Source organism: Oncorhynchus mykiss, chromosome 6 (assembly GCF_057628025.1).
Source record: "Oncorhynchus mykiss isolate SJ-2025 chromosome 6, ASM5762802v1, whole genome shotgun sequence".
In the NCBI taxonomy this organism is placed as follows: Eukaryota; Metazoa; Chordata; class Actinopteri; order Salmoniformes; family Salmonidae; genus Oncorhynchus; species Oncorhynchus mykiss.
This window is the reverse complement of record NC_143027.1, coordinates 57791527-57863615: the sequence shown is the minus strand read 5'-3', so window position 1 is coordinate 57863615 and position 72089 is coordinate 57791527. Positions and strand designations below refer to the sequence as shown.

General features: G+C 40.8%; 4 protein-coding genes and 1 long non-coding RNA gene across 7 annotated transcripts; 2 read left to right on the top strand and 3 right to left on the bottom strand.

Moving 5' to 3' along the window:
• Positions 1-12615: 12615 nt before the first annotated feature.
• On the top strand, positions 12616-21142 carry ccnd1 (cyclin D1). Of its 2 annotated transcripts, XM_021607016.3 has the most exons (5): positions 12616-14085; positions 15468-15683; positions 16129-16288; positions 17405-17553; positions 17697-21142. In XM_021607016.3, exons 1-5 carry the CDS (start codon positions 13888-13890, stop codon positions 17850-17852), a joined length of 879 nt encoding a protein of 292 aa, XP_021462691.1. In that variant the 5' UTR covers positions 12616-13887; the 3' UTR covers positions 17853-21142. The 2 variants fall into 2 exon arrangements, with proteins under 2 accessions (XP_021462691.1, XP_090094542.1); XM_090238416.1 differs by lacking the exons at positions 15468-15683; positions 16129-16288 and having other exon boundaries at positions 13550-14085.
• Positions 21143-31111: 9969 nt separating this feature from the next.
• fgf19 (fibroblast growth factor 19) lies at positions 31112-35027 on the bottom strand. Its single transcript, XM_021607011.3, has 3 exons — positions 34728-35027; positions 33807-33910; positions 31112-33373 (listed from the first exon to the last, which is right to left on the bottom strand). Exons 1-3 carry the CDS (start codon positions 34936-34938, stop codon positions 33053-33055), a joined length of 636 nt encoding a protein of 211 aa, XP_021462686.1. The 5' UTR covers positions 34939-35027; the 3' UTR covers positions 31112-33052.
• Positions 35028-35551: 524 nt separating this feature from the next.
• On the top strand, positions 35552-54332 carry LOC110526227 (uncharacterized). 2 transcript variants are annotated; one of them, XR_002473905.3, is made up of 3 exons: positions 35552-35796; positions 53829-53934; positions 54135-54332. It is a non-coding gene; the product is annotated as an uncharacterized LOC110526227 (long non-coding RNA). The 2 variants fall into 2 exon arrangements; XR_005052172.2 differs by lacking the exon at positions 35552-35796 and adding an exon at positions 36067-36280.
• LOC110526226 (fibroblast growth factor 4B) lies at positions 40084-47471 on the bottom strand. Its single transcript, XM_021607014.3, has 3 exons — positions 46891-47471; positions 44345-44448; positions 40084-43664 (listed from the first exon to the last, which is right to left on the bottom strand). The coding sequence occupies exons 1-3, from the start codon at positions 47183-47185 to the stop codon at positions 43488-43490; spliced, it is 576 nt and encodes a 191-aa protein (XP_021462689.2). The 5' UTR covers positions 47186-47471; the 3' UTR covers positions 40084-43487.
• Positions 54333-54485: 153 nt separating the features above from the next.
• fgf3 (fibroblast growth factor 3) lies at positions 54486-59942 on the bottom strand. Its single transcript, XM_036980584.2, has 3 exons — positions 59302-59942; positions 57678-57781; positions 54486-57008 (listed from the first exon to the last, which is right to left on the bottom strand). Exons 1-3 carry the CDS (start codon positions 59576-59578, stop codon positions 56622-56624), a joined length of 768 nt encoding a protein of 255 aa, XP_036836479.1. The 5' UTR covers positions 59579-59942; the 3' UTR covers positions 54486-56621.
• Positions 59943-72089: the final 12147 nt, after the last annotated feature.

Genomic DNA, 72089 nt, shown 5'->3' with positions numbered 1-72089 from the left:
ATAAAACGTAATCTATTCAGTCTGCAAAGGCATCAGTTTCCTCCTTAATTTGATTTAATGGCCCGCTGGCCTAAAAAAAAACTGAAAATGTTTGTCCACCACCATTTTGATGTTGCACACTACGTTCAGCCAATCAGGTTACATCAGTCTGTTTTTTTACCCCTAGCTGAACATGGTGCGCAACATCAGGAAGTAGCATTAGTCCCTCTCGCAAGGTGGTGACGGTGTTTTATTAAGACAGTACGCATATTTTCCCTGTTTTTTTTAGGCCCGGCGGGCCATTAAATTGAGTTAAGGAGGAAACAGACGTCTTTGCAGCCTGAATGGAGAATGTTTTATGTAACAACTGGTCACTGTTTTGGTAAACAGCTGAGGGATGGGGCTGGAGAAATGTAACCACTCTTAAATTCATAGACAGAGCTATGGATGCGAGGACTGACCATCCGTGATCTCAACATTATAGTTTTTAACCATGTTTTGAAGCTATACATTGTTTTCAAACAATGGAGTAAAAGTTTATATTTTGAGTTATGGAGTACGACAGTTGAATTAATCTCATGAGGCATTTCTAAGTTATTTTCTTAGAGAATCAAACATTTTAACGTGTAAAAATGTATGTAACAACTGCAGATTTCCCCTTTAAAGTTATTTCAGGACATTAATCAGTAGTCAGTTATCAACAGAAACTTGTCAAATTTGATGAAATTATCCTATTACATTTCAATAATGATAGCTTTCTTACGTAAAGCAAGTAAAAACAACTTTGGTAGAGTTGTCAGAGACAAATTATATTCCGTGATATGTAAACCAACAGACGCTTGTTGTGACAGATCTACATAAATATAAAGTCATTCCATTTAAATCAGCTGGCCGATTCACTCACATTTCATTTATTGGTCTATGCAAAGTCATTACAATGTAAGAATGCCACATGTGTTTCCATTAACTGAAGTGTCACTGAAAATCGTGAGTAAATCTGATGATAGTGTTTTGCACCGCTACACCCATAATGTGGGAGGACACCATTGTTGCTTAAATTGACAGACATGACACGAAGCTGTACTGACAGCAGTGGGCATTTATTCATCAAAATGTCACTAACAGGTTATTAGAATTTGAGGCCAATTTCATGACTCACTAAACAAGAACTTGAATGAGCCACCTACCCACTCCAGACCCTTCATTTAAAGGCAAGTTCCAACAATATGAGACAAGATTATCTAAATATGCAATCTGCTAAATCCTGAGTGAGATGATCAAGGTAGATAAGCACTATTTAAAGGCATTTTTCTATTTTTGCATTTCAAAATCACACACACTTCTATCACACACTCCCTATCTATTTCACCACTTATGTGACACACTAACAGAAAACTGTAATTTATAATAGTAATTATGGGTATTATCAACAGTAGAAAAATGTGAAACATATTTTGTTGGCAGGGAAAGAATTGCTGTATTTCAAATGGTACTGTAATTCTATCCCACAGAATACAGTAGCGTACCGTATGTATGGAGTGCCAAAAACCTTTTGACCATTAGTGATTGTCAGAGGCTAAATTTGTTGCATCCGTTAGTGAGAGTGCTGTAGTAGTTAGTTGGTATGTGGTAGTAGCGCCCCATCAATTTAAAAAAAAATGTAGGGGACAGATTGGAATGGCAGCAAATCTTAAGCCTTTGAAGCGCAACTGCCCCTAAAAAAAGCAACTTCTCATTTTGAAAATAGCCTATGTGGCATCAATATGAGTCAGAAACATTTATTATAGTGTCAAAATTGACTAGAAAGTGTAAATATAATCATTTTGGTCATAAAGTCAATCCCGTCCAAAACTGAGATGATAGATGAAGATGATAGGTGATAGGTAAAAGATGATAGGTAAAAATTGTATGTCCGGAACGAAGGATACCGTAACAGTTTTCCGTGGGTTGAGTTTATTTTAATCCTGCCCACAGCTGGCAGCACTCAAGTAATAATCAATTCGGAGCGCTGCTGCATAATGCTCATGGTCAATTTGGTTTGACGTTCAATATCCCCTATGGGGTTAGTTAGGGACCATCAGTAAATTACACAATGGGACAATATTTTAAAAGGTCAATAGCTCCAAATTTCAATGACTTAAACCTAACCAACTATAAATTGTAGAAATTAATTTACAAATATTGAAAGCATTTAATGAGACAACTAAAAGATGTGCAACATGAAAACATTGTCCAATTTACATTGTGTAATTTATTTACGGTCCCTAACTATCCCCAAAGATAAGCTATCCAAAGACAAACCAATTTTGCCAAAGTAAAACACCAGCCGGTTAAAGCTATTTGGCAAAATAATTTGGCTAACTCTTCCCACTTGCGAACACACACAAGAGACACCCACATTTAACCACACCCAGAAACCAACTCATGTTTGAGTTCAATCATGTCATGGCCACTAGCATTTCATAATGAACCAAATCTAAAATGAGGCCAAATCAGGAAGTGTAGTCCTCCTTTAATGGTTTAGCATTTTGCCATGTGCTTTTGGTCTGTTTTGCCTCATAGTCGCCGCCAGTTTAGAAGTCTGTTAAGGCCTCTAGAAGTTGCCTGGCTACCCAGACTCCTTGTTCTGGCCAAACGCTACACCACGCCCAAAGACGTTAGTTTCTTCTCCGAAATGAGTCTGGATCTGAGTACTTCCCTGACCCTTCACAAAATGTGAACACATTTGGGGCCATCTGATTGGTCCAGAAACCAATGGGTTGGCCCAGAGCCAGAAATCACGTGGGCAGTTTGGAAATCCGTCATTTGCTTTGATACTCTGATTGGTTAGAGACAATTAAATCGCTGATGACTTTGATTTGTACAATGCCCCTCGTGCCCCTTCTCACCACAAACAACTTCAATGACTGCAATCTCAGACTAAAGTATATAGCGAACAACAGAGGAGCGGAAGAATTTAGTGTGAGTCATCAAGCTACTCTAGAAGAGCAAGTGATATAAAACACCAAATATTAATTGATGTGCTGTATGTGTAAACACATTACCTAGCAACCAACATGCTTGCACCAATCCCATGTAATTACAGTAAAATACTGTAAAATACAAATCCCACCTCCCCACAATGAATTTCATTCATCCATTTATTCACACATTCATTACGATTGCAGTAGCATTTATTTCTTTACATTATAATACAGTAAATTCTCCACTAGTGTACTGTGTATCATTACACAGTACATGCATTGATACTGTATTTAGATTACAGTAGGTGTACTGCAATATGAAATACAGTAACTTGCCAATGAGCTGCCTGTAAGTTACAGTAAAATTCAATGCAATCCCTTTACAGTGTACAATATAATTTTACATCAGCACGAGTTGACCACATGAGATGGCCAACATAAAGCAGTTATGTCAGGCACGCAGGCTGCCTCTGACCCTTGAACCCAGAGATACTTCTGGTGTCAACCATGCTCTGTATGAATGGACCTACTGACTATCAAATGTGTTCCCTGTGGCCTTTTTGCCAGAGAACAGAGATTCCTGTCTTTCTCAGTCTGATGCATGGATTCAGAGCATCTCAAAACTCATTGAACCATTCAAGCAACCACACTTCTGAGAAACATCATTTTGCAGAACTGTAATTCTTACTATGGTAGTCCGATCAGTAATCTATTTACTATTATTGGTCAGTGAGATAGATCCAGGCAAAGCCAGTGTCCCACCTACTCAGTGAGACAGACAGACAGACAGACAGACAGACAGACAGACAGACAGACAGACAGACAGACAGACAGACAGACAGACAGACAGACAGACAGACAGACAGACAGACAGACAGACAGACAGACAGACAGACAGACAGACAGACAGACAGACAGACAGACAGACAGACAGACAGACAGACAGACAGACAGACAGACAGACAGACAGACAGACAGACAGACAGACAGACAGACAGACAGACAGACAGACAGACAGACAGACAGACAGACAGACAGACAGACAGACAGACAGACAGACAGACAGACAGACAGACAGACAGACAGACAGACAGAGAGAGAGAGAGAGAGAGAGAGAGAGAGAGAGAGAGAGAGAGAGCAATCTGCCACGTCTCCATTAATCTCTGCAGAAAGAAAGGGGCCTGCCTAGGGTTTGGCCTCTACTGGCGGTGAACTGGGAATCCTTTTGACTTCCTTTGGCACCAAATTAATCTTGATCACCATAAGACAAATAAAAGGTGGCTTTGAGGAGCGAGTGTCTTTGGGAGTAGTGGAGAGATGGATCACAGAGACAGTGGTGTGGGGGAGTGTTGGGCCCCTCACAATGAGATTCAATCTTTGTCTAATTGCATGCAAAAGTGATGAAGTAATTTGTGTGGAATAAATGTTATTTCAACAATCGAGGGGCCATGTATGTTAATACATTATGTGTAAGTGAAAAACAGTGGAGAGTGGAGAGTGGAGAGTGGAGAGTGAGAAAGAAAAAGAGAGATGTATGTACAAATCAAATCAAATGTTTTTGGTCGCATACACATATTTAGCAGATGTTACTGCGGGTGTAGCGAAATGCTTGTGTTCCTAGCTCCATCAGTGCATTAATATCTAAGTACTTAACTAAACATGTTGGCTTAGCTCTGTGGCAGCCAAACCAGATCACCATCAACATACAAAACGTGTGTTTAGTTTATAATGATGGTGGCAAAAGTTCTCCTAACCAGACCCAATTTATGACAAATGATTTATTATGACCTCTTTAAATTGGGCTTTCACTTATTAACAGTGTTATGTGGAAGATATTCAGATTCCCCATTCAGGTTTTGTTTTTGTGCAGACTTCAGAGCTGTTCTTTTGATTTACAGCAGGGGTTGTGGGGGTCGGGCACTGCCATAGCCTATAGACTGAGAATGCTGCCCATTAATCTTTGATACCTGTTACACAGTACTTTAGCACTCCTTGTGTAGTTGGCTTTCCATTATATGTCTGTGATTTATTGTGGCATCAGGGGGTCCCTGAGGTGGTCTTCTTCCAAGGGCCACGATTTATACTTTCAGAGACATCGTAACATAGGACCAGCCCCTCTAATGAAGGAGAGAGGCCTGGACCTCCATGGACCAGATGGTTCTGAACTCTGTAGTACCAAGGTCCCCATACTAAACTATTACTCCATGAAGAGTAAGACACAGAGAGTTGATCCATCAATGGAAATAAACCATCTACTCAAATTCACATATTCACACAACAGAGCCTTTAACTAACAGTAGCCTATTAGCCTATTATTAGTCTTCCATTTTCACAGCTCAATAGGTGTGCAATTATCAACTGGGCAGGAATCTCGCTCTGTAATGTACAATAGATGAACACAGTTACACCCACATTACTAAAACTGAAACCTCATGACCAGCAAACTTTTGCAGAAGTTTACCAAAGCATATTTCACAAACCATAGGCTATACTGAAAATGCCGCCCCGCCCTTAGGTCGGTAACCTCTATAGGTCAAGGATGTCTGGAGGGATGACCCTGTATTAGCATAGGGTGCATGCATGACACCCGCTGAGGAAAGAAAGTGAGCTCAATGCATCGGAGTCCATGGCGGAGTGGAGACAAAGTGTCAACGTGGAGCAATCCTCAAAAGACAAAGAGAAGTGGGAGGAGGCAGTGGCTGGGAGGTGGTCAGGTGAACGTTATGTTAAGTGATTGACAACCTGTGATCCTCTCATTAGGCAGCTATTTGTTTTGGGATATGCAGCAGCACAGGTTGGTGGCAAGACACCAGCACTCGTCACCCAGCCTACAGCTGATCTACTGCACACCTGTGTGAGAGAGTTGCAACAGCAGCAGGGCCTCGGGACACTCTGTCAGGCCACCCTCCACTATAGGGCGGCAGGATAGCCTAGTGGTTAGAGCGTTGGACTAGTAACCGGAAGGTTGCAAGTTCAAACCCCCGAGCTGACAAGGTACTAATCTGTCGTTCTGCCCCTGAACAGGCAGTCAACCCGCTGTTCCTAGGCCGTCATTGAAAATAAGAATTTGTTCTTAACTGACTTGCCTAGTTAAATAAAGGTTAAAAATATAGAGCAGCATTTCAATTCCTAGAAAATTGTTCTGTGTTCTATCTCTCTCGCTGATAAATAACTGAGGTCCATTCAGACAGTGAGCATGTACTCTTTAAAACACACTTAATCTATTAACATAAACACAATACAAACATACAGTACTATCTATATACAGTAGATAATACTCCACTAACACGGAACAGCACTCGTATTGTATGTTACTAACAAAGCAGAACTTCAACAGACTACACATCATCTCACTTCTACGGCTGTAAAAACGGTATCCCGTTCAGAAGGGGAAAGGCACATAATTGTAGCTTTGCTATCACAAAGAATGAGAAAGGAGTGAATTCCTAGTGCTCATGAAGCATTAAACCGGCAGGTAGGTTAGAGCGTTGGGCCAGTAACTGAAGGGCTGCTGATTCAAATCCTTGAGCAGACAAGGTAAAAATCTGTCGTTCAGTCCCTGAACAAGGCAGTTGACCCGCTGTTCCTAGGCCATCATTGTAAATAAGAATTTGTTTTTCACTGACTTGCCTAGTTAAATAAAGAATATATATATATATATATATATATTTTTTTTTAAAACAAATGCAATAATCTACCACAAAGCTCTGACGTGTGAAAACGAAGTATGCATGTTCAACCAGTGTGAGATCACACTAACAAAGAATAGAAGGAGTGGTAGTGTGTGCTGCAGCTGCAGAAGGAATGAACTAGAGTTACCTATGGATGTCATCACCATTCATGAATCTGAAACTGGCCAATGATGGATCCCATTTTACAAGACGTGTATTGATGTGGTAGTAATATGTAACCACACCCCTTTACTTGTTCCACATTTTGGATCAAATTGACATTCTGTGTTACTGATCCACACACAATACCCCATAATGTCAAAGTGGAATTTTGTTTGTGGTATTTTAAAAAATTAAAAAAATTCATAATAAACGAAAATGAATGAAATGTCTTGAATCGATAAGTATTCAACCCCTTTGTTATGGCAAGTCTAAGTTGTGCTTAACAAATCACATGGACTCATTCTGTGTTCAATAATAGTGGTTAACATGATTTTTGAACGACGACCTCGTCTCTGTACCGCACACTCTACATCTGTAGAGTCCCTCAATCAAGTGGTGAATTTCAAGTACAGATTCAACCACAAAGATCAACGTTTTTTTCAATGTCTCGCAAAGAAGGGCACCGATTGGTAAATGTGCAAAAAAAATGTAAAAGCAGACGCTGAATATCCCTTTGAGCGCGGTGAGGTTATTAATGAGGTTTTCAATGGTGTATCAATACATCCAGTCACTACAAAGATACAGGTGTCCTTCCTAACTCAATTGCAATTGATTATTTGGAATTCTCACTTTAATCAGTCCAGGGATCACTTAGGAGACTGACAACTTTTGTACAACTTTGAAAATAATATACCTTATTTTACATGCAACATAAAATAGGCTTACCCAATACAATAGGCTTACTGTGTGCAACTAACACATTGAGTTGTTATAGAAGTCACTGAAAAGCAGGGGTGTCAATTGGGTATGGCAGAGTATAGTTCAATACCAGTAATTAAAATTAAACTCCTTCCAATCCCAATTTAAAAATGCAGTTTAACAGGCTGGTTTTAGGACCATGCTGGATCAGAGCTGACGAGCAGGCTGTTTTATAGATAAGTTGGTTGTTTAGCAACAAAACCGACGTGTGGGGAACTATGGAGCAAAACAGACGGGGTTGGCTTAATTTGACAACATGTAAACTACACTGAACAAAAATATAAACGCAACATGTAAAGTGTTGGTCCCATGTTTCATGAGCTGAAATAAAAGATCCCAGAAATGTTCCATATGCACAAAAAGAGGGGGGGGCTTGACAAGTGTCAACGTGGAGCAATCATCAAAGACAAACAGAGAAGTGGGAGGAGGCAGTGGCTGGGAGGTGGTCAGGTGGGCGTTATGTTAAGTGATGACAACCTGTAATCCTCTCATTAGGATTATGTTTTGGGATATGCAGCAGCACAGCCTATTTCTCTCAAATGTTGTGCACACATTAGTTTACATCCCTGTTAGTGAGCATTTCTCCTTTGCCAAGATAATCCATCCACCTGACAGGTGTGGCATAGCAAGAAGCTGATTAAACACCATGGTCATTACACAGGTGCACCTTGTGCTGGGGCCAATAAAAGACCACTCTAAAATGTGCAGCTTTGTCACGCAACACAATGCCACAGATGTATCAAGTTTTGAAGGAGCGTGCAATTGGCATGCTGACTGCAGGAATGTCCACCAGAGCTGTTGCCAGGGAATTTAATGTTCATTTCTCTACCATAAGGTGTCTCCAACATCATTTTAGAGAATTTGGCAGTACTTCCAACCGGCCTCACAACCACAGACCACGTGTAACCACACCAGCCCAGGACCTCCACAGCCGATGTCTTCACCTATGGGATTATCTGAAACCAGCCACAACGACAGCTGATGAAACTGTGGGTTTGCACAACCAAATAATTTCTGCACAATCTGTCAGAAACCATCTCAGGGAAGCTCATCTGCGTACTTGTCGTCCTCACCAGGGCCTTGACCTGATTGCAGTTCAGCGTCATAACCAACTTCAGTGGGTAAATGCTCACCTTCGATGGCCTCTGGCATGCTGGAGAAGTGTGTGCAATTCACGGATGAATCCCAGTTTTAACTGTACCAGGCAGATAGCAGACTGCGTGTATGGTGTCGTGTGGGGAGTGGTTTGTTGATGTCAACGTTATGAACAGAATGCCCCATGGTGGAGGTGGGGTTATGGTACGGGCAGGCATAAGCTACGGACAACAAACACAATTGCATTTTATCGATGGCAATTTCAATGCACAGTGATACAGTGACAAGATCCTGAGGCCCATTGTCGTGCCGTTCATCCACCTCCACCACCTCATGTTTCAGCATGATAATACACGGCCCTATGTCACAAGGATCTGTAAACAATTCCTGGAAGCTGAAAATCTGCCATGGCCTGCATACTCACCAGACATGTCACCCATTGAGCATGTTTGGGATGCTCTGTATCGACATGTACAGCGTGTTCCAGTTCCCGCCAATACTCATCCACTTTGCCCAGCCATTGAAGAGGAGTAGGACAACATTCCACAGTCCACAATCAACAGCCTGATCAACTTTATACGAAAGAGATGTGTCGCACTGCTTGAGGCAAATGGTGGTCACACCAGATACTGACTGATTTTCTGATCCACATCCCTACCTTTTTTTAAGGTATCTGTGACCAACAGATGCATAACTGTATTCCCAGTCATGTGGAATCCATAGATTTAATTAATTAATTTCAATTAACTGATTTCCTTATATGAACTGTAACTCAGTAAAATCTTTGAAATTGTTGCATGTTGAGTTTATATTTTTGTTCAGTGCATATTTAGTCTCCAAATGTTTATTGAAAACTTAAATACATTTGCACAATGAGCACTTGCTGTCCCTCAAACACATTGTTACAATTGTTGGTTAGCTTGCCATATTAGCATTGACATGAAATCAGTCAAAACATTGCAAAACAATACCAGAGGGGTGTCCTACGAAGCAGTTTTAAGGCGTTAGCAAGGTAACTTTGGTCAACTGAGTTCAACTCGGATAACCGGTCATATGAAATTGACTCACTTTTTATCCAGGTAGATTTCTATGGTTGCGAATCCTTCAGAACCAACTTGCTCTGGAGCAGGCTAACTCATGGCTAACATGCTGACCAGACCACACGCACGAGTCCGTCTGCGTGCGCCATCGCCCGCATGTTGATTTTGTCCGCCCACACCAGAAGTGATCAGGACACTCAGGTTGAAATATCAAAACAAACACTAAACCAATTATATTAATTTGGGAACAGGTCAAAGAATATTAAACATTTATGTCAATTTAGCTAGCTAGCTTGCTGTTGCTAGCTAATTTGTCCTGGGATATAAATAGTGGGTTGTTATTTTACCTGAAATGCACAAGGTCCTCTACTCCAACAATTAATCCACAGATAAACTAGTAATCTCCTCCTTCAGGCTTCTTCTTCTTCTTTGGACTTTATATGGCGGTTGGCAACCAACTTTAAAAGGTGCATTACCACAACTGACTGGAGTGTGGACCTCAGTTCATCTTTCAATCACCCACATGGGTATATGCTCCTAAAAATCAATGAGGAGATGTGCACATGTGTATATACTCCTAAAAACCAATGAGGAGATAGGAGAGGCACTTGCACCGCGTCGAACGTCACAAATATAACCAAGTTCTATTTTAGTGCCTAACCACGCAGACGCTCGCGAGCAGTATGGTTGCAATGATTGAATAACATGTATGTGTACATTTATTTTTCAACGCTCGCGCATACGACGAGTCCAGTCTGGTCAGCATGTAACTCCACTTACGCTGAATTAAATACCTGAGCCACGAGTTGGGGACCAATTAAATCAGATTCCATCATTCTTGCAAAGATTGCGTCCTCATCCCTTTAATTTGAGGAAGACGACAGATTAAATATTTTATTAATTTAATTATTTTTTTACGTGTTAAAAATGTGTTATGTCACGCACAGTATGACTTAATACAATTATTTTATCAATAGGAGTGGGGGGAAAATGTGCTTGTGGTTGTGCATTGATAAGCACACCGCAGTCGGCATTAACGATAAGTTATAAAATAAAGAAGGCCATTCTAAAAGCCTATTTTACACCATAGCCTGCTGAATTTGCAAGATAACTTCTCTTACATTTTTATTTTGGCACAAATTAAAATGTGGCACTGACTCGCCATGGATTTATGTTTCAGCATTGTCTCAATGAAGAGTTTGGCGTTCGACTAGTCATGTGCGACATGCATGCGCAGTTACAAGCCTGCTCGAGTTAGCGGCAGGCGGACGAGCAATATCCACCATTGTAATACAGACGAAGACTGGGCTGGAATGTGAAGCTAAATGAAGCTGATTAGCTTTAGAAAACCCTGAGCAGATCTAGCTTGCTTCGTAGGACACCCATCAGGCAGTGGTGTAAAGTACTTCAGCACAAATACTTTCAAGTACTACAAGTAGTTTTTAGGGTGTCTGTACTTGACTATTTATATTTTTGACTTACTTACTTACTTACTTACTTTACTTCACTGCATTCCTTAAGACAATAATGTACTTTTTACTCCATACATTTTCTTTGACACCCAAAAATTGACTTGACATCCTTACTGGTCTGATCTGGCAGACTCACTAAACACACATGCTTCATTTGTAAATTATGTCTGAGTGTTGGGGTGTGCCCCTGGCTATCTGTACATTAAAGAAAACAATAAAATGGTGCCATCTGGTTTGCTTAATATAAGGAATTGTAAATGATTTATAGTTTTACTTTTGATACTTAATTATATTTGAGCAATTACATTTACTTTTGATACTTACGTATATTTATATTTAAAACCAAATACTTTTAGACTTTTACTCAAGTGGAATTTTACTGGGTGACTTTTACTTTAGTCATTTTCTATTACAGTTGCTTTACTTTTACTCAAGTATGACAATTGGGTACAGGTATCAAGAACCATATAAAACTAGCTGAAATGAGACGCCTAACATTCCTCACATGGCAGCTTCTTGTCATTGTTGCTAGCTATCTGACCATTTAGAATCACAGCGAAGCAGGGCTTCTGGCCCTATCCATGCGTATGCATTATTTTGTGACTTTGTCAGCCAACCCATCTATGAGAGTGGATTGACACAGCTGCAGGGAACAGCATTATTTTTCTCTCAAAACAGTGCAGAGGTGGAAGATGGCTGTGGTAGAAAATACCCCACTGTAACTTTGCCATACTCTACGTTTAGCTGAAGCCCCTGCTGAAAATATGTAGGGATTTCGGCACATGGTTTGCATAATGTTAAAAAAATATGACAAAAGTTGAAAAGAGTGCAATAATGTGCAACGTGGGTGATAAGAATACTAGGCCTACCTTATAGGCCATATGGGTAATGATAAAAATCACAAAGATGCTAACATCGATTTTGATTGAAAAAAAGTTTAGTTTAAAAACTTGTAAAGGTGAATGACTCACCCACATTCAGTCAGGAATAGCAAGTCTTGACAAAAAGAAAGCCTCTTTCGGTACTTTTAGGTAGCTACTCAATAGCCTATGGAGAAGAATGTTAAGAATGCGAAAAGCTCCTATTCCTATTGAAACGACTGAGATTAAATGTTTTTGCGACTCTTAGAAAAATTGTGACAAATATGATTTTGACTAGTCACGGAATTGATCCCTTATTTAGATCCTCTTCCACACAACAACAATATTGATATTCTGCTCCCATGACTTGCAACTCTTCTAAAGGCAAAATAACATACCTACCTTTCTTTTCAAAATGTACCTTTTTGTTATTTTTTGAATGTTACATAACAGAACAGTTCACGCGTTTCATATTTGGCCTACAGCCAATGGTATTTTAACCAATCACATGATTATCGGTAACTTTAATCTGAATACAACATTTCAACACTCTCATCATAAATGCTTGGTCGTCTTCTGCCTGGTAACAGCAATTCCTCCTATTGGTTTAGACTAATTTCGGTCTCCTCCCTAGTCAGAGAGAGAGAGAGAGAGAGAGAGAGAGAGAGAACTTGTGTGTGTGAGTGTAATATTTATTGTTCACTTTTTATTGTTCATTTCACTTTTGTTTATCCATTTCACTTGCTTTGGCAATGTAAACATATGTTTCCCATGCCAAGGAAGCCCCTTGAATTGAATTGAGAGAGATAAGAGGGGGGGGGGGGGGGTCAGTTTATTTAAACTTTTGTTTCAGTCACCACGTTATTCATCTTGTACATTACAATTTCCACACACACAGCACTGTAAAGTGAGGTAGTGCACTTTTGTTGTGACAAGTTTTAATGCCGTAAAATTAAACTGAAACCTGAAATCAATATTGATAATAGGCTAATTTGTCTAAATTAAAGATGTTTATAGTGCAATTATTATTAGGTTAGGCTTTAACGTAAACGACTTTGCACATCGTGTTTTACTCTTGAAATATTAAATTGCCTGCCTTATTGAATGGCTCTGATAGTTTTATATGCTTTTTACAGGTTTTGTGATGCATAGGTCTATTGAATATGCCTGCAATCTGAACAAGTATATGAATTGCTGCATAATGATTACGTTAAAGTGATTTAAAAAATACATGTCGCACTGTTAAATGTCTTTGTGTGTTAGAAGCTTGCCCATGTGCTCACCTCATGTTCGACTGGGTGACGAGAAGAGAAGCCGGAGCTATTCTCAGAGTTTTTTAAGAGGAAAGTTTCATGAATGTGTCTATACCGCCCCCTATCAAAATTGAACCAATTCACATTAATCTCTGCATAACCAACTTCCCTATACTGACACTGGCCCTACATCCCTTCTCCCTCAAACCCCCACCACTCAGCGTACGTTCTCTTCAACCCCTCCTGACTCCCCTCCGCTGTATAGGCTACGCCACCCAGAATACTGGGACCTCCCATTTCCATACCTATAGGAGTGGATAAGCAGCGATTGGAAGGACTTGGAAACTTTAGAGGGGTAGTTCTTTAGAGTGATCCTCCTCTCTCTATAGACTCCTTAGCTCGGCTCTCTCAGACTCGCTGTTGCTTTGATCTCCTCCTTAACAACAGTTAACGTCATCGCATAGCCCTCTGAAGGGGAGTTTTGTCTAGAAGGGTGAAGCGTTGGAGCTCTCAGAGGGCTTACACTGTAGGAGCAGCAAGCAGCATCCACGGAGCCTCACTCACTCCTAACAAGAAGCACATATTTTGATTATTTATTCAGCCCAGAAAACGCAAGATACTACCGCAAAAGATATGGAGCACCAGCTGCTGTGCTGTGAAGTGGAAACCATCAGAAGAGCTTACCAAGACGCCAACTTACTAAATGACCGAGTTCTACAGACAATGCTCAAAGCAGAGGAAAATTATCTCCCGTCTCCGAATTACTTCAAGTGTGTCCAGAAAGAAATAATACCTAAAATGAGGAAAATTGTGGCTACATGGATGTTAGAGGTGTGTACATTTATGATATCTCGATGTATTGCTTAAACGTTTGTGTCCTAACACTAACCATGCCCTTTGGACGCAATGTATTGAATTGGTCGTTTTATGCATCGCACGTTTATTCTTTCCAAGCATGATCATTCATATTATGTAAACATACTGACATGTAGTAGGCTAATGTTTCATTTGTAACGGTTGTCCAAGTAGGCTAAAATAGATTTGGAACACTGTTGTAGCCTATTAGGCTATTTCCAAGGTATTGTGTGTGTTCAGTAGTTACAACACTTGCAATGTAGCTGCTCGATTCTTTTCTTTGTCGGGACATAGGAAATGTATTTAGATTGAAAAATTGTTCCAAATTAATAGCAATGTACACGTATGCAGTCTTACTCTTGCCAGTATTATGCGCCATCTTTGTTGTCGTATGCGTAGGTTTTTAATATCATTAAAAATCTTTAATAATGTCGGCAATGACAGTAACTCAATCAGCAAGTCGAAAAGTATATCTTGGGTATGCACTTATAATCCTGTCGCACAGATAGCGAAAAATGATTATATAAAACCATAAAGTTTTGTTTCGGCTTACCAATCAGGCTGCTGTTCCTGCAGTTTCTGAAGGTCGCTCTGGAGACATGATCATTTTCACAGAAATGTTAAATAAGAATGCATTTTCAATGGTCGGATATGATACTATATCGATTAATCAACATTTACATGTAGTTAGAGATTGAGTCTTGTGTCTACATACATTTTTTATTAATTTCAGAAATTGTGAGTCCGCACAAGATCTAAATGTCGCACGCTCCACGAGAAAGAGTGGTGTCTTGTAAATTAAATGTTTTTTATATGTTTACTATATTAAAGTTCGACACATCTTAAAACTATCCGATAAGGTATATGATAAGGATCATTTACATGCTAATTTCACAAACCGGGACAATTTTTACATATTTTTTATTATTTTTTGAAAAGATGACGAACTAGAAATTTCAGGGGAAAGTTGCATTGACGCCACCTTTGTGTCTTAGTAAGAAGCGACTGAAAACAGCCTAAATTCTCAACTATTTCAATTTCCGTTTTAATTAGTCTTAAGCAACTGTTTCAGTTTTTCGAAATGTATGATTTTATGTTGATTGCATTGGCAGACTATAGCCTACTTTGCGCCAGCTAAAGCCTATAATTAGGCCATAGCTATTGTTTTAAGGACAGCCTTAAGGAATGGAAGGATCTTTTTTTTTTAAATGCGTAGTGTTGTCATTACAGTATTTCGTTTTCACTTATGGACAGGCCTATTTATTGGTATATACAATCGACCTGAATGCACTTATAGTCCTATATTATAGGTTACTGTAATTTGAGGCTATAGGCTAAATTGCTGTTTTCACTTCTAGGTCTGCGAGGAACAGAAATGCGAGGAGGAGGTTTTTCCCCTGGCTATGAACTACTTGGATAGATTTTTGTCTGTGGAGCCCACAAATAAAACCAGATTACAACTCCTGGGAGCTACTTGTATGTTTTTGGCCTCAAAGATGAAGGAAACGGTCCCTTTAACTGCAGAGAAGTTGTGCATTTACACCGACAACTCCATCCGGCCCAGCGATCTATTGGTAAACGAGCAATGTCAATCTTCTACATATACACTCTGTATATGGCTGTAGTTATAATCCATTTAATATCGGTTAGGCTATTTTAATGAGCATTTCCATAGTAGGCTATCTCATAATGCAATGGTAGCATATAGGCCTATGCCTACAGGTAGCCTACTACAATGCATCCAGTTTGTTGAGCTATAGGCCTACTACTTGTCTTAGTTTATCTTCGACGGGATCTAAATCATTATTGCATAATTTTTGTTGTGTTAATTTCAAAGAAAGACTTTGGATTCTTGTACATTTCACATGATAGCCTACAACGGTTAGCCCAGTGTAGCGCAATGACATGACGAGGGCGACATCTCCCTCTAGTGGATAGAGTAAAATGTAGAATAAATTATGAAGCCACTTGTGAAGTTCGATTGTCTCATTGCGCACGTCTGTTTGTCTTTCTTTGTAGCAAATGGAACTACTGACTCTAAACAAGTTGAAATGGGATCTAGCATCAGTAACACCTCACGATTTCATAGACCATTTCCTCTCCAAGCTACCAATCCATCAGCACACGAAGCAGATTCTGCGCAAGCATGCCCAGACATTCGTGGCTCTCTGTGCAACAGGTAGGCCCACACATGAACCATTGTCTGTTAAGTGTGAGCTTTTTCCTGCCACTGCTCCATAACCACTTTTTCAGGGACCAATGGCTAAGATATGTGTTTGATGCAAGATATAGATTTTTGTCTGCATTTTTCCCACTTGTGAGGATAACTCTTCCTCCTTGAAAGCCCCCCAGGTGGCCAATGGTCAATGTAAATGGCTGGGAGTATGGGCTCTGGTGCAGGAATGTTTGAGTGTACAAGGCCTAACATGTTTTATGGAGGGTGTCTCTGTCACTGTGTAGTGTGGACAAGTAAGGAGATACTGGAATGGAGTCGGTGCCATCTTTTTTTCTCCAGATCAGTTTTATGAGTTTGCTTCTCACCACATTGGTTTGCTTGCGTGGTGTTTCTCCCCAAAGTCAGGGTTTACTCAATAGATTCTGAATCAGTTGTCACCGGGGGGTATGTTTTTAGGGCTATTGTGGAAAATGAAACGGGTTGTGCCGCTAATGCATTTATTTGTGAAATTATATCTACTGCATGCACGGGGGGAGGAGGAGATTGACACTCCACTCTAGATTCATGGTCAGCTTTCATGCACTTGGAGTAGGCAGTGAGGTGCCTACTCCAATGGGGTTTAAATCTATCATTTCCGTGAGGGGAAGCAGGTATGAAGGGGTGGTATTTCCTTTCTTCTTGGAAAAAGTTTTGAAGTGGTGTACCCATTGAATGTGTGTGCTGTACGTACTTTTGTACCTGTCCTATTTTGTCGACGAGCTAGATGTACTGTTCTTGGAAGTCTGTGTGCATGAGCACTGGTTGTCCTGTCAGTAGCCGGTCGTGAAATAAAGCACATTCAGGATATTGTGACTGTGAGTGGAAAGGAGCAACAGGATTTCCATTGTCCCCTACAGTACCTCATTCTGCCACAGCCTAGAATGGCCTCCCTCACATACCCTCTATCTGCCGTGGTCTCCCTTTCTACCCCTGTGTACAGTACTTGATAGCTCTGCCTGTTTTATTTACCACAAGAATCCCATTGAAAGCTCAGGTGAACCATTTGGCCAATGATCTGTTTCGGGTGTTTTGCTTTCCGACTCAAGTACTTACCGTCTCTCTCTTTTGTCTTCCCCGTAGATGTCAAATTCATCGCCCTCCCTCCCTCCATGATCGCAGCAGGCAGTGTGGCAGCAGCGGTGCAGGGGCTGTACCTAAAGAGCAAAGACGGTGCACTATCATCCCAGAACCTAACCAACTTTCTGTCCCAAGTCATCAGGAGTGACCCGGTACGTCAAACACAGTTCTCCGGGCCTTTACATTGCACCACACACACATGCTTGCATTGGCTATTTGTCACAAACCATTTCGCTACTATTGTCTTTGAGGTGTTTCGTTTCATTATGCTGACATTATCTCTCTCTCCTCACAGGACTGCCTGAAGTCGTGTCAGGAACAGATTGAGTCTCTGCTTGAGTCTAGTCTGAGACAGGCACAGCAACATAGTGTCTCCACAGAAACAAAAAGGGTAGAGGAGGATGTGGACCTGTCCTGCACCCCTACAGACGTGAGGGACATTAACATTTGAGTGGCATCTTCCCCATTTTTTTGGAAATATTTTTGAGGCTCTGGCCTTACCATGAGGCCATCTGGGAAAAGAGGACACCAGCGCACCCTCGAGTCGTCACCCTCTGAACACACTCTGGCAAACGCTAAATGTGCCACACCTGTTACGGTGCCCCGGCCTTGTATGGCCTCCCAGTGACATGTGGCCGCCCTCAGCCAGGGCTGTCAAGAAAGGACTGAACACCTCACTTTTCTGAGACCTTCAGTCATATTCCCCTCTCATTCTCCCATCCCGTCTGGCTCAAGACATAGACAAGGATGATAGCAAAAATGAATTCTTGTGAAAGATACACAACTATATGGATGAAACAAAAACATTTATAGTTTATGTGCAAGATTAAGCCACAGAAATATACATTGTTACTACCCAATGTTGAACTAGGATTTTTTTTAAATACCATAGACTGATTCTACATGCTTACTTAAAACATTTAAAATAACAAGTAGGTATTTTTTGTCTGTCTTTTGTGTCTAGGTTTTTATTTGAAGTATAAATTCATTTATAAAAGAGAAGGGGCATTTTTGTTATCTATTAGGCATTTTGCTTGCTATCAAAGCTCCTGTTTTCCCCCCAGTCTAGTCGTCTGTATATCCCTGCTTGCTTATGCGTTTAATCACTTTATTATATTGTCTAGACTTCTAAAGAAATTCTGAGCCCCTAGTTTTGGCCTCTTCTCTTTTTAACTGAGTTGTATAGCTCAACAGTATACTTTTAGTATATATTGCTCTGTTTTATTGTTTAGATTGTGGATTGCTGATGCTGAGGTTTGGCAAATAAGTTCATTCATTCTTCAGTATAAGGACAATTACTTTATATTCAATTAGGAGTAAATTGAATGAACCAGCGTTGTTTGGCTGTTGATTTGTGATTTATTCTGTCCTCATTGCTACATATGTACATATATCAACAGCTAGCTATGACACAATAAGCTAAAAATCTAGCATTAGTTGCAAACCTTTACCATGCAATCCATAGGTAAAAATTTTTTGTGGTTATATCTTACTTTCTAATACCGTTCCATTTTTAAAAGCACTTTTAGTCAGGTTTTTTTTTTCTGACTCATAAAAGAAAAATCACAAAAAAATGGAAAAAATGGTATGGAGTGGAGCAGGTCTCTTTTAACTATGGTGTTATGTGTTACAATTTTGGGTACAAGTCAACGCAGCCCTTACAGCAATCCCGTGTCCCCTTGATGTAGAAGGGTATTCTTTTGGAGATTGTTATGCCACAGTTCTTACAGGAGGGGTCTATAGTGAGACGAGCGTTGGGTGTGGCATGTTTCTGCATCCTGTATCCCATCGCTTGAACGGCATCCAGAGCATTTGAAACACTAAAGTATCAAACTTGAAAGCTAAAACAAAGATGAACAGTGTTTATTACATGTTTTCCTCTTGGAGCCAGTGCAGATTAGAAACAGGATGCCAAAGTCTGTCTGTGTACGTAACATTTTGTACACAACTATTTACCAGAGTGCTAAACGCGACTGCCCTCCAAATCATGTATGACAGTGTTTTCTCAACACAAAACTGAAAGAAAAACACCATAGTTAAAATGCTGTTTAGAATATGTGTAGTTGAGGGGATAAAAATACAACAACAAAAAAATAGGTTTAGAGATGATTTTTGCACAAACCTGAAGACATAGGCTATGTTTTTGTGGCTTGCCTAAGAGAAGTGGATCACTAAGATGGGATGGGTAACGTTGAAAAGTGGGAGTGGGGAAAAAGGGAGGCAAAAAGGGTGACAGCTTGACAGCAACACGTTTCTGTTGAATTGCTGAATTAAGGTGTTTGATTGTACATTGAGAAAAAGAGACAAGAAAACAGGATAATGGGAGACCACACTCCTCCTTTTGAGCTGCTATGGAGGAATTTCCAGCAAAGTGTAAAACAACAAGAAAAAAACCATGCTTTTTCTCCTATTGTTTGCTGCTATATATTTTATACATACAAATGTCAATATACTGCCATGTAATAGGTTTTTAATTTTCTATGAGAAAATTGTTATTGACGTCTTTGTTTTTGTAGTCTTGTCATCAGTTTTTACTTTAATATGATTTCAGTGCTATTCCAAAAAGATGAAAAAATTAGACAATGGACATGGTTTTTATCAACAATACCTCATATTACAGTCAAGATTTATCTTTAATTTAGTTTTGAATTTTGATTTTATTTTACTTGTTTGTTCAGTGGCTGATTGTCCTGTTTTTAAACTGCTAATGGTAATGCATTGATCATTACCCAAATGGGTCCTGATGTGAGCAAGTAGAGAGCATTGATTGAAACTGGTGCCATAACAGACCAGATTATATAACTCTTTTGAGTGTTAAGCTGTCTCATTGAAAGAGTCTTTATCCCCTTTAAGCTCCTGAAGGCCCTGCTATTTTTTATATATATATAAAGCATTTGCTCAAGTTAAAACCCGTAATGAGTTTGAGTTTGTTAAATACCAAGCCATAGAATTATTTTCAAATCATCATGCCGTTATACCACACAGTTCAGTACATGCTTGTCTAGATATCTTGTTCTCCACCAAGAAGCATAGCATATTGATATTTGTGTCAACTGCACAATAAATGGTAAATAGATTTAAATCTTGGAACACTGCAGTTTTTTTCTTAACTGAACCACTACTGGTACATTGAAGCTAAAATAATGGGCTACAGATATTGTGAGGCACACTTCCATTTGACCCAGACATCCTTCAATCAGAGTTAATGAGTGTGAGAGCCAACAGTGGTTCACTTAGCCATAGACATGATGCTGCTATATGTTCTGGTTGTAGATGTGAGGTAGGCCTAGTGTTGCCTAGTATTTGACAAATGATGTTGCTGCAAGCTGCTCAAATTTCTACTAGCTAACACAGGACCCAGGATGGAGATATTGTTTTTCTGTCTAGTGTAAGGAATACTTGTTACCTCAAAAAATGGGAAAAAAAATACATTGATGCCCTTGGGCTCAACTAAAGATGACATTACATATTTCTGTCATATGAATAAAAAGTGCTGATAGTAAAAATGAAAACAGAAGGGGTGGAGATCTTTGTCCAAACTTCGACAGAATGTGCTTACCCCCCCCCCCCCCCAAAAAAAGCTAAGTGGTCAGCTTTTTAGCCTTTTACCATTGCTTCTATTGTTAATGACGGTCGGGTAGTTCGCCCCTCTTACTGAAGTGTGGGTCAGATTCTGTGTTCATTGCAATGGGTCAAAGGTCATCTGGGGTCCAAGAAAAAATAAAGCAAAGATACTGAAATGTCTGTTTTGTGTAACAGTCGCTGGTCTGAAATGCACAACATTTTACTTGCGGATCCATTCTAGAAACATGATTTGAACGTCAAACTAAACTAAAAGTAAAAGTGGATTAAAACATCCTGTTTTGTCTTCTCTTGATGGGAAAACAAAAAACGAATGTTGATGTCTTTTACAATGTCAAATATTTCTTTCTAAAACAGTTATTGTATTCCATACATACCTAATTACATAATCCTACCTCAGTTACGATTTTTGTTCTCTTTTGGGGGGCTCCCGACTGGTGCAGTGGTCTAAGGCATTGCATCTCAGTGCAAAAGGCATCACTACAGTCCCTGGTTCAAATCCAGGCTTAATCACATCAAGCCATGATTGGGAGTCCCATACGGCTGCACACAATTGGCCCAGCGTCGTCCAGGGTAGGCCGTCATTGTAAATAAGAATTTGTTCTTAATTGACTTGCCTAGTTAATTAAAAGTACATTTGAAAAAATAATCTGTAATTATCCATTTTGAATAGGAAGTTATAGATTACTGACAGTGACTGAATAGTTTTTTCAAAAAGCAACATTGATATACATAATGATATTGAGGACATTTTCCAAAATCTAAAGTACAAATGCTTTGGTGGGGCTAATGATTACCCATGCTATTGGTTAAAGCATGTGTGTGACAGTACTCATTGATTTATTATGCAAGGAATTCCTTTGATCGGGGTTTTCTATAAAGAAAAAGGCGTGAAATTGTAATCCTTTCCCACAGCCCTGCAATCGTGAGCTGGACAAACAGTGGATAAAGGGTTTCAGTACATTAGGCAATGCGGCACCAAATCCCTGCTGGCACACCGACATCTCTCTCAACATCATGCCACATAATGCATCTTATAGCATTTGTAAACTAAAGGATAAAAAAAACTGCAGCCATAATGCTCACTATTTAACAAGCACCAAAACAACTGTCATAAAATGTCTCATCTAACCCTAGCCCTGGGTTATAACAGTTTCACTAATGATTTATTAATCCTAGCCATAGCTTTAACCTGTTGTTGATTGTATCATAAACCTTTTGCATCCGTATCTGACCAGTCAGATCAGCTCTTTAGCCAATAATCAGCACTGCGTTTGAACACTGGGGACCATTTCCGTACACATCACTCCGTGATGTATAGTTCTGTTGGCTGGGAGTCCCTGACTACCAGAAGGGCCCAGCACTGGCTACTTTTTGTAAATAAAGTTGTTCTTCAGAGACTCCTCCATGACCTCAACTCACATATTAACTGGAGATCCAGCAATTTTCAGACCCGCTCACTGTACTGGCTGGTTCTGGAGGTCCAGCAGGTCTCCACGGACCTGGGAAAAAGTGCTTTTCATTTTTATGCCCCCAGCTCATGGAATCTTCTTCAGGCCACCTTGAAATGAGACTTCCTTGTCTCCATTGGACAGTAGAAGATTGAGTTTAAGGGAGGTGATATGTGAGAGAGTTGTGTTGTTTTGATTAATCTTGTAGTATTTAAGGAATGTTCATGTTTTGTATTTATTAAGGATCCCCATTAGCAGCTACTCTTCCTGGGGTCCAGCAACATTAAGGCAGTTATATACAATTTAAGATATTACATTACATTACATTTTAATAACACTTTTCACAAGTGTGTAGCACTATGTAGCACTTTTCACAGGGCTGCCTTGCAAATGAGTCATTTACGGATAGCCAGGGGAAAGCATTTGTTTAGTGAGTCTGCCAGATCAGAGGCAGCAGGGAAGACTAGGGATGTTCTCTTGATAAGTGCGTGAATTGGACGATTTTCTTGTCCAAATGTACTGAGGACTTTTAGGTGTCAGGGAATGTATGGAGTACAAAGCATTCTTTTCATTAGAAATGTAGTGAAGTAGAAGTTGACAAAAATATAAATAAAGACACCCCCAAAAAACGACTTAAGTAGTACTTTAAGTTATTTTTTCTTAAGTACTTTACACCACTGTGTAAAAGCAGCTGATTGTTGGGTAGGTCACAAGAAAATGTCAAAGGCTTTCAGATGAGCCAGAGTAAAGAAAAGACAGTACCCACTGCTCTAAGGCCCTGGGTATTTGCGAAGGAACTCTTGACTATTTCATATAAACCTGTGGCCATCTGAGGTTTGTATTAATACAGTGTCAGGATCAACATTGCGACCCAAGTGCCATCAAAGGGTACAGGGATGGACTCGTCAGGACATGCTACCTAAGTGTGGTATCCTTTCAACATTTTTACCCATGTCTGTAGCTATGATGCAGTGCAATCCTTCACAACTGAGAATGAGGCATTTCTCACTAATGCCATTGGGAAACAGTTTCTATGCCAGGCAGGCACATAGGCGAATACTGTGCTGACCTGATCCTTCCATGCCTTTAAGCAGCATGTGGCAACATCATGGATCAAGGTCTTTTAAAAAGTTATGAAATCTCCTGACTTTCACCGTGACACATATCAACATTATAATATTACATTTAGTAGCTGATTCTGGGTGCCAAGATTAATCGTAATGAATGTAAAAAAAATATATTAAAAAAACTGAAGCATGAAAATATGTACTGGCATCCTTCAGATCTACATGCCCTGATGCTAGCATGAAATAGGGGCCCTGGGGGTAGGGAAGGGGGGGAACATGAGGCACCAAGGCAGTGAAAAACTCTGCCTCCATTTAGTTTGTTGTTTTTTTTCTTCCTCAAAGTGCCTGGCGGTTGCATTTGTCACGTCTTCTTTTCATGTCACCACTCACCACCTGCTCCAGAAATTCCAGAACATTCTCTAAACCCTCCGGTGCCCCCATAGACCTCTCTGCCTCCCCCCTTTCCTTGGCCCCATCCACTCTGCTTGCCCAACACAGGGAATCAAAGAAACAGTGCTGCTACAGCTTTCATTCACTGGCTTACCCTCTCTCCCTCTGTTCTTTTTTTGTTGTTGCATTGGACTCAGGCACACACAAGTAACTACGAATCAGGTCAGACTGCACAAAGATAAGCAGTTCCTTCCCTCCCGCTCATTTGGGCTTTATCTGTCCCCCTCAGAAGGTGCCGCGGGGCAGTGTTCACCTGCTGCTGCACAGTGCATCAACCAGCTGCCACTGGCCCCCACCACCGTTACCCCCCCACCTCCCCATCTGGTTGTCTGAATTTTTATCCGTACATTGAATAGAAAGGGGGGCCACGAACGAAAAACAAGCACTCCGCAGCCCCTGCCATCGCTGGTGCCTCTTGATACCATTGTTACAGCCAGAGGCCAATCCCACACATGACCCAGGAGAAGGGGCCAAACATGAACTGACTGCTGACCACCCATGAAATTAGGCTGAAAGGCCCAGTGGTGGAATTTCATGGGGATGGAGTTGGGTGAACAAAACCAACAGACCGTGATTGCTTTGTGCCTCTGGCAGGTGAATCAACTCTCCTGTCATTTGTCATACTGTATATGAAGTCATTTTACAAAAAAAAAAGTGTTTTAGAAACACATACAACCTCGGTTTGTATCGCATAGTAAAGAATTGTGGTTTTGATCGCTTATTTCATATTATTGTGAGTTTAATTAATGCTTGTTAACTAATACGCCATAGCTGATGGAGAAGATCGGTCTCCATACACCTCCACATTATCTCAGCCAGAGGAGCTCACTAAAACATGCGTGTGATATTTTTCATTGACCACACGGTGGGGATGTTGTAGTAGAGTTGAAGTTTCTGGCTATCCATAAAACTTCCTACTACTTGTTGATCATTTCAACCGCTGAAATGATGCATCGCCATGTGACCATTTAAAAATGTTTTAGCAAGTGTGAATACAAAAGGAAACAAATGTATTGGAATATGCTAACCTACATACTTCACACGAGTATTTGAAAGAAATCGTTTTTTAGTATTAATATTATTATTTCACATCAACCAGTAGTTTTAGCAATCTCACAGCACTCATTCTCAACCAGGAGGTCACTCAAAATTGATCTACACTATTAGAAAAAAAGTGTTCATTAGGGTTCTGTATGAAGCAAGCGATAGAACCCTTATTAGTTCCATTTGGAACCTTGTGTAGATGTTTAAAATATTCACTCCTTTTATATAGAATTCTTAAAGTTACAAAAGAATTGATGAAAATCAGCTCTCTTTACCACCCAGACAAAGCGTTAAACATCCAGGACTATATACGCCGAGGACCCCAAGACGTGATCATTCTGTTTTTTGCCCTAACACCACAGCTGATTCAAATGATCAAAGATTGGTGATAAATTGATTATTTTTATCAGCTGTGTAGTGCTAGGGCAAAAAAAAAAAAAAAAGTGCACTCCTTGGGGTCCCAAGGACAGAGTTAGGGAAACCCTGGTCTATATAACACCAGTTAGGCCTATGTATCACTTGCAGTTCACTTTGTGTCACTCAGTGGCACACCATATTTCAAAACTAGACTGATGCCCCACCAATTGATATCGTAACCTTTGTCATTCGAAAACACCAATTCTTCATAGTACCAATTAACAGCATACTTTATACTCCACCCTTAAAAGTCAGTTAACTATGCTACAGACCAACTCAGGACCTCCTGTTTACATAAGAGCAGGCCCAACTCCAGATTCCTCCTCCTCAACTAATCTCCTATCTTCTCGTCTTCAAAGCCACAATGTTTCACAGGAAAGGTTGCATTCAAGGAACCCCCTTCAGATCCTCAAGCTGAGGGTTGCCAGTTCCCTTCAGAAGGATATCCCCCAGACTTCACGTAATCACTGAAGTCTGTTGGCACATTTAACAGAGAGCAGACCTGAAGATGAAAGAGATTAAGGGGAGCTAAAGATCAGTACCTACTTTTTCAGTAGACATTAGTTTATACATCAAAATAAGAGCATGGAAAACACTGCTAACCAGTGGCCAGTTTAGGTCATGGATAATCTAAAGGCCATGAACCTTACATTGAAAAACAGTTGAGTTAACCATTTGTTGGTTTCTAAGAGCTTCTTCACACAATTGACATGTGGTTTCAGTGAGATAGTCCTACCAGTCTAATCTTGGCCCGAACCTTCTCCATGTCTTCCTGTAGATTTTCATATTGAGGTTCTTCATGGGGGAACTTCAGAATCAACCCAAGAGGAGATTCCAAGGCTTTCAGCCTTTTTCATGAAACATAAAATAGACAGACTGAAGATCATATTACTTGCATGAAAGTCAACAGGAACAAGCGACCGATGAGTAGATAAGCTATAGGCATTTTATTACTGCAGATGAGAGGTCAAACCTGGCTTTCACATCTGTGTTGTTTTGAAGAAGCCATTTCCAAGTGATTCCAAATCCATAATAGAAGGAAACCTATAAAAAGAGGTGAGTGTAGTTTAGAAAGTTATCTGCAGTTGGCGAGGAAATTGGTTGTAAAACTTAAATCACACTTATTTAACAAACCAGTAAGCCTATACATGTAATGTGCAAGTAACAAAATCATATGTATGACTATAGCTGAGTAACAAATCAGTTGCTGTAACAACACTGGCTTGCCATGCCTGCCCTGGGGTTTTGAATAGCTATTAAAAAAATAGTGTCTAGTCAGACCATTATTACTGTTCCAGCTGGATGATACAGTACCTTGCGAAAGTATTCACCCCCTTGGCATTTTTCCTATTTTGTTGCCTTACAACCTGGAATTAAAATAGGCTTTTGGGGGGGTTTGTATCATTTGATTTCCACAACATGCCTACCACTTTGAATATGCAATTTGTATTTATTTATTGTGAAACAAACAAGAAATAAGACAAAAAAAAACAGAAAATGTCATTTTGGTTTCCTTTCCCTGTAAGCAGTCAATGGACAAGGTTTGACAGCAATTCATGCTTAGGTTTAGTTTCTTTGGCACTGTTTCCACATACTAATTTTTGGTATAAATCCCATTCAAGTCATGGGACCGATGTTAGCATTTTTTTGTGCATCAAGTTCAAATCATCTTAAGTGATTTTGTTGAGCTTCACACTCCATTTGAGAAACTTTTGGATGGTTTGAACATGATGTGCGAAAAATTACAATATCAGTCACATGATGAATGGGATTTGTGACAAATGCTAAAACATTAGCATGTGGAAACATTGCCAGCAAAACTAAACCAAAGCATGGATTGCTGTCATACCATGTTCAGAGACTGCTTACAGGGTAAGGAAACCAATGTGTCATTTTGTAATTTGGGTAAACTATCCCCTTAAACAGTACTGGGAAAAAAAACTTACAGAGTGCATCAAACATGATTTAGACCTTTAGTTTATGGAAAACTGTTTATTTCTGTATTTCATGGTTGCAACTTGCTGAAAATTGTCCACAGTGTTCCTATCATCTAGTTTAATATCTTTGACTATATGGTTTACAGTTTGTCAGAATTGACTTGTTGTAGCATGTTGGAATTTACGCAGTAGGTTAGGTTAATTAACGTAGTAGGTTAGGTTTAGCTCAAGTGCAAAAAAATATCAACTTTTGACGTCAATATAGACATGACCCTGACTGAGTGATGCTCAACTCTCCTCCATTGAAAACTTGTGATGCTCCATGTTTCATACCATAAATCATTCCTTGTCGCGTGCCTTCATCGAACCCCTTGCGGTACCCCTCTACGTGGAACCTGAAATCATTAGAAACTCATACGTAATCACGGAACATTGCTACAACTCTAGCTAGCTAACCATAACTAGAGCAAGGCAGTGTTTAGCCTATCTTAACTTTTGTGCGCCATTTTCGAAGAGTATTAAAATAGTATCGGCTATTAGAAAGATTACTTGGTTAGCTATCTAGCCTAGCCAACAGCTCTCACTTCTGCAAACATTAATTTGTGGCTACAACATTGCTTTGGATAGCCCAACAGTTAGCTCGCATATCACTGCACTCTACTAAGTTGGAGTTTGTTGGAGCCGAGGTTACAGATAAAACCAGTAAAGAGATGCGGATGTATCTCAATGAGTAAGGTGCTCTAGCAGCACCCAGTGCAAGCAGTGGTGTAAAGTACTTAAGTAAAAAATACTTTAGAGTACTACTTAAGTAGTGTTTTGGGGAATCTGTACTTTACTTTACCATTTATTTATTTTGGTCAACTGTTACTTCACTACATTCCTAACGATAATTATGTACTTTTTACTCCATACATTTTCCCTGACACCCAAAAGTAGTCAATACATTTTGATTCACACACTTATCAAGAGCACATCCCTGGTCATCCCTACTGCCTCTGATCTGGCAGATTCATTAAACACACATGCTTATTTTGTAAATTATGTCTGAGTGTTGAAGTGCGCCCCTGGCTATCCATCAATAAAAAATACAATAAAATTGCTTAATATAAGGAATTTGAAATTATTTATGCTTTTACTTTTGATACTTAAGTACATTTGAGCAATTCCATTTACTTTTGATGCTTAAGTATATTTAAAACCAAATACTTTTAGGCTTTTACTCAAGTAGTATTTTACTGGGTGACTTTCACTTTTACTTGAATCATTCTCTATTAAGGTATCTTTACTTTTACTCAAGTATGACACTGTAGTACGTTTTCCACCACTGAGTGCAAGGAAAGTTTCTTTACCCTAAAAAGGCCTACCAGGAGATGGAAGCTGCTTGAAAATACAGAAAACAAACAAACATTTTTGTTTATATGAATGACAAAACATTGTTTTTAAAAATAACAGGATTAGCATTCGCTGAATTTCTGTCCATGCATGGGTAGGCCTATCAGTTATCATACTGGCCTAGTACTTTGCCTATGGCAGTATATTTAATGTGTTATATCTTTAGTAGGCTACTGCCCCAACCCTACCTTCAGGCTATGCGCAAACCCTACACCCCAACCCGAGCACTCCGTTCTGCCACTTATGGTTTCTTGGCTGTGGCAGGGCTTGAAAACTATTACGAGCTACAAATGGAAACCCAGCCACGAGCTGCCCAGTGACACTAGCCTACCAGACGGGCTAATTGCCTTTTATGTTCGCTTCAAGGCAAGCAACACTGAAGCATGCATGAGAGCACCAGCTGTTCCAGACGACTGTGTGATCACGCTGTCCGTTGCTAATGTGAGCAAGACCTTTAAACAGGTCAACATTCACAAGGCTACAGGGCCAGACGGATTACCAGGACGTGTACTCAGAGCATGCGCGGACCAACTGGCAAGTGTCTTCACTAACATTTTCAACCTCTCCCTGACTGAGTCTGTAATACCTACATGTTTCAAGCAGACCAGCATAGTTAGTCCCTGTGCCCAAGAACGCCAAGGTAACCTGCCTAAATGACTACCACTCGTAGCACTCATGTTGGTAGCCATGAAGTGCTTTGAAAGGCTGTTCATGGCTCACATTAACAACATCATCCTGGAAACCGTAGGACTTCCTGACAGGCCGCCCCCAGGTGGTAAGGGTAGGCAACAACATCTGCCACGCTAAGCCTCAACACAGGAGTCCCTCAAGGATGAGTGATCAGTCCCCTCCTGTACACCCTGTTTACTCATGACTGCACGGCCAGGCACAACTCCAACACCATCATTAAGTTTGCCGATGATACAACATTGGTAGGCCAGATCACCGACAACAACGAGACCGCCTAGAGGGAAGAGGTCAGAGACTTGGCCGTGTGGTGCCAGGACAACAACCTCTCCTTCAACCTGATCAAGACAAGGAGCTGATCGTGGGCTACAGGACAAGGAGTGCCGAACACGCCCCCATTCACATCGATTGGGCTGTAGTGGAGTGGATCGAGAGCTTCAAGTTCCTTGGTGTCCACATCATCAACAAACTATCATAGTCCATTCCCCCTGACCGGTTACATCACCGCCTGGTACGGCAATTGCTCGGCATCTGACCATAAGGTGCTACAGAGGGCTGTGCATACGGCCCAGGACATCACTGGGGCCAAGCTTCCTGCTATCCAGGACCTCGACGAGGCGGTGTCAGAGGAAGGTCCCAAAAATGGTCAAAGACTCCAGTTACCCAAGTCATAAACTGTTCTCCCTGCTACTGCACGGCAGAGTGGTACTGGAGCGCCAAGTCTAGGTCCAAGAGGCTCCTTAACAGCTTCTACCCCCAAGCCATAAGACTGCTGAACAATTAATCAAATGGCCACCCGGATTTCAAGGTAAGGTCTACCGAGTGGGGCAGCGGTCTAAGGCACTGCATCTCAGTGCTAGAGGCCGAACACCTTGGTTCGATTCCAGGCTGTATCACAACAGGCCGTGATTGGGAGTCCCATAGGGCGGCGCACAATTGGCCCAGCGTCGTCCGGGTTAGGGTTTGGCCGGGGTAGGCCGTCATTGTAACTAAGAATTTGTTCTTTATCTGACTTGCCTAGTTAAATAAAGGTTAAATAAAATTAAAATAGACTTGTTATATTCAGCGCATGTGACAAATAAAATGATGTTTTTATTTGATTTACAGGGTAAGGAAACCAATGTTTGACTTTGCTGATAGCTATTGTAAAGAGGAGAAATTGACTTACTATGCCTGTGATATGTGGTTGTCCCACCTATCTATCTTAAGATGAATGCACTAATTGTAAGTCGCTCTGGAAAAGAGTGTCTGATAAATTACTAAAATGTAAAATGCACAAACAACCATTGGAAATAATCATAATAAAATACTGATACTGATACTGTTGTATGAATGATAGTCGTTTCAGTGTACAATAAGCCCATACACTGAATCATCAAAGCTACTCTGGACAAACTCAAGAGCGTGTGAAAGGAATGATAATGATGTTTGTTAGAGTTCCAAAACTGATAAAGAATTGTGCGACTTCGAAAATGTTCAATGTGCTAGAATTGACTACATTGTGTGCCAATAATAAACACCTTTTTTTGCATGTGTTAGTCTTGTTAAACCAAAAACTGCTGTGAGAAACTAATCATCAATATGGCTTTCTAGATCTGATGACTGATTGAATGATCAAAATGCATTCCAATAACACGGGGTGCCAACAATGAGGTGACAACAATTACACATTTGGACAAATTATTTCACATGGTGTCTTTAGTAAATTTGAAAATGTAAATGCAAACACATGAGTTAAAATTAAGGCCTAATTATTTTTTTAAAAAGCTGTACAAATACATAAGTATTTACAAATACAGTTGGAGTCGAAAGTTTACATAGAACTCAGCCAAATACAATTAAATTCCTTTAATCCGAGTAAAAATTCCCTGTCTTGGGTCAGTTAGGATCACCACTTTATTTTAAAAATGTAAAATGTCAGAATAATAGTAGAGAGAATTACTAATTTCAGCTTCTATTTCTTTCATCACATTCCCAGTGGGTCAGAAGTTTACATACACTCAATTAGTATTTGGTAGTGTTGCCTTTAAATTGTTTAACTTGGGTCAAACGTTTTGGGTAGCCTTCCACAAGCTTCCCACAATAAGTTGGGTGAATTTGGCCTGACAGAGCTGGTGTAACTGAATCAGGTTTGTAGGCCTCCTTGCTCGTACGTGCTTTTTCAGTTCTGCCCACAAATGTTCTATACGATTGAGGTCAGGGCTTTGTCATGGACACTCCAATACATTGACTTTGTTGTCCTTTAGCCATTTTGCAACAACTTTGGAAGTATGCTTGGGTCAATGTCCATTTGGAAGACCCATTTGCGACCAAGCTTTAACTGATGTCTTGAGATGTTGCTTCAATATATCCACATAATTTCCCTCCTTATGATACCATCTATTTTGTGAAGTGCACCAGTCCCTTCTGCAGCAAAGCACCCCCACAACATGATGCTGCCACCCCGTGCTTCATGGTTGGGATGGTGTTCTTTGGCTTGCAAAATTCCCCCTTTTTCCTCCAAACATAACTATAGTCATTATGGCCAAACAGTTCTATTTTTGTTTCATCAGACCAGAGGACATTTCTCCAAAAAGTACGATCTTTGTCCCCATGTAGTCTGGCTTTTTCTATGGCGGTTTTGGAGAAGTGGCTTCTTCCTTGCTGAGCTGCCTTTCAGGTTATGTAATTTACTGTGGGTATAGATACTTTTGTACCTGTTTCCTCCAGCATCTTCACAAGGTCCTTTGCTGTTGTTCTGGGATTGAATTGCACTTTTCACACCAAAGTACGTTCATCTCTAGGAGATAGAACACGTCTCCTTCCTGAGCAGTGTGATGGCTACGTGGTCCCATGGTGGTTATACTTGCATACTATTGTTTGTACAAATGAACGTGGTACCTTCAGGCGTTTGGAAATTGCTCCCAACGATGAACCAGACTTGTGGAGGTCTACAATTTTTTTTTCTGAGGTCTTGGCTGATTTCTTTTGATTTTCCCATGATGTCAAGCAAAGAGGCACTGAGTTTGAAGGTAGGCATTGAAATACATCCACAGATACACCTCCAATTGGCTGAAATGATGTAAATTAGCCTATCAGAAGCTTCTAAAGCCATGACATAATTTTCTGGAATTTTCCAAGCTGTTTAAAGACACAGTCAACTTAGTGTATGTAAACTTCTGACCCACTGTAATTGTGATGCAGTGAAATAATCTTTCTGTAAACAATTGTTGTAAAAATTACTTGTGTCATGCACAAAGTAAATGTCCTAACTGACTTGCCAAAACTATAGTTTGTTAACAAAAAATTTGTGGAGTGGTTGAAAAACGAGTTTTAATGACTCCAACATAAGTGTATGTAAACTTCCGACTTCGACTGCATCTACAAAAATGTAGACAAAGTGCATACAGAGCCCCATATTTGTTTTTCAAAATACATGGATCAAGTATTTTCATTAAATAATATGGCTAAAAGTAAAGTTTTAAAAAATTATAACAAAATAAATACTACAATTGATTTCAATCCGGTTCTTCTTGGGCCTGTATGTTTGGAGTGGTGTATAATGTCATGTGCCAAAAACTAATTGAGATTGGAGACACCTTGTAGATGTAGAAGCTTCTTAGTATAGATTGCACCATCAGTTGCTCATCTCTTATTGAAACTGGGGCTTTGGATTGAGACCTGGGAAAGTTTCCCAAAGGCATCCATAGTGTCTATGTCCAGGCCTGACTGAGGGCCTTGCTCGGGGTGGCTTGACAACCCAAAATCTGTTGTTATATCCAGGGGCAGGGTGCTCACCCTTGGTAGAAACTGGGACAGTGCAGGAATGCCTCTGTCTCGCCCCTGGAGCCTCTGCCTGCTGCCACCCAGGCTCACCAGGGTCCCATGCTTGTCAGAGACATAAATATTGTAGCCATCTGGGAGGATGTTTTCCTTGAAGGAGCAGTCATCTTTCATATAGGTTTTCTTTGGGAAAAGGAGGGAGAAAATAAGGTTTAGTGAATATGGAGTGACACACATAGGCTATTTGTCAGATCCTCTTCATCAAAGTGTGTCATCCTGACTGACTCCTGCCAGGAGTTCTTCGAGAGCTATTTGCATAGGGTACACAGAGTCACTAGAGGCCAAGGCTGTTATTCCTGTTCCTTTCCAATGAGGTTTTAACTATACCCTAACAGTGGACAAAGGTTGCTGCAGTGACATATAACCTATATTAAACCTATATATTTCTCAGTATTAGACAAATGTATTTTAAATCTGGTATGGAAATGTAATCTAACATTATATGCATCTCCAAACTATGAATTGCTGTTATTCACAAATCGGAGCTGCATCTGAAATTGTTCAATCAATGTGAACGTGAAAGAAATGTTACAATCAAAAGTCAAATGTGATTTACCGATGCGTACAGTCTTCCATTCCCTTCCATGCAGAGATACTGCGAGGCTGCTACTCCTTTGATTGCGACACAGCCCGTGTCTACAGGTCGGATTTCCACCAAACCTGTATCAACACAACAGGTCATTCAGTTGACTTTAAATTAAAAAGTATTAAATATTTCCAAATAATAATAAAACAGTAACAGAAATACATAAAGTCATACCAATAGACAACCACAACACGTGATAAGACAAAACATAAAACACGGGTTTATATTGTGCCCAATCTGAATAATATCTCAAATTTGGGATGAAATGGGAAAAGTTCAGTATTTGGACATGAGCTGACTGACTCCTCTCCTTATTTTGGATGTTATGAAGGAGATGGCTGAGAACCAGGTGGATATTGTGGTGGCTTTAGCTCTGTTGATTCTAGCGGTGGATCCCTCCAGGAGATAACAAGTTGTAGATCCACAGAGTGTTCAAGTGAGCCTCCTGATCAAACCATGCTTTCAAAATTGCCTTTTTATTTGCTGCAGTAAGCACAGTTAATAGTGGATATTACTCTTTGGAGTTTAGACAGGTTTACACTATTTCTAAATTCATTTTTATTGACTATTAGGCATATCTCTGATGTATTTAAATATTATGAACAACCTAACAGAGTTACCATTTTAAAATCCACAAATTTCAAATTCATACTCACACGTTTTCAAATTACTTTCTCAAAGGATGCCAATACAATCCTCAACCAAAAGCTCACCACCTCTTTCATCAAAACAACCTATCCAGAATATGAGTTCTGGTTATGCAGTCTCCAATAAATATTGTGAATGACCTTGCCAGTGATATTCAAAGATGGCAAAGTTAATAGGGTCTCTATGTCTCAACAAAATGCTACTTTTTCACCGCTGCTCTATTCATAGTGGTAGCCTACTTACTGTAAGAGCTCTGCTCAGGAGATCCGTGCACCTTGCCATTATCGTTGATTAGCAAATGCAATCCGTGTTTGGCCGCATACAGATGTCTGAGCCGGACCGTCTGTCCCCATCCGTTGGCTAAATGAGGCCCCGAGTCTGGCAGTGGTAGACAAACAACTCCAACAGCAAAAAACACGCTGACCATGCATACTGCAGTCACTGCAAGTGTCATTTTGCTCTTGACTATATCAAATTCTCTTTTTTGATGCTTTTCTCTGTCTGTTATCCCAGACCGTCTCCCTTCTTTGTATCTGTCGTTATTTTCTAGTAAGACAATGTCCCAGCCTTTTTAAATGTGCTGCTTATCAGTACGATCGATAACCCTTTTCCCAAAGCCAATTCTGGGAACAACACAACACACTCTCTCGACATCCAACAAAATCATAGGTGACTGGTGGCCCACGCCACGACCAAAGATTTATAAGAGCAGTTCGCCCTTTAGTTATCAAAGTCAAAACATTGATGATCATATAGTATTATAATTCATTGATTATAATGATATGTTTTGTTTAAATATGCAGATTTGATTTATAGCCCTGTGTAATTCATAAGGTCTTGAGAAGTTAAAGTGAATTACAGGATTAAAGTATAGCCATCCACTCGTCGTTATAATATAACAACAACCTTTTTAAATTAGGCTATACTAATTAAATCCGGTTTGCCATTGCTCAATCACGGGGAGCGTTCCATTATTTCACGAAATACCAAGGGTACAAATTATGTGTAATTCAAACCAGCTCTGGCACAGGAACATATCTGTCTTTGTTGGACTTGGTCAACTAGCACAAATAACAGATTTACCCCTCTGTTATCTGATTTTGACCGAGGGTTTCCGATGTTTAGTGTGCACTCGTGGTCAATTGACGAACTCCTCGGTGGACTGTGAAATGGAGGCTACATAGAAGTTAAACAGTAATTTAGAGCAAATATCCCCATTCATGAAAATGCAGCCGAGGACCGACATTTCAAAGCGCAGTACGCCAGATCAGGTAGTATTAAACTGTGTGGACGGTCGAGACAACATCTCTCGGTGAGTACCTTATTCCAGTAGGCCAACATTTGTCAAAATTCATGTTTTGAATTCCTTATGAAACTGAAGTCTTTAACTTTATTCATAACATTATGATTTGACCGACTAAACGGGAGACTACTTGAAGATTACTGGCTGACCACTACAGACCGTGCTCTGCCTAAAATAAATAGCCTAATTCTGTAAACCAGATTTTTTTTCACTCAGTGGTCCATGTCATTATACTCACTAGGTGGCGCACAATACCACATTATCAATTTTAAATTCAAAACCGTCTTCATGAGCTTCATGGAGTCTTACCTTGACACATGCAATTGGTTGAAGTTCGCGCTAATGACGTCTTCAAAGTTTACAAGTATATTGGAAAGGAAAGGCCTGCTTTTGCGCACTTTTACGCCTTGAATTGGTGCACTGCGCATTTGCCTTCCTTATTTGCACGGAGGCCAGCTGTCTTCTCGTCTGTTCAGGGTGATAGAGGTTGATGGTGAGTAGGGGAACCTAGGCTGGTTAACGAGATGAGATGGTAGCCTTAACCCTTTTATAGCTACATTTAATTGTAGGCATACCGAAAAGGAAAAGTCATATTGCCATGCTGATGTTGTCTTTTACTTTTGATCAGTATGCCTTGTCAGCCAGTATCATGCCCATAGTCTCACACAGGCTCCAGCCCTCTGATGATCGAATGGCGACAAAAATGTTGTGTTTATACTTGTTGGTAGACTTCGCGAATTGTTTGCTCCAGACCTCTTAGTAAGAGTCAGTTCGCGTGCCTCGACCAATGGCCCCATCAACAGTGAATTGAAGGCCTGCACTGCAATCCTGTGCTGTTACCTGATGGTGGCATTTGAGAGAACGCCTTCATGCTTTGGATGAATGAGTAATGTTCATTGCACTGCTTGAGTCACAGTTTAAACTAGGCTCTCTTGCCAGGCCGAACTGTCTGGTGAAAGACTTTAGAAACATGATGTCATGCTGAAATGAGTCCATGGCTTCTGTGTGACGCTCAGTGCAGAGGATGTGACATTCATAGGCCTACTGATCTACAGCACTATTGACCTATGTGGTCATCCTGATGTCCCATCGAATAAGAGTTGATTGCTCTGCTAATGCACTCACTGGCAGGCAACTTCCATCCGTTATTATATATATATTGTAGTTTTATTGTAACATAGGATAACAGCGTAACGTGGCTTTGATCCTGTTGCCCAAGATTTACTGAGGCCACTCCTCTTGGGGCTCATTCAAAAATACTGTCTTACAATATAAATATTCTGAGAGAAAAGAGTAGAGCATATAAAGGATACCATCGTCACTCCATAAACTGCAGAAGGATTTTGTGCATAGGATGCACTGCTATTGTAGTGCATTGGGAAACCGGCAAAACAAGTTGACACACACAGAGTGATGTCATTGGCTGCATAATACGCATGTGTTACTTAGAGTCATGTTCTAGTTCCCCAGTAAGTAGGCTTAACCATCTTCTAAATCTCCAAGGAAATTTGTTTGTTGCATGAAATAAGGGAAATGGCTCATGGCCTCCACTGTTTCTGCTGAAATGGTGACCATCGGCCCCATGATTACAGGTCTATGTCATTTCCTAAATGCCCCAGGACAGAAAGCATTACACAGCATGGAAGTGAAAGGGGGGTGGAGTCTTTTCAGCACCTTTTGAAGTACTTTGTCTTTATAGGCAAACATCTGGAGGATCTCAAACATACACCCCCCTCTCCCTCTCAGACATATTTTAAGCACACACTTTAAGATTCTGGTAGGGATGTATGCATTTGTACCTAGTTGGTGTTTTGCATTCTGATCCAAAGCCTGTTTGGTTGTTTTTCTCTGTAATGTTTTGAGTTTTATCTTCAGGTGGAATACTGTGGGACTGTTAATCCTAGCCGACCTGAGGATCAACAGTAAATACATCTGATTCCTATCAGGTTCGAAACGCACACAACCCATAATGTTTGCACCGCATTGACGAGCGCGGGATGCGGCTCGAAAACGTGCCTCAATCCTATTATCCGAAATGACAAATCAAGAAGATTGAAATACTGCTCGTTTTCAATGAGTCAGCATTTTTCGTCCTTACGCTAGTAAATGCTAAAGCTAGCCTAGCATGAGGACGCAAATGGCAGTTTAATTGTTTGTTAAACCAAGCAGTATTTTAATCTTCTCGATTTGTCATTTTGGATAATGGGATAATTAAGAGTACAATGACATCTTCCATCCCTGGATTGAGGTACGTTTTTGAGCCATATCCCGCGCTCGTCACCACATTGCAAACGTTATGGGTGGAATGCATTTCGACTTGAAGAAAGGTACTTCAACGTCAAGTCAAGTTTTGGCTAATTCAATCCATAGATTTAGCCATTTAGAACAAAAATATTCACATTTCCATGACTCGGCGTCGCAGTACATTCAAGTGAGACACTATCAAGGTTTTACTGTGTTACACTGAAACATTATGTGATGTAATAATACGCCTCTGAAATGGGCAGCAGCGTGACACACCCTGGCTCTGATGCTCTCCTATGTGCCAAGTTCTGCCAACCACACTCGGTCTGCCAAAGATGCCGCCTATTATCGTGGCTGAATAAAGCTAAACCAAGGGTTACGCCGAGGAGCCAGTCACCTGATAGTACACCAGGTGTTTGTTAACACAAACGGTTGTTTGCATGTGGTTTTAGGCCAGGTGTGGCTATTTGAATTTCCTTGCGTCTGGCTGATGTGCTTCAGCGCCTCACTGTTTTATTTAGCCAATTAACAGTGTCATAGTGCCATAGATCAAAAAAACTCCACTCATTGATGTCTTGAGAGAAGTTAGTTAATCTGAAGCATCTATAGTGTGGTTGATTAGCAGGGAATAATGCAACCGTAGAAAAATGTCCATTTATATCCTCTCTGCCGCTGCGCTTATGAGGGATAGAAAGCCCCACACAATCTCATTTTGTTTTGACAGTAGAGAACAATTGAGCCCCGTCCCGCTTCATCCATCTCCTCTCATTGCCCCCTTTTCCCCTCAGAGATGATCCAGTCTCACTGGCGTTAAAGACTCAGGCTTCGCTTGTGTTTGCCGGCTGGATAAAGCAGCAAAACCCTATAAGCTGGGGCTTAGGAGGTGCGATACCCATGGAATTCAGGGACTCTGCGAGGGGGCCTAGATAACTAAGTGCTCAAGGTGCCCCTGCCAGTCAGCAACACGCCTGGCCCCATCCCACTGCAGCGTGATGTTTTAATCATTCTTTACAACTGGCATCTACACGGATGGCTTTAGACACTTGATGATCTTGCCGTTAAATAGACTGATTTGTGTGTATGTTGGGGGGTGCGTGTATGCAGTTGTCAGTCTTAAATAGCTTTTGGCAGGGAAAAACAGAGTTTGTGGAGATTGTTTGTGCCATTCACAATTCCGCAATATCACTTATTTAGCGTTTTTTCTTTTGTTGCTAATTACATTTAGTTTGACTTGTTTATTTCACAAAGACTTTGATACTCTACCTCACGTCACATGCCTTGTGTCAGTCCCCCAGTGCCGAACCCCTAGTATTCACTGAACTCTGTTAGGGCAGAGGGACAAAGTCACATTGGAAATGTAGAATGGCTACCTTCATCCATACCTCGTTGGAATCCTCCAACACTCCGCTGCCTATTTACATAGCGCCATTGGGCAACCATTCAATTACCCATCTCTGTTAGTGAACAAATCGTTGCAAGTTTCCCTGGCTGTCTCTGTGAAGTCCTTTTGTGTTTTACAGAACTTGAAAGGCACATCTGAAATAGAAAGACGTGTTGGCCCGTGGGTTGATGGATGTTTATTTGGTTGACAGACAATCGAGTCAGGGCAGATGGATGGCGTGTAGCCACTATTTTTAGGGATTGTTTACAATCCTTAAACATTGCAGCCTCCGTTTACTGGAGCAGAAAGCTGTCATTCTTTCAGGCAAAGACGAGGCTCCATTTAGCTCGCGCTCCCCAGTGGACAGAAATACATGTGTATTGAGTGGCCACACCTGTCTCACTCTTCCAAGGCCATTTTTCTTTGAGGCATTTATCAAAATGGACAGTTCAACAAAGAAATAACTTGGAATTGACGTAACTTTCTTTCCTCTCCTCAGTTTGAAAGATATATTTCTGGTTTCGCCATTGAATAGTGTGTATTGTAGTGCGGTAGATAAAATAGAATTTGATGTGAAACTCTGTGCGTTAGAGAGCCATTGGAATCCTGAACTCCTATGTTTATAGTCTGTGAAGACATGTTCCAACAAGGGTTCAGACAAGAAAGAGTCATTTTACAACATTGGGAGTTTTATTAACTTCAAATTTAAGTTAGGCATTAGTCATGTGCACAGCACATACGTCAAAATAATTTAACAAGACCTGTATAAAACTACAGATAATAGAGATGATGAGTAACAAGACCACAGGACTCAAAGCACTTGTTACTTGAGACCCAAGAGCCCTCCAATGGGTGCAGAAACCGCACCGCAGTGGAAGAAATGAGCGCCCAGAGGAGACAATAGATGATGACCATTTAACACTGACAACATGCTCGTTATTCTGCACTTGAAGTTCTTGTCTCTGTGCCGTCTCATCAGATAGATTCAGGGATAGATTTAAATGTCTGAACAATTGTTCAAACTCTCTTGTCTACACGGTGCACTTCTCCGATCATTGTGTTGTGTTGCTTGTGCACTTGTGTTGTATTGCTTGTGCACTTGCTGTGTAAGCAAATGAGGTGACTCTCCTGGGGTTGGAACAGGGTCGATGGGAGAGGTCACAGAATATTTGCCAGTGGCTTCTCAGTCTTTTTGTAAACATTATGGTGAGCCATGCAAAACAGTCTGTTGGGGAACGTTTGGCACAGCTGTGGCAAAGGAAAATAGTTATGGGATTGGCAGTGCAGCCTGATGTCTCGGGTGACTAAATAATATTACCAACAGGTGTTTTGAGCGTCCAGGTCATATGTGACAATATTAAGTTTGGTACAGCATTGGATAGCTCTCTGACCAGTCGGTCTCAGGAGCTGGAGGGTAGACAAGAGCATCGTAGTCTTGACTCATTTTGGCTGCCGTGTGCTCGTGTCTTTTTTTTGAAGGGCAAGACGGGATCTAGGTTAGGATTGTTTTACGGGAGACCTAGACTTCCACAGCAGGTGTTTAGAAATGGACACCGAGAGTTCACCAACAACACCCTGAGATATTTGCTGGAGCCTCAGCCATTCTATTTTTTACTACTACCCAGTGAGATGCATTTAGAAAAGCTATTTGCTGTGTCAAAAGTTACGCCTCGCTAGATTTCTCAGGATTTGGACGCTATTGTTACTTTTGTTATATTGAATATAAAACACTGGGCCTTCGCTTCCAGTTTGAGTTGTCTGAAATCAGTACTGCACCTTGTAAACTGCCATGGTATGTGGAATGTTGAACCTGAGATGGAACCCTCTCAGAAGAGAATGAACACCATCGTACAATCTAGAAGTATTCTAATAGTCCCAGTCGGTATTGTATTAGATAGAACGCTGCAGCCCGGCCCGCTTGTGGGGAAAACATCCGGTGGTTACATAGGTTGCCCTGTTGGCTCAGAGTAAAAACGTTACCTTTTTCAAATGCAACTTTCTTGTTGTCTGCTTGTTTTAGTCAATTACAAAATAACATTTACGAAAAGTACAACATGCCTAAAGATAACTTTTCAACATTGCCAGCTTCCTAGTGTTCTCACTACTTATAGAACAACAAAAAAACGTAACATTGTAGGTCTTCCCTTATGCCCCTTTTCATGACCGTGCTAGCAGCCACGTTAGTGGTAGCTAGCTAACATTAGCCAAAACCAACAACACAAACAAATGGCTTATACAGCTACAAGTAATGAGTGGAGTTACAAATGGACTATACTAAGCAAGTAAAATGTCTTAGCTGTGATGAAATGTTTTCCACACACATAGCTAGGTGTAGCCTACTTGGACACCGGGTCCCCAGATTTCCCGCTCTCTCCCACGCCGACTAGCCTGAAGCCCCAGCACAGGGCTCTTCTCGCAGGCTCTATTTCCCTACGTGGGAGCATTGCAAACCGTAGGTCAGGATTTTTTGACCTGGTTACGTTGAACACAGCAGCTTTTCGACATTGTAAAAAAAACGATGAAGAAAGTTGCCTCTTTTACAATGGAGGTCAATAGGAAAGAATGTTGTTTTTTCCCCAATTTGTGGTGGAGGGAATTCCTTATTATTAAGCGAATACCGACTGGGACTACAGACAGAGAGAGAGAGACACCCTCTGGCATGGGCCATCTCCTGGTCAATCCCCTTCGTCTGTGAATGAATGATCCCAAAGGAGGAATAACAGACTTTTTGAAGCAGCATCGCTCTGCTCCGCCAGTTACCAGGGGTTATATTTACAAAATATATAGAGAAAAATATAGGGTTACCGGTTAAGCATATAGTGCAGTCTAACAGCTGTCTGTAAATATTCCCACCATGATCATCCTTTCTAAAAGTAAATCACAGGGTAAAGATAGCTCAAACGTGACAAGGCGCAACTGGGACAAAATGGCTGCCTGAACTTCTGCCTATGGCATGGTGCTCCGAGAAGATTAGGGCTAATCTCAAACTGGTTCAACAGAGTTACTACAGGACAAACTTTAGAGAAGTTTTGAGGGGATTTGTTGATTATGTGAGGTAGAGGATAGATAACAAGGACAGTGGGGCAATGGGAAGAAATGGGAGGCAATGCATGCCCCCCCCCCCCCCAAAAAAAAAAAAAAAGTATACCTTTTCGGTGTACACACTTGGGGAAAACAACCTGTGACAATCATTACATTATCTTCTTTTTTTGCACTCAGGGAGGAGCTCTGATGCGGAACTTGTGATGATTTCAATTAATCATTTTGGGATCCATATATCCTCTATACAGCTGAGGACTTTGATTTTTTTTTTACTTCCCCTCGTAAAAGCTGTATGTTATAGAGCCATGGCTATGGTTTCTGCCTTGTGTGTCAGCACACTGACCTTGCCTATAAACTCTCAAATTCTCTGCTTATACAATGTCAAGAAGATGCCTCTCTCTATCCAGAGTCTTATAGATCTGACAAAGATTGACTGCAGAAAAGTTCAAAGTTCAACCCCCTGGCAGAGCTAAAAACAGATTTGAGAGGATAGGACTTCAACGCGGCTCATTCTGTAACCAGTAGTAAGCTGATACTGTTTCAATTAGACTCCAATGCCTACAAAGAGTCCTGCCATTGGACAATTGCTTCTGCTTCTAAAACCAATCATTTGATATTTCCCTTGTTTGAACATCGGTCTAAGACTTAGAAGTTAATTCCATAGAAGAAAAATAAGTCATACAAAAGTATCCTTTGCTCTGTCGCTGTAGAATATTTTGTCTATAAACAGTGCAAAGAAAACCATAATTCAACAAAGGAATCTCACTTACCCAAACACTTAATAGCAGCAGACTTCGGATAAATTAAAAAACATAAATAAATGTGTTGATTTCTGAAATTCCCCCTGATGTGAGGACCTGTTTCCTGCCCAAATACAAAATTGTTTTACATAATAAATAAACTGATATACAAACTTATACATAACATTTTAAACAGGATGATACACTTAGTCTTGCATAAAACTCCAGTTAAAAGTGCATCATTTTGAGTCCCCCTCACCCCACCTTTGAGGTTAAGTCTATTTCTGAGTGACTCAGATTCTTGGCAAGAAATGCGTCACCGTCATGGCTGGTGACACTCGGTTTCCCCTTTTTGTTTTACCAGTCTTGCTTAGTCCAATGTACATCGTTGGGTATGCCACCGATTCGTAAGCGTTGTAATTATTTGCCAGGAGAGTTTCTTTGAATTTGCACTCGTTGTTGTAATGAACCTAAAACAGAGAAGATTAGAATGATGTTTAATTACAGGCTACAGGTGTAGTATGAGCAGTATAATTGCATAGACAAGACGTTACCTACTTTGTGGAAATTGAAACTTGACAAAATATTGTATAATGTTAACAGTTATATGCCATATATCCTTTAATGAATGACATGGGGGTAGGTTAGTCTATTTGACTGCTTGGTTTTTGCATTTGTTGATGCTTTTGTTAGGTAGGGATAACCGGGGCAGGTGATTAAAACCGATTACGTAAGAGCCACAATCCAACTATTTAACTATCCCATCAAGAACATTCATGAATGTGCTGTGTGGTGGGGTCTATAGGCAGTGTGTGTGGGTGGTCTTTTTGGCCAGTTTATCTTTACTCTGAGAAAGACAGTAGGTGCATGTGGTGGCTGGCAATGCTAAGAATGGAATGCGCAGTCTGAATGATCTACTGCGCTACCGTTCCTGGGTTTATCCGGCCCACAATGAAAACACGGCCAGGCACTGGAAACATGCCATAACCCAGCCCAACAATGTGACGCGGAAAGGAGCTGTCGGGGGTGCTGCGGTGTATGTAGCAGAGGAAGTGGTTGCTACAGCTCAAATGGTGACATGTCATCGAGTAGGCTACCGATAATAACATCTCCCGGCAGAAATCAACCGTAAATCATCTCGTACACTCACAGATCCGTACAGCTTCCCTTTGCTGTTCATGGCCACGAATAGACTGCTTTGGACGCCAAAGATTGTCACAACTCCTCTCTCTACTGGAGATATCTCAAGGAGACCTGGAAAGAAGAAAACAAATAGTCTTGTATGTGGTTCACAAGCAACTAACTTCATATCACGTCGTCAGTTGATTTCGCTCATTTCTGGAGACAGAAACAAACTTTTTTTTATATTTAAAAATGTTAAATGTGCAAGCATGCATCCTCCAAGAAAGAGGCTTGTAGTCACTGGCAGTTTAGAAGCTTTTGTTAAGGCCTAAAGTGCAAATGATTATAAAACACCAAATATCAGTTGGTATTGTGTAATATATAATGAAATTAGCCATTGTGAATGTTAAATATTCAATGCAATTCAACAATAAAGTACTGTTTTGCTATGTATTTACTGCAGCATACTGTAAAATATTGTGCGTTGTGGGGGAAATATTGTGGGAGGAGAAAGAATCGCTGGCTCATTAACATATTTTAAGGCGTGCCTTGTAGTGGCTATATTTGTTGCATCTGATAGCGAGAGTCCTGTACCAATTTAAGTGATATGTGGTAGTAGTTCCCTGACAATTTCAATGTATATAGTGAACAGATCAGAGTGGTAGCGGGTTTTATAAACCTTTTTAATGGTTGAATATTTACCCAGGTCCGTTTGACCTGATTTGCCCTGTAATCGGCCAGTTTGGAAGACTTTGTTTCAGCCTCTAGAAGTGCAAGTGATAGAAAGCACCATTAGTATGCGGTAATATGCAAATGCATGTAGCCAACTTGCTTGCTCTAATCCCTTGTAATTACAGTAAAATACTGTAGAAATCATTTTCTTACAGTTTAATGGTCACTTTTAATGTCTGTGCACTGTATTTCATTGCTCTGCAATCAAGTTACCATGAATATCTCAGTATTGTATTGACAAGATATCTTGTTGTAATTACAATTATATTGAAGATCAATGTATCCTCAACTACAACAACATTTTCAGTAATGGTTACAGACATGTTTACGTGCTATGACTTTTTACATGCTATAAACCTTGGTTGAATGCACGGACTATAATTTGTTAAGGACAAGAGCACCGTTGAATGAACTAAATGAAAACTTGCTAAGAACACTGGGTAATATGTCGCTGCAGGGGTATTTCCAGTAATATACAGTAACACTTTTGGTACCATAAAATGGATAACAGTAGCTGTACTGTAAAATTATTTAGTAACCTACTGGCCAATTGCTGACAGTAAGTTACTGTACATTTTACAGGAAATGTTTGCCAGTGCATTAACACACATTGACACATCATTTGTTACAGATCAGGTCAATCAAGCACGCCTATGGACCTCTGATGCTGTTCTTGTGCCTTTTTGTTAAAAGTGTGCAAACGGAAGCATCATATGTCACTTTTGAGTCCAGAATGATGTCTGACTCCCTTTTTGAATGTGTTTTTATGGCGACTAGAACTGTTCAAACAGAATCTATGTAATGTATCTCGCTTGAATTGTATGTCATGTCTCAAAATAGGCCAAGGGAACACAAAACAACCTTTACATTCACAGGCAGACCTTTTCGATATAGGCGATCGGGGCGTATTTGTCACATTACGTCGTTGAGAAGATATAGGATCATATTTTCAATGACAACTGTTAGACAATTAAATGTTTGTTATTTGTGTCTGCAAGTGTAATCGAATATGACTTTGTCTCGAGCGGACATTAATTTGACACGCAAGGCCAAGGGGTTAATTTACCGTAACATATGGGTTTATCTCCGTCCTAACTTTAGGACGTATTGGATCTTGGCTTGGTTCCTAGAAATCTCTGATTTCAGACACTGGTTTCAGAGTGGAAAGTACCCACACGTCATTTTTAGCCTCCAGATGTTCCAACGCATGCCCACCTTATTCGCTCCTTTGACACAAGACACTTAGGCCTATTTATTTAATAGGAGCATCGCTTTTTAGATTGCTAGCATAGCACTGCATGTCACCGATGCCACACAGACAACATATTTCATCAGCAGTGAAATAAGAATCACATTCTAATCCTGCAATCAAGTCCTATCTATTCCACTTTCAAATTAAACACATTGGTGAGGCATTTCAAACCGTGCCAAGAGACCCCTGCCCCGACACTGACACTATCACATAATATGCCATATATTCATCGCGATAATATGTTTATGAAGACACAATCTAGCAGTCACTTCAAATAAGTATAGGCTAATTGGAATAAACAAGTGCCACATAAAAACGTGTTTTTATAAATAATGTTTGGGGGCGTAAGTCACTAATATTTTTTTTTATAATTGATTGCATGAAATATGTTATGAAATATTGGATTTCATTTTATGAATAGCCTAGGCCTATTCTAATACCAATGGTTCGCACGGGAACGGGCTATAAGTGCATGGAATGACCAGGCAGGCCAGAGATCAGGTTGGGAATGACAGCACAAGAGGCATATGCAACTAATGCGAGGAGGCAGTCTAATGCGTGAAAAGTCGAAATAATCACGTTGAACTTACTGTAACGGTTTTCACTGTGCACTCCTGTTATTCTCCCATCGGGTGAAACTTGAATATGAAACCCAATTCCTACATTGCAATAAAGGCGTCGTAGCCGTTTAATGCCCATAAGATAGTCGCTGTCCCGGTTTATCTCTCTTTTCTCCCCGGGGATCCGAGCCAAGGACCGCGAGTAGAGTGTCTCCCAGTGTCGTTCCACTGTGCCATTCAGCCTGCCAGGGAAGGGGGCACAACGCACCAAACTAGTCATCAGTCCCAAGACCAATATTGGTAAGAGGGCCGATTGAAAAGCCATCCTTGCCAACACTGCAGTAGCCTACAGTGTTTGAGGGAGTTTAAGGGACTAAAAATATCACCCCAGTGCCGGTCTTTACGTTGAACTCCGAATAAGAAAAAAGGAACGAATGAAAAAAAGCTACAAAAGACGCTCATTCCAAGACAAAGATGAGTTCCCGTTGGTGCGACATCTATTATTGCTTGGTATGACTGTCCCTCTCGGAGGTAACGTGTGTAGATTCGAGTCGAACTTGTCCAAGTATAAGTTGAAGTGTTGGCCGTCTAGGCAAGCGCGGCTCAGCCATGCCGCTTTTCCCTCGTCTACGATATTTATATCTGCTGCGAAATTACATCACGCACTACCTACTGCATCACGGGACAGTATTCTACGCGACTTTAAACAGATGGAGCCCTCATAATGTACATGCTGTGCCAAGGGAGGGGGGCGTTTTAACAAATGTCAAAACTAGACTTGCCCAGATAACAAAACGACATTTGCCAGTGTTCACTCATATTGAAAAGAGCAAGACTGCGGGAAGTTGTCTATACAAATAATGCCCTTATCTAATAGTGAAAATTAGAATAAAGACGTTGTAATAGGGTTTCATTGTGTAAAGCTTCTTTCATTATCGGACTGAAATGAAATAATTTATGTATGGGAGGATGTAAAATAGGAAATAGCCAAGTTTACTGACTGCGGTGTCAGACAGGAGACAGTTCTATAAATGAACAATAACAGGAAAAAACAAAAGTTGAATTCATCGAATTGAAAACACTAATTTAAGACTGGCAGAAAAAAATACCCCGGTTCTTAAAGAGAACAATGGTGAGACTAAATAGAATATGAAAAGCATGATAAGTAGATGCTCCGACTGATAATCTGCACAGTGAAAATAGTGGCACAGAAAAGCCATTCACGACTTATTCCGTTAGAGAGCCTGCCTTGTGGAGGATATCGCGACAATGTGAGTCATTAGGCTATTGCTGGCTCTAGCTTTGTCATAGTTACAATAACATCAATAAAGTGTAGACTATAACATCGCTGATAATGATAAACAATTATTATTCAATCTACGAACACATTTGAGAATGTGGACAATGCAGAATGTTTGCTCACGTTTCATGTGGTCCATAAGCTTAGTGAATAATATTGGGGGGAAAAAAAGGTTTGTGTTACATGGCCAATATCAGTGTCCCCAAAGCAATTTTTCTTGTGTTCAGTTACTGCGTTCGTCTGTGTCCAAATAATGCCCAAATTCCATCCCGCACCAAACTAGTCATCAGTCCCAAGACCGATATTGGTAAGAGGGCCGATTGAAAAGCCATCCTTGCCAACACTGCAGTAGCCTACAGTGTTTGAGGGAGTTTAAGGGACTAAAAATATCGCCCCAGTGCCGCTCTTTACGTTGAACTCCGAATAAGAAAAAAGAGAGAGACAGTCTGCATGAACTGTCTACTATAAGCCGCCCATTTTGCTTCTACAATACATAAGTTACTTACATCTCTACACGTTGGTGAAATGGATTGGGGGAAACAATATTTTCATTAGTCTAGTCAAAACTGTTAAGTAAAATATGTTTAATCTTGAGTGCACTCTGGTGCCTTTTTTTTCTCCTGCCTTTTCGTGTATCTCTAATACACTGAGATCGCTATGCGTAGAGAAAGAAACAAACTATTCCTTGGAAATCGTTGGTGGGTTTACCGGCGCTCTTGTGGACCCTGAACCCCCCCGTCACAAGCTGATGATTCTCATGAAAACTTTTTCTCATGTTCACGGTTGGGTAATTCTCAATGTATAGGTTAATAACATTCCCCCCCCCCCCCCCCACTCTATGCTGCAAATTGGAACTTTAAATGCAGTCAGATCTTGGAGCCGTACCCCGAGTTGTTCAACCTTTAGCTTGGCGGCCCCTCTCTCCTGGGTTCGCTAGTTCACTATGCGTCTTCTGTGTCATCAGCAGGCAGCGTGTCTTTTTCAGTCGGTTCATTTGATCTTTTTCTGTGTCTCACACGTGGGCTGTTTGTTCTCTGCCTTATGGGTCGTCAAAAAGATCGGGAGTGACATTTGTTGTTGCGTTGGCAGCGATCACTGAGGTACACCATGGATTGTGACTCGTTACCATTGTACACATTCAGTACAACGTTGGTCTATTTGTACACGTTTGAGCATCGATTCTGGAGGTTTTCCCCCCATGTCAACTGAGCTTCAGGCCTATACTTTCCCCTGGTTTCGTTTTGGATCAATTCCTTATAAGTGAGTTGAAATAAACTATTGTATAAATGAAGCAGACGTCAAAAAGCTTGGACAAAAATCGGACAACCCAAACAAATGTTTTAAGAATTGATTTAATAACTTGCAGACTTTTTCAAGCAAATATAACGGACTTAGACAGTTTCTAACGGTCTTCTGCAGATGCAAGTTATTTGCCATACTTCAATAAGTGACGTTTTTCCTTTCATGTATTGCTGTGGTGCTGCTCTCCATGGTACTGTAATGTGTATCCGCATTTTTAAGTAGGCTACACATCGCGCTGCATTGGGATTCGCTATCAATGGGTAACGTTTTGTACGACTTTTTTGTTTTGTTTTACTGTCTTCGTGTTAGTAGTTCGGTTGCTCAATATTTTTTTTCCACTGACATTTGACTGAATACATTCTCGACGTTTCTGTCTTGATTGCTTGAGGTTACTCCACATCTAAGCCTGTAATTTTTGAGCATGTCTTTAAACGTGTTAAAACAAGGACACCATTAATGTGTAAAGAGGATGTTTGAATCTGACAGCACTTTCGTCAATTGGCAGGTGGTTGTAGCCTGTTTTGGTCCAAATATATTGTTCTCTTCACACAATCTCTCATGGTCAGCAAGGCAATCGACAAGTGTCCATATGATGTCTGCCTCTGCTTTCGCCCTACCTGACGATTGAGGGACACCGTACACTTAAACCATACACTTAAATTGCCCTCATGTCTTGCACGTGATAACCCACCCCTTGTCCACTTACAAAAGACAGCTGGCAGAGCGCTATAGTGTATTATGCAAGGGACTGTTTGTTCACCGATCCAGTCACTCAACTTTAAACCTTTTTGTTTAGGTTGTAATCGGGATTTATAAATTATAAATGTGCGAGCTTTAAAGGACATTGACCCAACCGCATGCAACTGTGATCTATCTATACACTCAACTTGTAGGCTATGCGTTGATAGGCTGTGATAGTAACACCCGTAACTGCACATTTGTAAAACAACCCGATACAAACCGTAGAAGCTATACACTTGATACCCCTATTTGAAATCTATTTTGTGAAAAGGAACACGATGATAACATTTTAGCATGCTCTAGGTCTAGGATTTTGCATAGTGCACATGACCTAAAGTCATACTTGACTATGTATTTTATGAGTGAAATCATTCAAAGCTGTATTCGATTTGTTTCATATTTCTTCAGTGCTGAAACTGAGCATTTCTACAATTTTGTTCATTTGAATATCATCCACTTGATGATATTTCAAGTTTGATTTGGCCAGTGTCTATCTTTTTGCCTATAAAGGGAGAAATCATCCTGGTTTGATCTTCTATGATGCTTACTACTAGCAGTTACTGCTGATACCAAACTCGGCGACCTCCTATATCACGTGGGTTGCGTCAGCCAGGCTAACTGGCAGTAGGTGAACAAATCAGCCATTTCAGTGACTTATCATTTCTTTATCGTTTTCGTTCTGCTGGTGAAAGAACATTTTAAAGTGAATGTCACTAATTGTGTCAAATGTGTTTACCAAAAAAATGGTATAACAATTTTCCTATAGACTCAGGGGTGGATGTTTTCCAGGTAGGCTACGTCACTTTTTTATTTTACCGTCAATAGATCAATAGGCCTACTTCAAAGGCCTATCACTCTTGTGGGATATAAGTCGTGATTTTAACTTTTGCTCATTATTTCACGGCATCTTATAAATACTTGCTGATGCGCAACAAAAATTATTTGAGACAGTCTCACACAATTTGGAAATTGTGTCTATATTTATATAAGCATCATTTAGTTCACGTCAATATGTCACTCCTCAGTCAAGTTATTTGACCACTTGGAAGATGCTCAACAAATAAAATATTTGAAAACCAAAACAGTGAAATGTCTCTTTGGCTGAGAGGTCATGGTAAGCAGTGCAGACGGCCTGCACAGGACAGTGATAAATTGCCTCCCACAGGTTATGTGAAGGTGGAATTCCTGGCCACACCAATTCGACAGGCATGAGGGCCTGTCTCCTGTTGGCGAGACAATGAATACCTGCTATTTTAATTTGGTATAGGACATCTTTCACTGATTTGTTAAGATGACATGTTCAAGCAACAATAATGGTAGCTTATTCAAATTATTCGATTTCATCTTTGCATCTTGATCACTCTTCGTTTTATCATTATTTTGACGATTGCGTGGTTATTATACTGAATTTGCTCAAATTATGACTTGCTCATAAGCTCATTATTGATTTGATATAGGTCACATTTCGTGTCGTATATGCGTATATAAGCGTTTGATGTTTCAAAGGAAAAGTATTTGCACTCCATATATTTGTTGAAAAATCCAAATTGATGTGCATTGCTTCATTTCTACAATCGTTGTTTAGCGGAAAAGTGTAAAACGTTGAATGTTAATGTTTCGCGTTATAAACGTTTGGGCTAAATAATAAATTGCAAAAAAAATATATATTTTCTCATTTTCTGTAAAGCGTTTGTATTATTAGGAAACCACTAGCCTAACGTCCTACCCCTAGGGTGCAGTGTCTACAAGTTAACACAATAGATGCTTTCCATAGATGGGGGAAAAGAGAGTCTCTGCTTCCTTACCTGTGATGGCCTATGGTTTATCCCGCCGTCTGCCGTAGTTGTGGAATAAAAGGCCTTCAATCGCTGGATGTCATTACAGGTTTTACCGCGTCGACTGTGGGAGGGGAAGTTTGCTAGAGCGCTAATGAGCATCTCCCCTTGACATGGCGACACATTGTGTTGTGCGGGTCAACAGAAGTCGCCCGGTCGAGACGCAAACTCTTAACTACTGAGCTTTTGTTTACTTGCTTAATGCCACTGAACTAATAAGAGCGCCATGTGCCTGAATCGATGTTCTGCGGGAGCACGGAGGGGAACAGGAGAAAAACATGATCTGTGTGGGAATATGCGGAAGGGGCCAAGCTGCATGGTAGCCTCAATTTCTACAATTGAAATCAGTTTGAACTAAATCAGTTTGAACTCCTGATTTCTTTATGCTTCCTATTAGGTTGAATGAACATGTCCCATAAAGCCGATATCAACATTTAATTGGAGGGTATCAACAATTCATTTAAAAATGTTGTACTTTGTTTGTGGACCGACCGGGTGTAATTGTGGGTCTAAAATATAGGTCTGACGAATAACTGCAACTGGGTTATCATGGCAGACTAGGCTACAACCTTTACATGCAAATTAAATTAATCCTGTCTCTTTATTTTTCTCTTACAAAATGCCAGTGGGTCACACATTGATGGGTTAATTATACTGAACAAAAATATAAACGCAACATGTAAAGTGTTGGTCCCATGTTTCATGGTGCTGAAATAAAATATCCCAGAAATGTTCTACATGAACAAAAAGCTTGCTTTGCTCAAATGTTGTTCACAAATTTGTATACATCCCTGTTAGTGAGCATTTCTCCTTTGCCAAGATAATCCATCCACCTGACAGGTGTGGCTTATCAATAAGCTGATTTAACAGCACGATAACACAGGTGCACCTTGTGCAGGATACAATAACAGGCCACTCTAAAATGTGCAGTTTTGTCACACAACACAATGCCACAGAAGTCTCAAGTTTTGAGGGTGTGTGCAATTGACATGCTGACTGCAGAAATGTCCACCAGAGCTGTTGCCAGATAATATAATGTTAATTTCTCTACCATAAGCCGCCTTCAATGTAATTTTAGAGAATTTGGCAGTACGTCCAATCAGCCTCACAACCGCAGGCCACATATAACCACCCAGCCCAGGACTTCCACATCGGGCTTCTTCACCTGCGGGATCGTCTGAGACCAACCACCTGGACAGCTGATGAAACTGAGGAGTATTTCTGTCTGTAATTAAGACCTTGGGGAAAAACTCATTCTAATTGGCTGGGCCTGGCTCCCCAGTAGGTGGGCCTGGCTTCCAATTAGGTGGGCCTATGGTTGCTCCCCTGCTCAGTCGTGTGAAATCCATAGATTAGGGCCTAATAGATGTATTTCAATTGACTGATTTCCTTATCAACTGTAACTCAATGAAATTGTTTAAATAGTTGCGTTTATATTTTTGTTCAGTGTATATATAATTCTCGTCTAATGCTCTCATGGGAAATATATATTTTCGTCAGCCAGCGGATATTCGGCTACATCAGAATGTAGATCTTATTGTCCGGCTGATAAATGCATATCTTTGTAGGGTGACTGCTTAGCCTATGGAGATGAAGATAAGATTTGTCCCGTCAGATTAGACGAGATGCAGCTGAGTTGAAAATAAGACAGCGGGTGGGGAAAGGCGAAGGCTAATTCAAGTACTTCCACTTATCTGAAGTCCCACATTCCTGTTAAGTAATATGAGTTTGGCATTCATAACAAACTATAGCAACATGTTACACTTTCTATCACACGGTTTCTTTTTCAGGAGGGATTGCCTTGTTTATTGGATCTGAAGCTTTGGTCGACACAGCTTCCCAGGTTCCCCCAGAGACGTTCTATTGTCATGCTCAGGAAGCTTTCTGAACCTCAAGGTATAGGATAACACTTATTTTATATGCTCCTATAGATTGAGCAACGCACAGTCAGTGGTTGGTTGCTAGGTTCAGTTTTTCATCTAAACTTGAATTGAACAGTCAATGACCAGATTCAGCGCTTGCAATTTTTTTTAAACGCTCAATTTGAAAAAAAATATCTTACTGTATCCCTAACACTTCTTCTCTCATTAAAACAGGTGCAGTCACTCTGAATGAGTGAGAAGGGTACAGCACACAGAAGGGATTGGTTCCCCTGAGAGAGTTCCATTCTGCTGGAAGGCCATGAGACATTCTACTTCAGGACTGTGGGATCACACTATTTTGGAATGATGAAAGCAAGCTACAAAGTCCTGGTACTTGAAAATAAACAACCATTCAGCTTTTAAAATGTACATGTTGCCATCAGTAGCCTATATTATTTTGAAACTGTAAAAATCACCTTACATTGAGAAGTAACTCTGATGCTAAAATTAGACCTCCCTCTTAACCCCAGAATCCCTTTTAAACACAATGTTTACAGGTTAAACATTTCCATATGACATTAATCAAAATAATTAATAGTTTATTGTTTACATGTTACAGTGTTCACTATAGCCTCATGACTCAACATTCACCGTAAAATAATTGATTGGTGGTGAGAGAAATCATGACAATTACATATTTGTGTAAACATGGAGTGGAACAAAGCTGTATCCCCCATGCTCTGAACAGAACAGCAATCTATGAGTAACATGGAAGGCCAAAGCTAGGTTCTACCTGGTGTAGGAACAGTGAGGTCAGGACTGACAGAGATTAACCCAAGCCCACGGTGAAGTGCAAAACATGGTCATGGGCAGGACAAGACGGAGTCTGCTGAGTGTGGTCTCATGCCCCAAAAATTGACAGATGATTCGGTAAGTACATTTTATGTAGTTTGTCTGTTCAGTTGTACTAGCTAGTTACACCAATTAACAAAACATGGTAATGTTTGACAAGTCAGATTGACCATTTTGTTTTGACAATATATCTTGTTTTGAGTGAGGGGCACGGCACGCCTGGTTGGTTACAACAACGTTTTAAAAAATTATAACATTGGTAAATGTAGAAACAATCTCATCAATAACTTAAACACAGGTACCAAATAAATATTCATATCATTAGTAATATACAAAGTACTTCTCGCAGTTTACAGACAGTAGACTATCACATCATAAGTACATTTCAAAATAAATGTGTTCCCATGTTTTTGCTTGTTTTCTTTTTATGTTCGTATGAAAAAGTGCTTTGCTGTATTTCTATTTTTCTGGAGCATACCACCTCCTTGGTATCTGTAAGCACTAGAATGATGGAGCATACCACCTCCTTGGTATCTGTAAGCACTAGAATGATGGAGCATACCACCTCCTTGGTATCTGTAGGCACTAGAATGATGGAGCATACCACCTCCTTGGTATCTGTAGGCACTAGAATGATGGAGCACACCACCTCCTTGGTATCTGTAAGCACTAGAATGATGGAGCATACCACCTCCTTGGTATCTGTAAGCACTAGAATGATGGAGCACACCACCTCCTTGGTATCTGTAAGCACTAGAATGATGGAGCATACCACCTCCTTGGTATCTGTAGGCACTAGAATGATGGAGCACACCACCTCCTTGGTATCTGTAAGCACTAGAATGATGGAGCACACCACCTCCTTGGTATCTGTAAGCACTAGAATGATGGAGCATACCACCTCCTTGGTATCTGTAAGCACTAGAATGATGGAGCATACCACCTCCTTGGTATCTGTAGGCACTAGAATGATGGAGCATACCACCTCCTTGGTATCTGTAAGCACTAGAATGATGGAGCACACCACCTCCTTGGTATCTGTAAGCACTAGAATGATGGAGCATACCACCTCCTTGGTATCTGTAAGCACTAGAATGATGGAGCATACCACCTCCTTGGTATCTGTAGGCACAAGAATGATGGAGCATACCACCTCCTTGGTATCTGTAAGCACTAGAATGATGGAGCATACCACTTCCTTGGTATCTGTAAGCACTAGAATGATGGAGCATACCACCTCCTTGGTATCTGTAAGCACTAGAATGATGGAGCATACCACCTCCTTGGTATCTGTAAGCACTAGAATGATGGAGCACACCACCTCCTTGGTATCTGTAAGCACTTGAATGATGTCCAGTTCTTACACGCACTCATTTTCCCACATTAAAGCCGCTGATAAATGAAACTGATATTAAAAAAATAACTGTACACATATGTATCTTTAAAAAGTTCCACAAGAACACAAAAACAACTCTTTCCAGGTAATACAACAGTTGGAAGATATCCAGCTGTATTGACTTTAGTTGCATTCACAAGTGTATGTACAAAACAAACACCAAACCTATCATCCTTTCATACTTGTGTATTGGTAGCTCTAACTTCAGATATATGTGCCTAACTCGAATTCCCAGGCAAATCTTGTGTTGGTATTGCAATAGTTGTAGGGGATGGTTTGAGTTGCATGTATCCCAGGCAAGGATTTTGGAGGGAGCTTGCACAACAAAGTATAGTTGTGCTGCCGCTGGCTGATCCAAGTATCTAAGGCCGATATTTCAGTAAGTTCATTTTTGGTCAGTTTCATGTGCTGTGAACTGGTGTTCCTTAGCGGATAAATAGGGCCTACTGCTCTCGGGCAGTGGCTAGTGTCAGTCAGTCACTAGGCCTCTTGGTTCTACCCTTTCTTCCCCTGGCCCGGTGTCTCCGTCTCCGGTGCTCAGCCCGGCCCATAGGGGGACTCTGCTGTCCAGCTGGGTGCCTCTGGCTGTCACGGAGCTTTCGCACCATCTCATGGTCCTTATTGCCTAGCACTCGAGGCAGGAAAAGGGAGGCTTTGTCAGTGCTGCGCGTCTTAAAGCCCCTCCTTGGCCGGCCTTTCCCATTGATGGACACATACCACTGCCTCTTGGCAGTGGCTCGTCGTTTGCCACTGCCACCCCCTGCAGGGGGCTGCAGGGTGGAGTGGTGTCTTGAAGCATAGGTGTTGTAGCCCAGCTCATGAATCCGCTCCAGGAACTCACACTCCTGGTTGAACACATCCTGAAAGAGAAAAAAAAATGTTGATTTAACCTTTCATCATGGTCAACCTTCCATCATTGTCAATCAGTCCTTTCATTAATCCTTAATTTATGGCCCTGGACCAATGCTCAAATAGACCTGAATCTATGAAATCACAATTTCACATGATTACTGCATAAGCTATTCAAATAGACCTCCTTGATTCACTGACACACACACACACACACATATGTTTGTTTTGCTATCTTTGTGAGGACCAAGCAATTGATTCCCATTCAAAATACTATTTTCCCTAACCCTAATTCTAACAGAAACCCCTAAGCCTAAAATATACACATTTTCCTTGTGCGGACCAGCGATTTGTCCCCACTTGTGAGGACTTCTGGTCCCCACAAAGATAGTAAAACCAAACACAGACACCCACACAAACACATTCCATTTGATTGATCATATTGCCTTGCAATGCTGGGCTGCTTCAAACTCTTGAACTAGAGCAGTGACCAATTAGTTGGAGAAGTCGCACAAACCTCACGTAAGAGAGGTTGTTTAGGGAAATCCCTACAGTTTGGTGCAGTTTTACACAAGATAAACACCACAGTGGCTAGATGGAATCAAATAGCGCTCCTTTTTTTTTACCGAATCCTCTAAATGCATATCTAGGTATCTTGGCAAATGTGACATAACACTTACCGAGGCGTATAGACGTCCTTTATCATTCATGGCCAGATATCTCCCGGAAAATATCCCCTTTATCGCTACCACTCCAACATCAACTGCTGTGATCTCCATGATGCCTGAGAAGATGAGACCAAATGTTATGCATTGATGCATTCTGAAGAACATTTACGTCCAGCTATAGGAGTAGTCGTACTCTCCTTCATGACGCTATCATCTTGATGACATTGCAGTGGCTTCGAAGTCCTTGGGCTCCATTACGCACAGAAAAACGTTGGGTTTATCTGGATAATAAACGTTACGCGTTTTGGTTAAATGTCGGATGTCGAAATACAACGACTATGAAATGTCAATAAAATAGCCAGTACTGTGTATCTTTTTTTTAATTGTTGGTTGAAATGTCATCACAAAAGTCCATTTGCGCGCAAATAATTTGGATAAATGAAAAGCCAATTGGATGTTTAGAAGATGTAAGATTGAAAAATATTACGTTTGGGTTTATTTGCTCTATCCTCATCCATTGATTTAGTCTATGTAGGGTATTCAGTGGTTTCGGGTAATCGTCTTTGATTGGATAAATACATCCGCTACGACTCAGCTATTGTGTGTCAGTCTGTTAATTCTGATGTTCATATGGAAATAGGCCTCATTTTAGTGTTTGGGTTTGGCTAATGGGAGCTCTGTTGTCTGATAAGTGACTAGGCCTAAGTGTTTAAATAAAACAGAGAACAAGTGTCCTCTGGTCACGTTTTCAAAGATCTACAAACATGATTACACTGCCCAAGTCAAAGAGGAAACCATTCAGTATACCACTTATCTGTGCACACCGTAATGTTGACCCTGATGAAGTAGCCTGGAGGCAGTTTACTTGGGGAACAGCGGGAAGTGATCAGTTCGGTAAAGATTGCTGCACAAGTATGCTTCACAAGCTTACCTACCGGTGTTGTCGTCTATATGATCTACTGTACCCCATAGGCTAATACTGTTTTATAGAGAGCACGCATAACTTATTTTAAACCAATGTTGTCCCACAGAGGCAAATATATACACTTTACGGTCACAGCTTTAGCTATAGGTATCAAGATATACACACACTTTTCTACATCTTTAATGAAAAAAATTGGGAGCCAAATGTAGGCTATAGGCTACCACCTTAATACAGCTATGAATGAAAATCTAGTTCAAATCGCATGGAATGATACTTCCAGCGCCACACAATTAAAACAAAGGATTAAATATAACACATTTCCTTTATAATTAAGTTATTTAAAATGCGTATAAAGATGGTGTTCATTAACCACATGAGATCTTCAATATAAAACATAATATATACACTCTTAGAAAAAAAGGTTCTGGATAGAACCAAAAAAGGTTATATTGCTTGCTTCATGTATTATGGTACCCCTAAAGGTTTATATATAATTATATATAAATAAATAAATAAATAACCCTTTGATCAGAACCCTTGGGTTCCATAGGGTTTAATATGGAGCCAATTTCGGTTCATGGTAGAACCTTAAGGGGTGCCATATGAAGCAAGCATATAACCATGTTTGTTTCTACCCCAAACCTTTTTTTATATAAGTGTAGGCTACACATATATAAAGGAAATACAAAATTAATTATAGCCTATACTTACTTAACTGGTTGTTTTCCTCAAGAGAACCGTCTATTTTCCCGCTTGGATGTATTTGCAAATGATATTTAGTTGCACAGTAAAGTTTTCTGCATCTTGGTGCTCCTCCGAGGTGCTCGTAGACTCCACCGCGTCCCCCAGCATCTCTCCGCTGCCTTGGGTCACACGCCTGGCCAATGGCACAAGGCGCCCCTGAAGTCCTAGCAAGCCTCGGAGACAGATAATCCTGCTTGCTTTGGTCCAAGAAACTCAGCAACAACAGGAGCTGAATTATAACCATTGTGGCATGACTGTATATCGTAAGATTCTGGCAAGAATGGATAGAAATGGCATCCGGGGTCCCATTAAAGAGTTGGCGTTTGCCTTTGCTGTCGTGTCGGCAAAACGCAACGATCCTGCCCACGAAACATTGGCAAGTAGAAGTGCTCCTCTGCAGTCTCTTTATCTGAAGTGATTTGGTGAAGCCGTGGTCATCGATTAGAGCCGGCGCGTTGACAACAGTGTGGTCTCGTCCTGGCGTTGTCGTCACCTTTGCTCTCTCTACAGAGGACTGCAAAAACTTCTGGATCCTACAAGGAGCCTATCGTGAGATTTCGCTGATCGACAGCGTCCACAGATATAAAAGAACCTTCCAGTGACAATAGCCTGAACTCCGACCAATTGATACAAAGGAAAGGGGGAGGCAAGGTATCAGCCTTGTGTGAATCAAGAGAGTGCAGCGTGGATAAAATTACACAGCATTACACACAGTGGCTTATTGCGGAAAACCGCATTTCAAAGAGCGTGCCATCTGATGGCAGGGGTTTCCTCTGAACTCGTCTTTTGAAATATCCCAAAAACGAATAATACATCCCACATTATACATTGTGGTTTAAGACATGTGCGCCTATCAATTCAGTCTAACAGGTGAAGGTAAGAGTCTTACATAAAAGTTTGAAGATGTTTTTGTTTATTTTCAATTATCCTAACCAAGCACCCCCAAGGATCAGAGAACCACCTTTTTAGGGTTACGTTTCTTAGGGCCTATTAGGTCCATTTTAAAATAGTGTGTCTCATAATATTATAAATTAGGCTAGGGTTTGTTTAAGTGGTTTGATAGATTCAATTTAACTGAGCGTTTCGGAGCATTTCATTTGTTTGCCCATGCCTTCGGGTTTGTCAATTATTTGCATAATTAGGTTACATTTCAGACATTTTCCTATTGGATTTTGATCAGATAATCTAAACAGCCTAATTTATGTGATGTGTTTCATACTCTCAAATAATCGGAATATATTCGTTTAAATATTAATTTCCAAATATCTCAAGTGACTGTCCTACCAATTTATTAACGCTAGCAGGTGTCATTAAAGATTACGCAATACATTTTTATGAGCTCTAGTATTTTATAATTTGTCCGAATCTTTGTTTTGGTGAGATACTTTCACAACGGAATCTTCAAGCAGTGTGCTTCTGATGGAGAGCATCGCCTATCTCCAATAACGCAGTGACGGAGTGTGGCAAGCAACAGAATAACTTTTCGGAAACGACCTTTTGTCAGACCGATAGCCTCAGAATTTCGTATCATCGCCATCGGGGAGAGCAAACCGTTAAATTCAATTTTGACTTAACAATCGACAGCTTTTTCTGTAAATCAAAAGATGGAGAATAAACTTTTCATTATATATTTCCAGAATATTTGAATACGCGGAGAAGCACCATTATTGGCATTAATCCAATGTTTGCGTCCCCATTGCAGTCAACAATTTGTAATATTTTATCTCCTTCTGCACAATCTGCTCATTCATTCCTCTGTCCCAGGCTATTCTATTCCTAATATTAAGGATCCGGCTATGTTGTAGCCGGTGGGCGGAAGAGTAACACGCAAATGACTACTGCCAAAATTGCTTCCTTCTTGTTCATATTATGGTCACTATTCTCGTAATTAGCACAGTCTACAAATCTCCCTGTCCTTTGGCGCTAATCCAGAGAATGCTATGAAGGCCATAGTTCAAAACTCCCTAAGGAGTGAACTTTTAAAATTAGTCTTCCCTTCGAATACGGTATTATGGTACCCCTGTCTGTCAAATATAAGTAGTTTACTAGTCAATAGAAAGGTGGCCATAACATATTCAGCATTGCGCATCGTAGACGCCTGCGAGTGAGACAACATACAAAAACATCAGCCAACCAATGTATTTCATACGCTGTGCTGGTGACCATTTCTGAGAGAGACTGTCTTGATGTGGCTTGATTCTGACAGATGTTGGGTTGCTGGGACTTAAGATGTGGTCCGCTATTTCTTTCAGAAAGTATTTTAATTATGGTCTACAGCAGCTCACAAAGCATCTCAGTAATAATCTGTATGAACAGTCTGATTTTCGCAACACACACACACACACACACACACACACACACACACACAAGTGGATTATTATTTTAAACAACGTGTCATCTCCATGATCCATTTGGTTAAATGTGTTAGCAAGACTGCTTCATGATATACCACACTCTTAGAAAAAAATATTCTGGATAGAACCAAAAATGGTTCTATGCTTGCTTCATATATATGGCATCCCGTAAGGTTCTATACATGTAGAACCGAAATTGGTTGCATATAGAACCCTACATGGAACCCAAGGGTTCTATATGAAACCAATTTTGGTTCATTGAAAAGAACCCATTGGGTTCTGATCAAAGAACTCTACAAAAAGGTTTTATATAGAACCTTTAGGGGTGCCATATATGAAGCAAGCAATCAAACCCTTTTTGGTTCTATCAATAACCTTTTTTTTTCAAAGAGTATGCATCCATTTGAAAAATGATAAACAAAAAAAAAACAATGCTATATAAAGGGCAACCTACACATACATTTGAACCTTATAACTTGAAAAATGAAAGCAAGAATTTCAGAGCTTCTTTTTTTAATTGACCCCAAATTCCCCAAAAAGTACACAATAGTGTATTTTCTGACATTACAAAGGTTATTAGCCACAGGTCCTTTTCTTGGCCCATTTGCAGAAAAAAAGGAGGTACCAATAATCCAGACCAAATCAAAGTGACCTTTGAACCTTTTTTTGCTGTACTTTTTCTCATGGCATGGTTTCTTTTAGTGAGCTAGTGATCTGAGGGCCCGGCCAAGGCTGTAGCCACTTTCCCAGATGGGAATGCCTCTCGTCCCCTGACAAATCACTGCTGAGCCTCTTTTGTCCACTTTTACTTTGATCTCACCTGCTTGTCAGAGACTAAGAAAGAACTCCCGTACAGTTTGAGCGCATTGCAAACAAATTGGCTACCATTTTCTTCTCTCAACCCCTTTTAATCCAAGTTGGTTTGAAAATGTTAACCCTAGTTTTGCATCCACATTGATTTTCTGCAACACTTTATGTGATTTGTAAAATGTTTTTTAAACAACATGATTTTGGCTTCCCCATTCAGATTTATTTTGTAATAGACGTTAGTCATCTACTATATATTTCTTCTGATGTAGTTTAACCACCAAATCTTAGTTTAGATTTGAGATAGTTTGGTTGTGGTCCTATTTGTATTAACTGGCTACATTTGAAATTGTGAATGTTAGACAGCATTGAAATTATATCACGTCTTTTAGGGTGCCCTATTACTGCCATGTAAATAGACAGATAGTTTCGGAGTATAAAAATATATTTTAACCACAGATTTATCAAAATAATTTGTTCTAAAATAGTATCTGGGGCACTGAAGCAAGACTCATTGAATGAGTGGTTGCCACAGCATCTGTGCTGGAGTTTGATGTGGATTTGTTGACTTGCATTTGTTTATTTGAAGGACGACACAAGGGATGCTCTTTTTATTATGAGAAGTAGGTCTATTACAAAGCCACTTCAAACTGTAGGTGCAACCATTGCAGCACTGCCGTAAGGAGCAAGCACTTAGGAGATGCAAGAACATAATATTGTGTTACCTTCATGCACATTTTCCCTTGTGCAGGTTAGCTCTGATATGGTACACTGGATATGTGAGCATTAGAAAGATGGCGCAGGACGGGATGGCTGCCGTCTTGTCAGCTCTTAACCAACCATGCTATTTAAAAATTTTTTAAAAAATTAGTAGTTTGTACATAATGTTGCTGTTACCGTCTCTTATGACTGAAAAGAGCTTCTGGACATCAGAACTGCGATTACTCCCCTCAAGACTGTTTCTTCAATGAGTCTGATGGGAGGGAGACATTACAGACACCCGACTAGGCCCAGATCCCCGTCATTCGCTGGAGAAGTAAACTGAGATTTTGCGGAAAAAGATCAGGGGGCCTTGTGAGGATCAGGCGATGAGTGACTGATCTTCCTTTGCCTTCTGTCTTGCTAGCTAATACTCACTCACTAGAAAATAGAACTGAAAGCACGTATATCCTACCAACGGGACATTAAAAACTGTAATCTCTTATGTTTCACGAGTCGTGGCTGAACGATGACATTAAGAACATACAACTGGCGGGTTATACACTCGGCAGGATAGAACAACAGCCTCTGGTAAGACACGGGGCGGGGGCCTATGCAAATATGTAAACAGCTGGTGCACAATATCTAAGGAAGTCTGTAGGTTTTGCTTGCCTGAAGTAGAGAATCTCATGATAAGCTGTAGACCACACTATCTACCTAGAGAGTTTTCATCTGTATTTTTCATAGCTGTCTACATAGCACCACAGACTGATGCTGGCACTAAAACCGCTCTCAATGAGCTGGATACCGCCATAAGCAAACGTGAAAACACTCATCCAGAGGCAGTGCTCCTAGTGGCCGGGGACTTTAATGCAGAGAAACTTAAATCAGTTTGACCAAATTTCTATCGTAAAAAAAATTGACTGCCTTTACTCCACACTCAGAGACACGTACAAAGCTCTCCCTTGCCCTTCATTTGGAAAATCTGGCCACAATTCTATCCTCCTGATTCCTGCTTACAAGCAAAAATTAAAGCAGGAATAACCAGTGACTCTGCTCTATAAAAAAGTGGTCAGATGAAGCAGACGCTAAACTATAGAACTGTTTTGCTAGCACAGACTGGAATATGTTCCGGGAATCTTCTGATGGCATTGAGGAGTACACCACATCAGTAACTGGCTTTATCAATAAGTGCATCAAGGACGTTGTCCCCACAGTGACTGTACGTACATACCCCAACCAGAAGCCATGGATTACAGGCAACATTTGCACTGAGCTAAAGGGTAGAGCTGCCCTTTTCAAGGAGCGGGACTCTAACCCGTAAGCTTATAAGAACTCTCGCTATGCTCTCTGACGAACCATCAAACAGAAAAGAGTTAATACAGGACTAAGATTGAATCGTAGTACACTGACGCTTGCAAACTATTACAGACTACAAAGTGAAGCACAGCTAAGAGCTGCCCAGTGACACTAGCAAACGAGCTAATTAACTTTTGTGCTCGCTTTGAGGCAAGCAACAGTGAAACATGCATGAGAGCATCAGCTGTTCCGCACGACTGTGAGATCACACTCTCCACAGCCGATATGAGGAAGACCTTTTAAACAGGTCAACATTCACAAGGCCGCAAACCCAGACGGATTACCTGGACGTGTACTCCAAGCATGCGCTGACCAACTGGCAAGTGTTTTCACTGACACTTTCATCTTCTCAATTTCTGAGTCTGTAATACCAACGTGTTTCAAGCAGACCATCATAGTCCCTGTGCCCAAGAACACTAAGGTAACCTGCCTAAATGACTACCGACCCGTAGCACTCACATCTGTAGCCATAAAAATGCTTTGAAAGGCTGGTCATGGCTCACATCAACACCATTATCCCAGAAACCCTAGACCCACTCCAATTTGCATACCACACCAACAGATGATATGATCTCTATTGCACTCCACACTGCCCTTCCACACCTGGACAAAAGGAACACCTACAGTTGAAGTCGGAAGTTTACATACACCTTAGCCAAATACATTTCAAACTCCGTTTCACAATTCCTGACATTTAATCCAAGTAAAAAATACCCTGTTTTAGGTCAGTCACTTTATTTTAAGAATGTGAAATTTAAGAATAATGGTAGAGTGATTTATTTCAGCTTTTTATTTATTTCATCACTTTCCCAGTGGGTCAGAAGTTTACATGCATTCAATTAGTATTTCGTAGCATTGCCTTGAAATAGTTTAACTTGGGTCAAACGTATCGGGTAGCCTTCCACAAGCTTCCCACAATAAGTTGGGTGAATTTTGGCCCATTCATCCTGACAGAGCTGGTGTAACAGACAGGTTTGTAGGCCTCCTTGCTTGCACATTCATTTTCAGTTCTGCCAACACATTTTCTATGGGATTGAGTTCTTTGTGATGGCCACTCCAATACCTTGACTTTGTTGTCCTTATACCATTTTGCCACAACTTTGGAAGTATGCTTGGGGTCATTGTCCATTTGGAAGACCCATTTGCGACCAAGCTTTAACTTCCTGACTGATGTCTTGAGATGTTGCTTCAATATATCCACATAATTTTCCTACCTCATGATGCCATCTATTTTGTGAAGTTCACCAGTCCCTCCTGCAGCAAAGCACCCCCACAACATGATGCTGCCACCCCCATGTTTTAAGGTCGGGATGGTACGTTCATCTCTAGCAGACAGAACAAATCTCCTTCCTGAGTGGTATGACGGCTGTGTGGTCCCATGGTGTTTATACTTGCGTACTATTGTTTGTACAGATACACGTGGTACCTTCAGGCATGTGGAAATTGCTCCCAATGATGAACCAGACTTGTGGAGGTCCACAATTATTTTTCTGAGATCTTGGCTGATTTCTTTTGATTTTCCCATGATGTCAAGCAGAGGCACTGATTTTGAAGGTAGGCCTTGAAATACATCCACAGGTACACCTCCAATTGACTCAAATTATGTCAATTAGCCTATCAGAAGCTTCTAAAGCCATGACACCATTTTCTGGAATTTTCCAAGCTGTTTTAAAGGCACAGTCAACTTAGTGTATGTAAACTTCTGACAAACTGGAATTGTGATACAGTGAATTATAAGTGAAATAATCTGTCTGTAAACAATTGTTGTAAAAATGACTTGTGTCATGCACAAAGTAGATGTCCAAAACCGACTTTCCATAACTATAGTTTGTTAAAAAGACATTTGTGGAGTGGTTGAAAAACAAGTTTTAATGACTCCAACATAAGTGTTTGTAAACTTCCGACTTCAACTGTATTTGAGAATGCTATTCATTGACTACAACTCAGCGTTCAACACCAAAGTGCCTGCAAAGCTCATCACTAAGCTAAGGACCCTGGGACTAAACACCTCCCTCTGCAACTGGATCCTGGACTTCCTGACGGCCGCCCCCAGGTGGTAAGGGTAGGTAACAACACATCTGCCAGGCTTATCCTCAGCGCGGGGTCCCCTCAGGGGTGTGTACGCAGTCCCCTCCTGTTCTCCCTGTTCACTCATAACTGCACGACTCCAACACCATCATTACGTTTGCAGATGACACAACAGTGATAGCCCTGATCACCGACAACGATGAAACAGCCTATAGGGAGGAGGTCAGAGACCTGACCGTGTGTTGCAAGGACAATAACCTCTCCCTCAACGTGATCAAGACAAAGGAGATGAATGTGAACTACAGGAAAAGGAGGACCAAGCATGCCCCCCATTCTTATTGACGGGGCTGTAGTGGAGCAGGTTGAGAGCTTCAAGTTCCTTGCCGTCCACATCACCAACAAACTAATATGGTCCAAGCACACCGAGACAGTCGTGAAGAGGGCACGATAAAACCTATTCCCCCTCAGGAGACTGAAAAGATTTGGCATGGGTCCTCAGATCCTCAAAAGGTTCTACGGCTGCACCATCGAGAGCATCCTGACGGGTTGCATTACTGCATGGTATGGTAACTGCTCGGCTTCCGACCACAAGGTACAACAGAGGGTAGTGCGTACGGCCCAGTACATCACCGTGGTCAAGCTTCCTGCCATCCAGGACCTCTATACCAGGCGGTGTCAGAGGAATGCCCTAAAAATTGTCAGACTCCAGCCACCCTAGTCAGAGACTGTTCTCTCTGCTAGCGCACAGCAAGCGGTACCGGAGCGCCAAGTCTAGGTCCAAGAGGCTTCTAAACAGCTACTACCCCCAAGCCATAAGACTCCTGAACAGCTAATCAAATGGCTACCCAGATTTGATTATGCGAGCATGGATGGCTTGGGGGTGAGCAGACTTCATCCATGTACCTTTTGGGAGAGACAGGTACAGACAGATCTGTGTGCTGTACCTGATTAAACAGCAGTACTTCAAGTTGTGTCCTGGTAAGAGGATTCTCTCTCGCTCTTTCACTCTGCCCTGCTTGAAACCGGATAGGGCTGTCCTATACTTCTAGCCCTTTGATTCCTACCTGCAGATTTCAAATACCTTTCGGTGGGACAGTGGAGTGCACTGCACCTTCCAACAGTAAAATGATTGTGGTGGGTTGTAACTCAATAAGCCATCAATGGCTGTCACACAACAAACAGTCACGGTGCAAGGGTTAGCCTGTGGGAGGGACAAAAACATTAGCCCGTTTCTTGTCACAGGTTGATAACAAGTGGTCCAATACAGATGTCCTGTTATCGTTAAACTCACTCAAAAGGCATCCAGTTGTTCGATGAAAAAGACAGCCACGGTCATATATTAACATTCCCACAACCATTGCTCCATTTAAACCCATTCATTTTACAATATAACTAGATGATGATTGGATTTAGTGTATCTGTCAAACAGCGCTCCTCTCACCGGTTCTAGAGAAGTTCCTCTGTGGTTCCCACCATTTGCTCCCCCCTCAAGTGGCTGGACTTACCATCAGGGCTTGGGAGGTGGGCAATGCCGTCCCCTTGTAGCAGTGAGATTAATGGTTTGGAGTGACAGCAACGGAGCAGATGTCGCGAACTAATTTAAAACTCAATGTCACCTAATTTCCCTTTAATATAAGGCCATTGACACAAGGGGTGGGGTTCTCCACGGGGGCCACTGCATAAGAAAGCTGCATGTTTATAGTGTAAAAGATGGATGACAAGAGTGTTTACAGCATGGTGTATTGTTCTCTGGTCTCCTTTTCAAAGCATCACCGTGACATTTATATGGACCCTTGGTGGACTTTTACTCTGGCCTTCTTTTGTGCCCCCATCCAGAGAGACACACGATAGAAACGCAAGAACACACCAGAGAGGCTACATGAGTATGGCCCTAGCTTCACGCTTAGATGGTTAAGCTGTTATACGTTATTAAATTGATGTATGCATTTTAGATATGGAATGATAAAAAAAAATTGAGGATGGAAGGAGCTTGATGAAACATGATCATGTTTCTGTGTGTTTAAAAAAAAAAAATTATGGATGGGAATTTTTAGAATCAGTTTTTTTGCAACGAAATCAACCCAGGTGTAAAGGTGATGGCAGCAGAGCAGTTGGCTGGCGTGTCTGTGGAGTTTGCAATTGACCTGTGGAGGGCCACGTTCTGCAGCGATTCTGGGTGGGCTGGTATCCATCAACACCTGGCTGATCCAAGGAAGAGACCATGACATGACTCAAGGAAAGATGATGGTTGTGATTTTCTTGTCTTCACACAATCCAATTCAATTCCAAAGAGGTTTCTATATGGATCCCAAAATAGTTCCCCTATGGGAGCAGCCTTTTTGGAAACCTTTTTTTCAATGAGTGTACCCATACGTTCTGCCCTAGAACTGCGCCATCTTCCTAGAGTGTCTCTCTCCCTGGCCACGTTCTCTCCTCAGACAGCTCTGACTGTCACTATTTGAGCAAAATGGTCCACTGACAGATCTCTGTCCTGCAGGTACTTAGCACCACTGCACTGTTTGCTGATGTCTTTCAACTGACATGGCTGAGCTATGTTAATTCCATTCTTTCTGATGGGTTCTGAGTGACCCAAAATAGCACCTTGTGTGTGTGTGTGAAGTGGTTCCACATAATTCATCACCCTGCTGGATATAGTACCTTTTAAGAAGGGGAGAAGGCATATGTGCTGCTGTTCCTAGGAATCAGACAATAGTTACAGCATACATGGACACAAGTGGATGATTACTCTTCTCTGTACTCAAGTCATAGTACTCAGAATTGCTTGCCACGTTCAAGCAGTTCACTACACCTGCAATAACATCTGCTATGTATGTGTTTGCAACCAATAATTTGATTTCAACTAGTCAAAATTCTGAATAAAATGTAGAAGCATACCAAGCCAGGGACGGAAGTTGATCCTCTATTAGAAGTGGTTGTGGGAAAGCCTGCCCAACGAGGTGAAATGCCACACATATTCCTTGCATACTTCCAATTGTATGCGCTGCAATTTATGTAAATGTTGAGGCCATTTATAAAGGACATCATACAACATTGCAATTAGTGATAACACTGAAGCATGTGGTAAGGGCCTGGCTTTTGCTGACTCTCTCTCCCCCTCTTAACTCTTGTTTGTGAAGAGGGGATTAGGATTATCATTGAATTCACCATACAACAAAGATTTAACCTAGAGCTCTAAGAGGGAGCGTAAACTCTTGTCAAAAGCAATGGAATTAGCGTTTCTGCAATAATGCACCGACAACATGTATAAATCCGTAACTTAAAATGGGTTTGTGTAGTAGTATTTTATAGTTTTATGCAGTATTGTGATGGCCATACATAAATGAAACACTTATTGCAGGGTTTAGCCATGGAACTTTTGTTCAGTGCGAAAAGAAAATGTCTTCGCGATTCTCCATAAAATGTACAATGATGTGCGTCAAACAACACAAACACAAGGTTTTAGAACCTGTTCAGATGCTAGATTGGGGTTAGGGGCTAGACTGGTCGAGGGGGGCGTGGCCGATTTTGGCCTTGCTTCTTTTAGTGATGAATAAAGACACAATTGTTTGTCAGTCAGACTGAGAACAGGTGTTACGGAGCTGCAGACTGTAAAGCTAGAGGCCAGTGGTCTTGCTCTCTGATTTCAGGGGACAGAAGGGGGGGGGTTCCTATTATGTGGCCCCGGCACAGCCTATGGCCACTGGGAGAGTATTGCCTGTCTGAATGTGGAGACTGTCCCTACTTCTGACATACTGGGTGGTAACTCTAGAATACGTATGTGCGCACATGCATTCTTCCTTCATGGTCAGAGAAGCTACCCAGCTTGTATCCACCCCCTTAGGGAATAACAACTATTTGTATTAGGAGCAACAAAAAAAAAGGGTTCTTGGTTTCTATTTCAATGATCTACCAATGTTTCATGGAAATGTCACAGGTGTGTATAGTTTTGCCATAGTGTTAATTAAGAGTGCTTATATTTACTGAGGATGCACACATCAAACAAAGAGTTTAAAAGCTGTAGCTGGTTGCAGGAAGCATGCAGATGATATTAGACAGTACAGTTGGAAACCACAGCAATGCTAACATTTTCCATTTACAGCCTTCTCCTCAACCTGGTCTCAGAGCTTTTCAAATGATTCTGTATGCAAGTATTAATTTGTGGATGTCCATCACCCATTTCGTATGATATGTTACGAATTACAATTTGTATTATATGCTACGAATTTGCGAAACGTACAATATATTATGCATTTTCAAAATGTACAACATATTACTAATTTGCAAAAATGATGATATGTTAGCCACCTAGCCTCCTTGCTAGAATTCGTAACGTTAGCTAGCTCGATAATGTTAGCTATGCTAGGGGTTAGGGTTAAGTTGAACAGTTTGGTTAAAGGGTTAATGTTAGGGAAATGGTTAGCTAAAAAGGTTAAGGTTAGGTTTTGAAGTGTTAGCTAAAAGGGTTAAGGGTTAGGGGAAAGGTTATCTAACATGCTAAGTAGTTGCAAAGTAGTATGTAGTTGAAAAGTTGCTAATTAGCTATACTACTAAAGTTTAAGATTTGAACTCGCAACTTTTGGTTGCTAGACATTTGTGTAATCTACCCCGGCCTACAATCCTCCTTTCGTTTTTGCCTTAAGTAAATGTCTGTCTCATTTAACAATACCAAATGGAGTGTCTCAGATTTATGTACAGAATAATACAAAATGCTCTGAGACCAGGTTGTTCCTGATTTAATGATTTATCAATCTCCCACTGCCCAGACTACATCATCATTGATTTAGTATGTGATGGGGCTCAGAATTTTTTTTCCAGGCAGAGACAATTTTTCTTTGTCGTGACATGAGGTGACGTTGTGGAATTGTTGGTGCTAATGGTAGCAAATCCATCAAAATAGTAATTTGCACTTGTGAAGGGGTTGTCAGTTGTTTTGAATATGGCATTAGAGAAATTATATCAGACGAATTTGAAATTGACTGTCATAGCCCCACATTAAAAGTATGTGATCAAGGGGCCTTACAGGTGGCACAGTGGTTAAGATCTGTGCCAGCAGAGACTCTGATTTCGCGGCCAGGCTCTGTCATAACCGGCCGCGACCGGGAGGTCCGTGGGGTGACGCTCAATTGGCCTAGCGTCGTCCGGGTTAGGGAGGGCTTGGCCGGTAGGGATGTCCTTGCCTCAAGCCCGCACCAGCGACTCATGTGGCGGGCCGGTCGCAGTGCGCGTTAACCAAGGTTGCCAGGTGCACGGTGTTTCCTCCGACACATTTGGTGCGGCTGGCTTCCGGGTTGGATGCTCGCTGTGTTAAGAAGCAGTGCGGCTTGGTTGGGTTGTGTATCAGAGGATGCATGACTTTCAACCTTCGTCTCTCCTGAGCCCGTACAGGAGTTGTAGCGATGAGACAAGATAGTAGCTACTAAAACAATTGGATACCACGAAATTGGGGAGAAAAAGGGGTACAATTTTTTTTTTTTTAAATGCTTAAAAAAGTATGTGATCATGGGTTAA

Coding starts and splice junctions, on each gene's coding strand:
- fgf19 (XM_021607011.3), bottom strand. CDS start 34,938: ATGACACTTGCAGTGACTGCAGTATGCATGGTCAGCGTGTTTTTTGCT. Junction 33,911..34,727: donor TCCTGAGCAGAGCTCTTACA/GTAAGTAGGCTA, acceptor GTGTTGATACAG/GTTTGGTGGAAATCCGACCT. Junction 33,374..33,806: donor ATGGAAGACTGTACGCATCG/GTAAATCACATT, acceptor CTTTTCCCAAAG/AAAACCTATATGAAAGATGA.
- LOC110526226 (XM_021607014.3), bottom strand. CDS start 47,185: ATGGCTTTTCAATCGGCCCTCTTACCAATATTGGTCTTGGGACTGATG. Junction 44,449..46,890: donor GCACAGTGAAAACCGTTACA/GTAAGTTCAACG, acceptor TCTTCTTTCCAG/GTCTCCTTGAGATATCTCCA. Junction 43,665..44,344: donor AAGGGAAGCTGTACGGATCT/GTGAGTGTACGA, acceptor TCTCTGTTTTAG/GTTCATTACAACAACGAGTG.
- ccnd1 (XM_021607016.3), top strand. CDS start 13,888: ATGGAGCACCAGCTGCTGTGCTGTGAAGTGGAAACCATCAGAAGAGCT. Junction 14,086..15,467: donor TGGCTACATGGATGTTAGAG/GTGTGTACATTT, acceptor TTTCACTTCTAG/GTCTGCGAGGAACAGAAATG. Junction 16,289..17,404: donor CGTGGCTCTCTGTGCAACAG/GTAGGCCCACAC, acceptor TCTTCCCCGTAG/ATGTCAAATTCATCGCCCTC.
- fgf3 (XM_036980584.2), bottom strand. CDS start 59,578: ATGGTTATAATTCAGCTCCTGTTGTTGCTGAGTTTCTTGGACCAAAGC. Junction 57,782..59,301: donor TGAGGAAAACAACCAGTTAA/GTAAGTATAGGC, acceptor TCATCTTCTCAG/GCATCATGGAGATCACAGCA. Junction 57,009..57,677: donor AAGGACGTCTATACGCCTCG/GTAAGTGTTATG, acceptor TTTCTCTTTCAG/GATGTGTTCAACCAGGAGTG.